Raw genomic sequence first — 72,089 nt, forward strand, 5'->3', positions numbered from 1 at the left:
TTTCTGGCTCAAGTAAGTTTTATTATATGGAATTGAATTTCAATATGTTATTTTTTAATTAATATGTCATTGTACTAATTTAGTTCATTATTTCTTTTTTGCTTGATAATTAGGTACAACGCTACCATGTTGCCTTCAAAAAGGAAGAAATTGCATTGCAATTGAAAATGATCCAGTACAGTGCAATTTCATTCAGCAAAGAATTAATGTTCTTCAATTTCTTCCAGATGTAATGCAAGAAATTGGGTTGAATAAAGGGGACTTTAGTGAATCACGTGTGGCAAAAAAGACAAAGGAACCCCAACCACCATTACATGGAATGTTTGGAAAGACATACATTGGGAGATTCGCAGACATCAAAGACCCATTATAAGAGGAAAGTGAGCAAAAGGAAACATAAAATATTGTGGAAGAAGACAATGATGAAAATCTAGAGGACGAAGAGTTTGGATTCCGTGACATTGTTGATTAAATTTAAGTTATGCTTGTAAATCAAGCTTTGCAATGTTTTGAATTTGACACTTTATGAGAAGAATAAACCCTCAATTAGGGTTGTTATACGTTCAATATTTGTAATATGTGATTTTCGCATTGATTTTTAAGTTAATCATTTTTTTTTGAAAAAAAAAGTGATTATTATTATTTTTTTGACATGAAATTCATAAAAAAGCTATTATTTAACCATTTTTAGTTAAAATTATCGTATAAAAATTGTGATTTTGACATGACAATTCTAGCAAAAAAATTATCAAAACGTGTAGTTTTTTAGTTATATTTATGTTAAAAATGGTTATTTTTATGTCCATTGTTAAAAAATATTGTTTTTTAGAAACAATTATTTCATGTGGATTGAAAAATTAATTAAGGATGTATAAATATGTAGAATATCGAAAATTCTAAATACCGACCTCCTAATTTAAAAATGCAAAACAATAAAAACCTCACTAAAAAAAAGGTTAAAATTAAAATAAAAAACAAGAAAATGTGAAGAAAACGACCACTTCAAAAATGATCAAATTTACAAAATAATTATTTACATTTTATACATTAGAAAATTTAAAGCCAAAACACAGGCCTTTTAAAAAAAGGGGGTGATGCAGAATACTCACTTTTTTAAATCAGCATGAAAATCACTACCATTCTAAAACAATTCTAAAACGTAATGTACATAAAAAAATTAAAGTGCCAAAAACTATGCTCTAAAAAAAACATGTTCGTTCTGCATCACCCCTTTTCAAAATCAGGCACTTTTTTTCTATCTCTACGAAACGGGTAACAGTATCAGTTCCCGTTTCAAAGTTTACATTGTTAGATATCATGATGGAAAAAATTACCATGCAGAAATATGTAGATCCAAGAAGTCCAATTGTCATGACACATATAAATGGGATAAAAATTCCAAATACTTTGATTGACTTAGGGGCTGCTATCAACATTATGAGTAGACAGACAATGGAACAACTTAAACTTCCTAATCTTATTTTTACACCTACCTTACTGCAACTTGCAGATAGATTAATAATCAAACCAGATGGTGTATTAGAAGATATTTCAGTCTCCTTAGATTCTTGGGAATATCCAGTAGATTTCATGATTTTGACTCCCAAGAGTAATTTAGGAGGGCATCCACTCATCTTAGGAAGACCTTGGCTAGCCACAGCTGATGCTTTCATTAGTTGTAGATTTCGGGATATGTACATTTCTGATGGTAGTTCGACAAAGAAATTCAATCTGTACCCTCCAGCAAAAGAAATTACAGAAGTAGGAGACAATGAATGGATCGATGATGAGGACACTATACAACCTGTCTTTACCATTTCTGAAATTAATGAAGATAGTGAAATTCTGAACACATTAGAAAATTTTGGAACATCTTCAGAATATGACCACACACAATTTCAGTTAGATTCTAACATTGAGTATTTATCATCAAGACAAATGTCTCTTTACTCTATGGAAGAGTTTGGTAGTTCTACCATTGAGATTTTTCCAGGTAAAACACTGAATATCAACAAAAATTTGGAAAAATCACAACAGGGAGAGCTAACCAAAATCTTTCAAAAACATTCTACTGCATTTGCGTGAGAGTATACTGATATGAAAGGTATTGACCCTAAGACTTGCATCCATCATATCTATATTGAGGAAAACAGTAGACCACTCAGACAACCTCAGAGAAGGATGAATCCAAATCTTAGGGAGATAGTGAAAGAAGAGCTCCAAAAGCTACTCAATGTAAACTTCATTTATCCCATTTCAGATAGCCGATGGGTTTCTCCTTTGGTTATAGTACCCAAAAATAATGGTAAATGGAGGGTATGCATTGATTACAGGGAATTGAACAAAGCAACTTTGAAGGATCACTTTCCTTTGCCCTTTATCGATCAAGTATTAGATCATTAGCAGGAAAAAAGTACTTTTTATTTCTGGATGGTTTTAGTGGTTATAATCAAACTCAGGTAGCACCTGAGGATGGTAGCACCTGAGGATCGTGACAAGACCATATTTACCTGTCCATGGGGAACTTTTGCTTATCAAGTGCTTCCTTTTGGATTATGTAATTGTTGGAAATAATACTGAGAGGGGGGGTGAATCAGTATTATCAAGCAATTTAATAAATCTTCCTTATTTGATCTTTGAATTATTTTTGCATATCAGTACCATAAAATAATGAGCATGAAAAATCAGATAGTCACACCAAAGAACACAAGATGTAAGGTGGAAACCCAATGTGGGTGAAAACCACCTGCTGCAATATGTCTCTATCTTCTTTCAAATTAGAAACTTCTTTTACAATGATTTTGTACTGGTGCAGTCCTTTACCAGTACGCAGGCTGCAACCTGCAGAGAGCTACAATCCTCTCTCTCTCTCGTTTTCCAGTCTACTCCTGGAAGGGAGCTACAACCCCCTACTTCTTTTCATGAAGCATCAGATGATCAACAAATACATAACAGTTACAGACCACTACAGATATCAGATCAGCAATAACAGAACTAACCCAGAACACCTTATCAACTGAGAAATTCAATCAACAGAACATCTTAAGACATAGACGCAGTTTTTCTTTTTGAGACCTGCGACCAGACGCTGCTTTTCTTTCTGTGGCCTGCGACCAGACGCAGTTCACCTTCTTCTACTCTGCGTCCACACGCAGATGTCCTTCTGCTTCGCTGCGTGCCCACGCACTGTTCCTTTGTCTGCTCTGCGTTCTGTTGCTTCAGGGACGCACCCAAGGATACAATCGCGCCGCGTCTTTCGATACAGAGACGCACCTGAAAACACTATCGCGCCGCGTCTTTCTGCTTCAGAGACGCACCTGAACCTCGTCTACCCTGCGTCTCGGCGCAGAACTCCGGACTCTGTACTGCGTCCCGGCGCACCTGAACTTCGTCTCCCCTGCGTCTCGGCGCAGATCTCTGGACTCTGTACTGCGTCCCGGCGCACTTCCCTTTCACTGTACCTGCGTCCCTTTGGGTATGAATGATTTCAAGACCTTTAAGTGTAACCCAAACAGTCAGATCTACAGATCTGCTCTTGCGCCAAAGAGATCTCAGTCCTTCAGTAGATTCGCCTTTTAGATCTAGACCAGATCTCACCCAATAAGATATTCCACAAGATAAGACATCCTTAGCCAAATGATCTCCTTGCTTTATATAGGCAAGCTCCTCCTCAAAACATGGAACAATACCGCGGGCCGACACCATAGAAACACAAAACCGTCGGCTAGAAACCACACAAGAAACCCCCACGTGCTTGTTCTCTGCCTTGAAATGTGTGCACTGGGTGGACGCACCCCCTGAATGGCTGCCCTGCGTCTTCGGACGCGGACTCGGCATGGTGTACCTGCGGGTACGCACCTTCTGAACTAGATTCCTGCGTCTTTTCTTAATTTTCAACAAACTGAGAGCCTTGCCACTGGAGTTGCCATCAAGTACAACATCTGTAACATACAGTCATACCAGAAAACATAATGCCAACAATCTCCCCCTTTGGACTTGATGGCAACTTTTCAAACTTCAGCTTCATTCTCCCCCTTTGACATCAAGGGCAAAGGGTATGCTCCCCCTAAGATCATGCTCCCCCTGAACCAGATCTGTAATAAAGAACCATAATCCTCCATGAAAGAGATAGAGACATATTGCAGCTAGTTCCAAGATCTCCTTCTGACCATCCTCAATAATGCCAACAATGCATTATATGCTCCCCCTGAACCTGTACCATCAATCAGAAAAGGTTCAACAATAAGATGATGCATCAACAACCCCCAGCTTTTGCCTGAGGTACTCAAAAGTGTCCCTGGGCAATGGTTTGGTGAGAATATCAGCCACTTGTTCCTTAGAAGGAACATACTCCAACTTGACCTTCTGTTCAAGCACTTGTTCCCGGAGAAAATGATACTTGATTGGTATGTGCTTGGTTTTTGAATGCATAACCGGATTCTTTGAGATGCTGATTGCACTTGTGTTATCACATAAGATGGGGATAGGTGGAGTACAAGTGATTTGAAAATCCTACAAAGTCTGCATCATCCAAAGAAGTTGGGTGCAACAAGATGCAGCAGCAACATATTCTGCTTCAGCTGTAGACAAGGCAATCGAACTCTGTTTCTTGCTGAACCAAGATACCAATCTGGAACCCATAAAGAACGCACCACCACTTGTGCTTTTCCTGTCATCCACGCTTCCGGCCCAATCTGCATCTGTATAAGCATGAAGAGTAAGATCTGTATCTCTAGGATACCATAAGCCATAATTTTGAGTCCCTTGAAGATATTTGAAAATTCTCTTTACTGCCTGAAGATGAGTCTCCTTCGGATTTGCCTGAAATCTTCCAACTATTCCAACTGCATGCATGATGTCCGGTCGAGTACCTGTCAAATATAGTAAACTTCCAATCATAGATCTGTAGGTTGGTTGATGTACTGCAGCAGATTCATCATTTGCAGTGAGACTACATCCTGTGACCATGGGTGTACATACAGGTTTTGCATCTTCCATGCCATATTTTTTCAAAATCTGTTTGAGATACTTGGTTTGAGATAAAAAGATTCCTCCTTCCTTTTGTTGGATTTGCAAACCAAGGAAATATGTCAGTTCTCCTAGCAAGGACATTTCAAATTCTTTCTGCATGACCGAGGCAAAGCTTTGACTCATAGCTTCTTCATTGCTGCCAAAAATGATGTCATCTACATACACAACCAGTATTAGCAATTTATCATTTTCAACTTTTATATATAGATTGCTATCTGCTGAACCTTTTGAAAAACCTTGTTGATGAAGATATTTGTCCAACCGGTAGTACCAAGCCCTTGGAGCTTGTTTGAGACCATAGAGAGCCTTTTTCAATCTACAGACAAGATTTGGATCATTTCCAAGAATGAACCCATCTGGCTGTTCAATGTACACTTCTTCTTCCAAGTCTCCATTCAGAAAGGCTGATTTCACGTCCATTTGAAATACTTTGAAGTTTTGAAAACTTGAGAGAGCAAGGAACATTCGGATGGCCTCAAGTCTTGCAACAGGAGCAAAAGTTTCTTCAAAGTCTATTCCTTCTTGCTGCGCATAGCCTTTACAAACAAGTCTGGCTTTGTTTCTAATTACTTCTCCATTTTCATTCAATTTATTTTTGAAGACCCATTTTGTTCCGATAACATTCTTATCCTTTGGTCTAGGAACCAGCTTCCAAGTGTTGTTCTTTTCGATTTGCTCAAGTTCTTCATCCATTGCTTTCACCCAACATTCATCTTTGCATGCTTCTTTCACATTTTGTGGTTCAGTAGAGGAGAGTAATGCCAAATAGCTTGAGGCTTCTGCAACAGTTCTTCTTGTTTGTACACCTGCTTCTTTCTGCCCCACAATCTGAGATTCTGGATGATTCTTCTGAACATATCTGGATGGAGTTTTCTCTTCTATTCTTGTCTGCTCCTCTAGTTCTTCTTGAGGTTCTCCTTGGGGTTCTTCTTCTTCATTATTCTGTCTTTGAGGGTAGCCTTCATCTTCTTCTATATCTTCATGATGTACTTGCCTAGGAATATATCCGTTCTCATCAACCACTACATCAATGCTGTCAACAATTCTGCCAAGTCTTTTATTGTAGCATTTGTATGCTTTGCTATGTGGAGAATAGCCAAGAAGAATGCCTTCATCTGCTCTAGGTTCAAGTTTGCCAAGCTGCTCATCTGTATTCTTGATATAGCATTTGCTCCCAAAGATTTTGAAGTGCTTTACCGAAGGAGTTTTGCCACTCCAGAGCTCATGAGGAGTTTGAGTGCTGTTCACCCGGACATTTGTCTTGTTGAGAATAATAACCGCAGCATGTGCAGCTTCACCCCAGAAAGTTGCGGGAGTTCCTGATTCATCAAGCATAGCACGAGCCATTTGTTGGATTGTTCTGTTCATTCTTTCAACAACTCCATTTTGCTGAGGAGTTCTAGCTGTAGAGAATTCTCTCCTTATCCCATGTTCATCACAGAAATCGAAAAATTCATTTGAAGTAAATTCCCCACCTCTGTCGGATCTGAGGCACTTAATTTTGTGACCTGATTCATTTTCAACCAAGGCTTTGAAGGTCTTGAATTTTTCGAATGCTTCATCTTTGTGCTTCATAAGTCCTAACCAGACAAACCTGGAGAAATCGTCAATAAATAATATCAAGTATTCCTCTCCTCTAGGTGTTCTTTTCCTGAATGGGCCACATGTATCTGTATGTACTAGCTCAAGAGGCATGCTAGCTGATCCCTCTTTCTCTGGAAAGTTAGTCCTGGTTTGTTTTCCAAACTGACATGATCTGCATATGGTGTTGTCAGGAATTTTGATATCTGGAAGATCGCGAACTGCCTGATATTTGCATGCTTTCCTTATTTGTGAGAAGCTTAGATGTCCCAACCTTCGATGCCATAACCAGTGCTCTTCATCCTTGCTTAGATAGCATTGTTGTTGTCCTTCTTCAAATATGTACAGATTATTTGGAGTTCTTTTGCCTTTGAGAACTGTTTTACCTGTATCAAGATCACGAACAAGACATCCATTCGATCTGAAAATAACCTCGGTTTTTTGATCACACATCTGGCTGACACTTAGTAGATTATGCTTCAATCCATCAACATACAAAACATTTCCAGCCTTGACCTTTTCTTTCAAAGGAGCAATACCTTTTCCTTTTATAGTTGCAGGAGTATCATTTCCAAAAGAAACTTTCTTTCCCTTTTCTAAAGTAGAATAAGATTCAAGTTTTTCTTTATCACCTGTCATATGTTTCGAACATCCGCTGTCAATGTACCATAGATTTTCCTGTCCTTCTGCATAAAATGCTATTCCACATCTTTCTGTTTGAGGTTCCTTTATTCTCCATGTTTTGGTGCTTGTGGCTTGTTCCTTTTTCTCCTGAAACCTGCTCCTGCATTCAAAGTCTTCATGACCAAAATTATTGCAAATAGAACATTCAACTTCATTTTCAAGAACCGAAAAGTTGTTATAGGTCCCTTTTGTAATCCCTGTCATACTTCTTTGTTTTTGAGCTTCCCTAGTCATGATTGTTTTATATGCAACACATTGAGCTGCTTTGTGACCAAAGTTATGGCAAGAAAAGCATTGTCCATTGAAGAAGCTTCTGCGGTTATTGAATCTACCAACCAACTGATTGTAATTTCTATTTTCATTTATTCTTGAACCAAACTGAGAAGATTTTACCTGTGGCTGGTTGTAGCTTTTGTTCACCCTTAAGATGGATTGTCCCTGATAGTTTCTGTTTGTAATTTGTCCCTGCTTTACCTGATTATCTTCATTGTTCTTCTGCTCATTTCTTCTTGCTGCATCAAGATAACTTTTTGAGGTGGATGCTTGAGAGGTCTCTCCATTATAGCCCAAACCTGTCTTGTTTAGAGGAGACCGCTGCACATTGATAATCTCATCCAAAGTTTCAGATCCTTTGACAAATTTAAGATTAATAGCTTTTGTTTTCTCAATTTCTTTTCTGAGACCAACAATTTCACCTTCAAGTTTTTCAAGATGTTTTTCCTTTTCATCAATTTGAAATTGCAAAGTATCAATGATCACATTCTTTTCTTCTATGCATCTCTTGAGTCTAGTAATTTCATCATAGAGATTATCCACATCTACAGCATCCTCATAATCATCATCTTCAAATGCCATTAACAGCTTATATTTATTACCTTGTTCATCTTCATCACTGTTTGATAAGCCATCACTATCTTCATGGGTGTAGTAGCTTTTCTTATTTGCACTTTGTTTCTTGTTCCATCTAGCAGGTTCTTTTCCTTTATCCTTATAAGGACATTTTGCAGCATAATGACCTACTCTTCCACAAGCAAAGCATTTGAAAGGTAGCTTACCTCTGAACCTTCCAGCACCCCTTTGAAGATTTCTGACAAAATTTGATTCTTCTTCCTCTTCTTCTGGAACATGGCTTGCTTCATAGTAATCTTCTTTTCCTGATGCCTTAAAAGCAGCTTCCCTTCTGTCTGATGGACCTCCCTTTCTCATTTCATAAGCAGTTAGAATTCCATGTAGCTGAGACATAGTGAGAACTTTGAGATTTTCCTTTTCTTCTATTGCAGATACTTTAGATTCAAACTTGGGGGATAATGATCTTAGAATCTTTTGAACTACTATAGTCTCTTTTATTTCTTCACCCAAATTTTTCATACAATTAACAATCTCATCTACCCGAAGAAAATAATTAGCCACACTTTCATCATTATACATCTTGAGAGTCTCATATTGAATCCTGAGAGTTTGAAGTTTAGCTTGCTTTACCTGTTCATCTCCTTCATAGCTAGTGATCATTTTGTCCCATATCTCTTTTGCTGATTTGAAGTGCATGACCTTCATGAATTCTGTTTGGGATATACTTCCTAATAGCGTACTGACTGCTTTTGCATTTGTTTCATATTGTTTTTTCTCAGCCGGATCTGTAGGAGTAGCTGAAGGAAAAGCATAGCCTGTTTCTACAATGTTCCAAACTTCTGTACCAAGAGATTGAAGATATGCAGTAACTCTTACCTTCCAATAATTGAAATTTGTCCCATCAAAAATAGGTGGCCTGATTGATGCTTCTTTCTCGTAGCTGCTCATGATGAACGATCTACCTTCAAGCGATCAAGCTTCTCTGAAGGACCTGCTCTGATACCAATTGTTGGAAATAATACTGAGAGGGGGGGTGAATCAGTATTATCAAGCAATTTAATAAATCTTCCTTATTTGATCTTTGAATTATTTTTGCATATCAGTACCATAAAATAATGAGCATGAAAAATCAGATAGTCACACCAAAGAACACAAGATGTAAGGTGGAAACCCAATGTGGGTGAAAACCACCTGCTGCAATATGTCTCTATCTTCTTTCAAATTAGAAACTTCTTTTACAATGATTTTGTACTGGTGCAGTCCTTTACCAGTACGCAGGCTGCAACCTGCAGAGAGCTACAATCCTCTCTCTCTCTCGTTTTCCAGTCTACTCCTGGAAGGGAGTTACAACCCCCTACTTCTTTTCATGAAGCATCAGATGATCAACAAATACATAACAGTTACAGACCACTATAGATATCAGATCAGCAATAACAGAACTAACCCAGAACAACTTATCAACTGAGAAATCCAATCAACAGAACATCTTAAGACATAGATGCAGTTTTTCTTTTTGAGACCTGCGACCAGACGCTGCTTTTCTTTCTGTGGCCTGCGACCAGACGCAGTTCACCTTATTCTATTCTGCGTCCACACGCAGATGTCCTTCTGCTTCGCTGCGTGCCCACGCACTGTTCCTTTGTCTGCTCTGCGTTTTGTTGCTTCAGGGACGCACCCAAAGATACAATCGCGCCGCGTCTTTCGATACAGAGACACACCTGAAAACACTATCGCGCCGCGTCTTTCTGCTTTAGAGACGCACCTTAACCTCGTCTACCCTGCGTCTCGGCGCAGAACTCTGGACTCTGTACTGCGTCCCGGCGCACCTGAACTTCGTCTCCCCTGCGTCTCGGCGCAGATCTCTGGATTCTGTACTGCGTCCCGACGCACTTCCCTTTCACTGTACCTGCGTCCCTTTGGGTATGAATGATTTCAAGACCTTTAAGTGTAACCCAAATAGTCAGATCTACAGATCTGCTCTTGCGCCAAAGAGATCTCAGTCCTTCAGTAGATTCGCCTTTTAGATCTAGACCAGATCTCACCCAATAAGATATTCCACAAGATAAGACATCCTTAGCCAAATGATCTCCTTGCTTTATATAGGCAAGCTCCTCCTCAAAACATGGAACAATACCGCGGGCTGACACCATAGAAACACAAAACCGTCAGCTAGAAACCACACAAGAAACCCCCACGTGCTTGTTCTCTGCCTTGAAATGTGTGCACTGGGTGGACGCACCCCCTGAATGGCTGCCCTGCGTCTTCGGACGCGGACTCGGCATGGTGTACCTGCGGGTACGCACCTTCTGAACTAGATTCCTGCGTCTTTTCTTAATTTTCAACAAACTGAGAGCCTTGCCACTGGAGTTGCCATCAAGTACAACATCTGTAACATACAGTCATACCAGAAAACATAATGCCAACAGTAATGCACCTGCAACATTCCAAAGAGCAGTACTAGGAATTTTTTCTGATCTAATCCATGATTGTGTAGAGGTTTATATGGATGATTTTACAGCTTATGGTGATTCGTTTGAATAAGCATTAGAAAGTTTGGAAAAAGTACTTATAAGATGTAAAGAGACAAACCTTTCATTAAGCCATGAAAATGATTTATGATGTTTACTGAAGGTGTTGTTTTGGGACATCATGTTTTAGGGGATGGGATTAAATTTGATAGATCAAAAGTTGAAGTCATCTCCAAGTTGCCTATTCCAATTTTTCAAAAAGATTTTAGAAGTTTTCTAGGATTTACTGGATATTATAGAAGATTTATAGAAAACTTCACTAAAATAGAATCTCCACTCTTCAAACTGCTTACAAAATACTGTGAATTCAAATGGGATCCTGATTGTCAATCAACATTTGAAACTTTGAAAACAAGAATATCTGAAGCACCTATCTTGAGAGGACCAAATTGGAAACTTCATTTCCATATTTCTATAGATGCTTCAGACACAGCTTTAGGAGTTGTGTTGGGTCAAAAGGATTTAGTTCCTTGTGCCATTTACTATATCAGTAAAAATTTGACTCCCACTGAGTTGAACTATACTTTAACTGAAAAAGAGTTCTTAGCTGTTGTTCATGCAATCAATAAGTTTAGACACTATATAATAGGCTATGAAAATTTTATTCATACTTATCATTCTGCAATTAGATATCTAATGAACAAACCTGTTACTAATGGTAGAGTTACAAGGTGGCTCCTACTTTTACAAGAATTTAATATTACTGTGTTGGATAGACTAGGGAAATAAAATACAGTAGCTGATTTCTTGTCTAGGATTCAGAATACTAAAGAAGATTCTCTTGTAGAGGATAAGTTTCCTGATGAATATTTATTTGCAGTAACTACTAAGACCCCTTGGTATGTAGATATAGCTAACTATTTGGTTATAGGGAAACTACTTCCACATTTATTTCCCGGTGAAAGAAGAAAGATTATTCAGGAGAGTTCAAAATATTCATGGATTTCTAACGAATTGTTTAAAACAGAGCCAGATGTCTTGTGATCAGAAGATGTGTTAGGGAAGAAATGCCTGATATTCTCAAAGCATGTCATGATGAACCATGCGACGGACACTTTGCTCACAAAAGGACAGCCTATAAAATCCTCTCTTTAGGATATCATTGGCCATCCCTCTTCAAAGATGCAAAACAATATGTCAAAAGGTGTGACAGCTGCCAAAGAGTAGGGAAACCTACCCTTTCAAATGAAATGCCATTGCAGCCATAGGTACTCATTGGCCATCCCTCTTCAAAGATGCAAAACAATATGTCAAAAGGGGTGACAGCTGCCAAAGAGTAGGGAAACCTACCCTTTCAAATGAAATGCCATTGCAGCCATTGGACCTATTAACCCACCATCTAAACAAAGAAAGTATATATTGGTATGTATTGATTATGTCACTAAATGGGTAGAAGCCAAAGCATTATTTTCTGCTACTGAAAATTCAGTTGTTAGTTTTCTTTATGAGGATATTTTTACTCGCTTTGGTGTTCCAAGAGAAATTGTGACAGATCAGGGAAGTCAATTCACATCCAACCTAGTGGAGAAGCTGATGAAAGAATACAAAATCAAGCACAGAAAATCTACTCCTTACCATCCGCAAGCAAATGGTCAAGTGGAGTCTACAAACAAAGTTATTGAAGCCATCATCACCAAAAATGTTCATCTACGCAGAAGAGATTGGGCAGAAAGGCTTCTTGAAGCCTTGTGGGCCTACAAAACTACATGGAGAAATACAACAAGACATTCTCCTTATGAACTTGTTTATGGGAAATAAGTCCTGCTCCCCATTGAGTTCCAAGTCAAAACTTTCAAGATGGCAGTTCAGTTGGGAATGGATCTATCAGAAGCCCAAAAGCATAGAATGGAGCAGTTGAATGAGCTAGATGAGATCAGACAAGAGGCGATTGTAAGAACTGATCTAGTTCAATATCAAATAGCTAAGTGGCATGTCAAATACATCAAGGAGAAAAAGTTTCAAGAAGGAGATTGGGCATTGCTATTTGATTCCAAGTTTAAAGATTTTAAAGGAAAATTTCAGACTCATTGGCTTGGGCCATATGAGATTGACAAAATCTTTAACAATGGAGCAGTAAGAATCAAAACCATTGATGAACATCAGAATCCTCTTATTGTGAATGGCCACAGATTAAAGATCTATCATAAGCCACTCTCAAAAGAGGAATTTGTCAAAATCTTTCAAGATAGTTCTGTAATAAGGCTGGTGAAGAAGAATCCTTCTTCGCCACCAGCCTAGCCTTTGTTCTTTTCTGTTTCTACCAAAAAAAAATAATGTGTATAAGCTTGAAAACCAATCACTAATTGGTAGTCTTATACAGAAAATACATGGCGAAAATCAGGAACTCCTGACACCCTATATTTTCCAAAAAAAAAAAAATCTTCTCCCATTGTATCCATAGTTTCATGACATCTCACTTCACTTCATTCCACCTCATGTCAATTCACTTCATTTCATTTTCATTTCATCATTTCATTCCGCCAATAAAATTCCTTTTATGACCATTTTCATTCATTCAATCATCATTTATCCATCTCCATTCAGTCATATGATTATTGTGTCAGTTTCCACAGCTGAACCCAGTTTCCGCAGCCACCACTCTGTTTTTCAACATTGACAGAAATATGTTAGTTAAATGATCATGAAAATCAAATGCAGGTATGACCAAGCACATATTTTGAAGACATGAGGCACTTAAAAGCATCAACAAGGAGCAACTGATCAAAGGTTAATGGACGAAAAGTGGCAAAAATTCCAAGGTATGAGTAAGATTTATTTCAAATAGCATTTAGAGCACATTTTACATAGTTATGAAACCACAACTCCATTATATGCAATGATTGGCATTGATAGCGCATAACCGTTCCACGACCTATGGTTCCTCCACGAACCTTGTATTTATTTTTTTAAACGAACTCATATCAAGCCTCCAGATTTAAATCGTGTTTGGCTATACTTTGACACTCCACCTATAATTATGGGGACGTTGTTGATTTGATCATGGTTCTTCTCCACCGCACAAATTCCGCAGCCATTTCTTGAGCATGTTTGCGTCCACTTCGTAGACATCCAGTTTAAAACTCTGTCGGGCTCATTTTACTCCCCTATTATTCTATTGAAGTCACGTTTACATTCCTACCCTGTTCACATAAGCCTCTGCTCCGTTGCATAAACTCACTCCCGCTACCTGTTCTCTGTTTTCCATCTACAGTCACTCGTTTTTCTTCATAAATCCTGTCCATTTCCCTCTAACCCAGTCGTCTCACCTCCGTTCATCCAATACCCATGCAGACGTGTTTAAGACAAGAGGAAAGAATGGGTCCTTTGTTGAGAGCAGAACCGGAAGGGCCCAAATTTATGGAAGGGTATCCGCAAGTGAAAAGCATGCTAAGGAAGGCCCGGTGGTTACAATTTATTCAGAAATTCAGAGGCTACAACAAGGAAGTTACGAAGACTTTTGCGAGGTCCTTTGACAACATAGAAGCAGAGGTTGGAGACCTTAAATTCTCAATCACAGAGGCATCCATAGCAGCTGCAACCGAACTCCCACATGAGGGAGAACGGTGGTTCAAAAATAAGAGCTTTGACAAGAGAGCATGGAGGGTTATCCTAAGAAATTCAGGTATGGATGTAACCATCTTTAGTCGTGGAATCCCTGTCTCTACTTTACAAGAAAAATGGGCTAGTTCATTATTAATAATCAAGAAATTCATTTCCTGTGAAGGACAATTCGGGTAATTGTACATGTACCACACCCGGTTGCTGATGAATTTTCTAGAAAACCAAACTATTAATTTTCCCTACTTCTTGTTAAATAGCCTGAAGAAAATGTCCACCACAGTCCAAAAGAATCTGGGGGACGTAGAACCCCATTTGTATCATCACGACCTTGTGAAGATTTTGATAGAAAAACAATTAAAAGAAAAGAAAGACACCTGGGAGCAGTTTTTAGTTAGAAATTTCTTTAAAGATCCATAAGAAACCCCTGAAAGCAGCACATCAAGGAGAAACAGAAGAAAGAAAACAAGTGATAAAATTCAGGATACTCCTACTAACATAGTTGAAGAAACTAGTAGGGAAGAAAAATTGTTTGAAAGTAGGAAGGAAAGAACTGAGGGTAAGAAGCCAACAAAATCAAAAGGGAAAATAAATATAGAGGCTGTCTATCAAACCCCAAAACCTTCCTCAGAAGAGGACCACCAAGTACTGTCTGAAAGACTAGTTTACCTTCAGGAACAATCAGCTACAACAAAGAAGAAAGGGAAAGAAAAATAGAGTGGGGAGAAAGAGGACACTAGCCCACAAAATTTGAGGAGAAGTTCTAGACTAAAAGGGAAATTGAGGAAAATAAAAATTAAGGGGCCCCACTTTATTGATTTAGGAGGGGAAACACCGGAACAACCTTCAGCAATCCCTCCTATCCGTGGTCCCCACCATACTCCTATTTCTCAGCCAGATTTTGACATGAATCCTTCTCGGCCAGATTTTGAAATCAGTGCTTCTCAATAGGATTTTGGGGTCGTCCCAAGAAATACCACACCTGAGATAGACCCGAACCAGCAAGAAATGTATGATTATATAGAGTCCTTGGAGAAAACGGCCGCAGATCCAGGCACTTCATCTGCCCAGCCTAATACAGCTCAAGAAGCTCAAATCCAATCACTAAAACAGGAAGTTTTTTAGTTGGAGGTCTTAAATAGACACATCAAAAGAGAAAATGAAACATTAAAGGAACAGGGCAGATTAGATAAGATTATTCACGACAACACCATGTTGCATCTTGGGCTATGGCAAAAGAAAAATAGAAAATTAAATAAAAAGAACAGAAGGTTGAACAAGGCTCTCATCAACCTCAAGTTTAGGTGTCTAATGAGGAAGCCGAGGATAGTAGTGGTCCCAAGAAAGAAGAAAAGAACGCTGGATGTATCGGCAGAGGTCTTAGAACACATGAACTGAAAGAAGGATGATCAAAGTTTTGGTTGCATGGGGACATGCAACACCTTCACATTGGGAGTATGTAGAGCTTTGAAATTACACCTCTCCTATACATTTTCCCAGACTTTTTCCCCTCACCAACACTCCATAAGCTATCAAAGATCATTGCATATTGATTTTAAAAGAGAATTTAAGTCGTTTTCTGACTATCTTTTTGTGTTTGCTGTTTGAACTAGATTTTTCTCATTAGCTGCAGAATCCAGTCACTTTCTGCAGCTGATTCAACTTTCCGCAGCTGTTTTCGTTAAACTCTAGGTTGTAGGTGTCATCAGGCAAAACAAGCCACATGGGCAAGTTAAAAATGACCTGGACATGGATCAGATCCTATTGGTTCAGCCGAATTCATCAAGGGAATCTGTGGTCAATGGTGGTCAAACGGTGGCCCAACGTAAGAGTCCTACGGCAGCCGAACTCTGTTTTCAAACACGTGAAGGATTTTGAAGGATGCGTGGCCATTCCTAAATCTCTGGGGTCATGTTGCCACCTGTAGACTACCCCACGACTTGAATCCAACAGCCAAAGTTGATAGATTTAATAGTCTCGACAACCATTATGCTAAATCCATGGACGTTGTTTTTTACGTGTCTCCTGTTGACGTATCTTCACAGGAAAACAATTATGAAATTTTTGTTATAAATAACGCGTTGCTATACGCATAGAGTTAGTCTTTTTGAATGTAATTTTGTTGTTCAAAGTTCACTGTGCCATGACACTAGTCTTATTGCTGTAACTGTGTTTTGAAATATATGAGAAGACTCTGTTTCTACATGATTGCGTGAACGTAATTTTGGATTGATAGCTTGTTGACCGAGGCTGTATAGAGGGCCCCTGTATGCTGAGTTTTCGTTTTCCTTGTTGCTGTAAAGTTTTATGCATTGTTTATTTATTTCCATTACATATATTCCATAGTTATCCACCTGTGTATATTTCAATTGTTATGGTATTAACATTTCACTTCTGCTCATGATTTTACAATCTTTGTATAAAGCTGATCAGTGTATGTATGTTTCAGGATAGAGTAGGCAGCCCGAGCATCTGCATATAATTTTCGCAATGACTAATGATATGGGATTAATTCTCTGCTGACTTTTCTTCTCTTAGTTTTTTTTAATTCCAGTTCTGTTTTGTTGATTTCAGTCTTGTTCATTTGCTTTGTTAGTTAGTTTAAAATTTAACTTACTCATATCATTGAATATTACCTTCGAAAGCCATAGCTAAAGTAACTGGCGAGGAATCGAATTATGAATGTTGTGATTTGATTTTAGTTTTACTTTTCTGCAATTAGATATCAAATTGCTCATGTCATTGACGATTATCTCCGGAAGCAATAGCTAGACTAACTGACGAGGAATCGGATTATGAATGTTGTGATTTGATTTTAGTTTTACTTTTCTGCAACAAGATATCAGATTGCTCATGTCATTAACAATTATCTCCGAAAGCCATAGCTAGACTAACTGGCGAGGAATCGGATTATGAATGTTGTGATTTGATTTTAGTTTTACTTTTCTACAATTAGATATCAGATTGCTCATGTCATTGACGATTATCTCCGAAATCCATAGCTAGACTAATTAGCGAAAAATCGGACTATGAATGATGTAATTTGATTTTAGTTTTACTTTCTTTGCAATCTTTTATTTCTTTGAGTGCAGTAGCTTAAATCATTTTTCTGTATTTAGACAGCAGCAGAGATAATAGTTTCATGATCAGTAGTTCATTATTTACTTGTTTTAAATAGCAGCACATTTTTCATTCTTGTTCAAGTATTACTATCATCACTAGTATATTCTAAGATCTTCTGAAGTGTTAAGTGCTGGAAACTATTATAGAGGACATAATTGCCTAAAATCTATATCCATACTAGCCTTCTAGAGACTTAGGAACAGGATTTCTATTCACATTAGGAGATAAACGAAGATAAAAACCCCCAAAACAAAATAAAAATTGAAAAACGACAAAAATATAAGAAAGAGGTTGTCTTGCACATATAGTGCGCCACACTTCATCAGTTTACGACTCCCAGATTGATAATTAATGTAGCAATTTAGGACACACTAAATTGACCAAACGAGAAGTTGGGACAGCCAATGAAAATAATGTTGTCTATGAAAAATCAATTCCATAGCCAGTCTGCGGGGATGATATGGCCCATGTCAAAGGGAACACACTAGGAAATACATCAGTCATGGGAAAAAAGGAAGTGCAGTACTATATAGCTCCAAATTATGAATTATAAGTAGATGATAGTCACAAATATCAAAGGAAATCCGCATAGAGCAGAGTGGAAAATCGTTCTCGTTCAAATCAATATTCAGAGGATCTGCATGAGGGAAAAAAATCGTCCCTATGACAAGACAGAAGTGGTCATCAGTCTTTTCAAGAGCAGGGGAATCAACTATGACTCAGATCGTAAGGTCTCAGCTATCAGAAGGAATCATGAGAATTTTCCCATCAACTTCTATAAGAAGCAGCCCAGGATAAGGCTTCCTCATATGAAGAAGTCTCTCAGCAGCGCGCAGAACTGGCGGTTGTGTTTGTTGTTGGAGGTGTCTGAGGAGCATTGCTTCTCCTCTTCCCACTTGCGTGTCGGCAGAGGTAATGCTGTCTCAAATATTTGTCTCTGTAATTTTTACGCTAACTCCTGGCTTGTCTCTATGGTTTAGTTTACGCTCAGGACTTTCAAAGCTCTTTTTGTGGAGACTATCTGTTCCACGTTGTTTCTTACCTCTCCTCACCTCCAGATCTTCCCTCATCCCCTCTATTTCTTTCCTCCCTCATTGTATAAAGTTTATGTCCTTTCTAACACGCTAATCCATCCTCTATGTTTCATTTCTTCTCCCAATAGGCCTCTCCCCTTCGGGCATCTGCACCAGCCAGCCTTCTGTGTAGATCTGCTTCCCAAGAATTACTTGTTCCGTAGCAGTCCTCTGTCCAAAAGGAAAATTCAGGACAATACCTTCAGAATATTTTCCTTCTACCCTCTCTCATTTAGAAGATCCCAGGCTCAGTACAGTAAAGAGGACAAGAAGAGTTTCCTGCCTGCATCCATTATGCTAGCAACCCTTTAGATCGGATCAAGACCAACAACAATTGTGCCCTCTGCAAAGCACATTGCTTCATGATCGGACGCTTCATCAAATACTTCAATGAGCTCAAGGCTGAAGTGGACTCTGAGAATAAATCCAAGGAGAAGAAATTCGAGAAACAAAAAGCAGAAATCGAAGGACTAAAAGAAAAATGTCAACATCTGGAAGAAGTCATAAAATACATAAAGACACTGAACCAAAGCGAGCAAGGTGAAGCCTCGACCAAGCTCAGCGACAAGAAATACAATCCCCCAGATGATTCTGTTAACCAGTTTTGGCGATCCCTTTGATAACGAGTCTCTATGCAATGTAATTTTTGTTTCTTATTAGGGCAGTTCCTTCGACAATATAGTCAGTATCTATTTCAAATTTTAAGAAGCTCGAACAATGACTTGGAAATCGGGACTCCGTGCCCATTTTGCTCCAAATCCTCTGAGCTCCCCTCTTCACATGTATCGGGGCCTAGTTCCCCTTTTGTTGTTTTATAATATATCAGTAACTGATCTTGTCAAAAAAAATAATAACTAGGTAAATTTCAAGTTCCGTTTAGGTTTTCAGTTGTAGTAAGGTAAACTCAATATAATGGAAGGTGCTCAATAAAATTAGTAAGAGTGAGGGGAAATATGTAGTAGAATGTAATGTTTAGGGTGGGGTGTGACCTGAAATATTAGGTAAAATTTAATAATATTACATTTTAATTATTATTTCTCCCCACCCCTAGTCACCATTTATTAGGTGGGGGTGGTTATAAATATTGGGTAACATATAATATTGTAATATTATATTTTATGTAATCAATATATTTGTAACAATTAATATAGATATGTTCCATCTATAAATTTAATTAATAAGCGGATAAAAACTTAATATTTACAATATGACAAGATTTTTAATCATAAATATTTACCATGGATATTATTAACTTCTAAGTAGGTTGTTTTACAATACCATGGGCCAATACCCACAAGAGAAAGATAGAGAGGGAGAGGAGGGAAGAAAATTATAATACCATGGGCTATTACCATGGTGCCGTAAAATTTAATAATATTACATTTTAATTATTATTTCTCCCCACCCCTAGTCACTATTTATTAGGTGGGGGTGGTTATAAATATTGGGTAACATATAATATTGTAATATTATATTTTATGTAATCAATATATTTGTAACAATTAATATAGATGTATTCCATCTATAAATTTAATTAATAAGCGGATAAGAACTTAATATTTACAATATGACAAGATTTTTAATCATAAATATTTACCATGGATATTATTAAATTCTAAGTAGATTGTTTTACAATACCATGGGCCAATACCCACAAGAGAAAGATAGAGAGGGAGAGGAGGGAAGAAAATTATAATACCATGGGCTACTACCATGGTTTATCAATACCATGGGCCATCTAGACTTTGGATTATTATGTTATGGATCTAGGCTTTTAATTGCTACAATATCATGGGCCAATACCATGGCCTATCAATACCACATGCCCAAAAACAATAGCCTATTTCAAAATAAAAATATTTTACAAATATTTTAATTTAATTTAATTTTATAACATTTTTTAATTAAATCTAAGAGAAAAAAGGTTATACTTACTTTTGAGGTGTATCTAAACCCTCCATCCTCACGAATACTAACAATGTTTTCATAGAAATTAAATGGAGTTTTTAATAAATTAAAAAATGAGAATAATTTTATATATACATATGTGAAATTTATATAATATAAATAATATCCTAAAGAAATAGGATAGATGCATCTTAACCAAGGATCCAAGCGATGAGAAAGAAAAGTAATTAACAATATTAAATGGAGTTTTTAATAAATTAAAAAATGAGAATAATTTTACATATACATATGTGAAATTTATATAATATAAATAATATCCTAAAGAAATAGGATAGATGCATCTTAACCAAGGATCCAAGCGATGAGAAAGAAAAGTAATTAACAATGATAGAGGAAAGATAGTGTGTGATTCTTTTAATTTTTTTATTATTGTATTTTCTTTAACATGATTGATCCAAAATATAGGTTTAATATTTTACAACCAATTATGTTTTTTATGTTAAAAAGCGATGTTTGTATTAATAAAAAATCAACCATTGGTCAGCTCTACGACTGAAAGATTGAACCAAGAGCAGAATGCTCTACATTGTCCATGTACATCACACATTATATAGAAATCATGGATTTAGAGAAGTTAGAGCTATACCCTAGGTAATAGAAACTAATTCTTATCCTGAGGTACTGTGAACCAATTCACTATTCTAAGATATTCTCCATTATCTCTAACACTCCCCCTTAATGGAGTAGGGGTTCACAAATATGCCTAACATCTTGCTAAAATTTTCAAACTTAATTTTTCCAAGAGGTTTAGTGAAAATGTTTGCAACATTATCACATGTATTACAATATACAAGAGGGATTTCTTTTGATTGCACTTTCTCCCTAAAAAAGTGGAATTGTGTATCAATGTGTTTAGTGTTCTTGTGAAACACTAGATTATTAGTAAGTTTGATTGAACTCTGATTGTCACATCTGATTGTTGTTGCATCTTTTTGTTCTTCCCCAACATCCTGGAGAAGTCTATGCAACCAAACTGCCTCACATGTCGCTGCACACATGGCTTGATACTCTGCTTCCGCTGAAGACAAGGAAACTATGTTCTGTTTCTTGTTGTTCCGTGTAATTACCCCGGATCCAATGTTGAATCCATAGCCTATTATGGATTTGCGGTCCTCTACATTTCCAGCCCATTCTGAATATGTAAATCCTGTCAATCTAACATCAGAGGAATCAATATAAATAATACCATAGTCTACAGTACCTTGTAGATACCCCAAAACACATTCTAATGCATTCCAATGACTCTCAAGTGGCTTAGACATGTATTGACCTAGCACACTGACTGCATAAGCCAAATCTGGTCTAATAGTGGTCAGGTCGATTAGGCTCCCAACCAATTGTTTATAAAGTGTTGCATCTGCCTCTTTAGAGCCATCCTCATTCTGAAATTTAATGTTCTGCTGTAATGGTACTGCTGCAGCCTTACACTGATCCATCCTGAATCTTTCCAGTAGACCTTTGACATACTTACCTTGGGACAGAAAAGTTTGTCCTGAATCTCTCCAGATCTCAAGACCCAAACAGTATCTTAATTCACCAAGGTCTTTCATTTCGAACACCTGTGACATTTGTTGCTTGATTTCTTTGATTAGAGCAATAACATCACCTGTAATAACTAAATCATGTACATACAAAGAAATCAACATTATGCACCCCTGTTCATCTTTCATGGTATATAGATTAGGGTCGTTTTTACTTCTATTGTAGCCTAGTTACAGAAAAAATGAATCAATCTTTTCATACCAGGACCTCGGTACTTGCTTTAGTCCATAAAAAGCTTTCTTTAATCTACAAACTAAATGTTCTTTCCCATTCTGGACAAACCCCTTGAGTTTCTCTAAAGAAACCTTCTCTTTCAATTCTCCATTTAAAAATGCAGATTTTACATCTAGTTGGTGAATCATCCAATGTTTCTTAGTAGCTAAAGCAATTAACATTATAATGGTATTTAGTTTAGCTACAAGGGCAAAGGTTTCTTCATAAACAATGTAAACTTTGAAACGAGAACTGATACCGTTACCCGTTTTGTAAAGATAGCAAAAAAGTGACCCGATTTTGAAAAGGGGTGATGCAGAACACACATGTTTTTTTTAGAGCATAGTTTTTTGCACTTTCATTTTTTTTATGTACATTGCGTTTTAGAATGTTAGTGATTTTCATGCTAATTTAAAAAAATAGTTATTCTGCATCAGACCCTTTTTCTAAAAGACCTATTTTTTGACTTTAAATTTTCTAATGTATGAAATGTAAATAAGTATTTCGTAAATTTAATAATTTTGGAAGTGATCTTCTTCTTCATATTTTCTAGTTTTTATTTTTTTTTGTAGTGGGGTTTTTATTGATTTGCATATTTAAAGAAGAAGGTCGATATTTTGCATTTTCGATATTCTACATATTTATACATCATTAATTAAATTTTCAATCCACATGAAATAATTGTCTATAAAAAACAAATATAAAAATATATATAAAAAGACAAAAATAAAAAATAAAAAATGTTAAAAAAAAATTATATCATAAACCATAAAATAATTAGGATAAAATATATATATATATATATATATATATATATATATTAGCAAAAACTAGGAAAAAAAAATTAGAAACAAACTAGTTTAAAAAAAAATAGAAAAATAACGAATTTTTTTTTAAAAATTAGTAAAATTAATATTAAAAAAAAACAAAAAATGTAAAAAAAAAATTATCTCACAAACCATAAAAGAATTTAGAAAAAATAAACAAAATTAATATATATATATATATATATATATATATATATATATATAAGTAGAAATAGAGAAATTTAAAAAAAAAACATTAGCAAAAACTAGGAAAACAATAAAAATAAAAACAAGCTAGTTTAAAAAAAAAGAAGAAAATTAACGAAAAAAATCAAAAAACTAGTAAAATTAATATTAAAAAAAAAAAAAAAAAAAAAAAATTCAAAAAAAAAAAAAAAAAAAAACCCAAAAAAATGGTTTTTTTATTTAAAAAAAAAATGCAATTATCTTTTATTAAATATACCTATTTTATTTAAAAATAAATAAATAATTTTTTTTAAACAATCTTGTCTTTTATTAAAAAAAATAATTTTTTTTAACAATTATTATTATTATTATTATTTAATTTAAAAATTCAAATTATTAAAAATACATTTTATATTTTCAAAAAAAAAAATTAAACCTACATTTTATGTTTAAGAAAAAAAATAAAATTAAATTTACATTTTTTTTTTAAACCATCTTTTTTTAATTAAAAAATAAAATTATAATGTTGTTTTTAAACAATTATTTATTTATTTCAAAATACAAATCATATAAAAAAAAAAAAAAAAAAAAAAAAATTAATTAATTTTCTTAAAACAAATTTAATTTTTTAATTCAAAATTTAAAAAATTATTAATTATTTTTTTTAAATTAATATACCAAACAAAATTAATTATAAATATGTTTATTAAAAAAAATTTAAAAATATTATTAAACAATTTTTAATTTTTTTATTTATTAAAAGAATTTTTTAAAAAATTTAATGAAAATTATGTTTTTATTAAAAAATTAGAAAAAAATAATGGGCCCATGGCCGCGCCACCACCGGGCGGCGGGAGGGTCGTGGGTCGATTCCGGGAATCGACCCACGCCCTCCCGCCGCCCGGTGGTGGCGCGGTCGGGGGCCCTGGGGCTCGGAATCGACCCACGGCCCTCCCGCCGCCCAGTGGTGGCGCGGCTGGGGGCTGCAGGCCCTGGGCCCCCGGCTGCGCCACCACCGGGCGGCGGGAGTGCCGTGGGTTGATTCCCGGAATCAACCCACGCCCTCCCGCCGCCCGGTGGTGGCGAGGCCGGGGACCCATTAATTTTTTTTAATTTATTTAATAAAAACATAATTTTCATTAAAAAAATTTAATAATTTAAAAAAAAATTATTTTAATAAATAAAATAAAAAATAAAAAATTGTTTAACCGTCCAGCATAAATCGTGTTGTATCAAGCACCTCGGCGTTACCTGCGCAGCAGCAAACGATTGGTGAGAACGTGCTGGCTCGTGTAGATAGGGTGCGTTTCGATGAGCCTCCAGCAATAAGCATGGATGGGGATGTATCGACCTGCTCGGCAGGAAATGAATGAGGAGAACGTGCTGGCTCATGGAGACAGGGCGGTTTTCGGTGAGCCTCCAGGTACGAATCCCTTGTGCGCACCTTTTGTAAACGATGTCTCATACTCTTCTTCTAAAATTGAAGCTCACAATAATTCAAATGTGTTAAATAGGCGTGACTTATGCTTAAACATGAATATGGATGGTATTAAATTTGATAACTTTAATAATAACGATAACCATTATAATGATTATAATATCATGGTAGATTATAATAACATTAATGAAAATTATATTAATAATAATAATATTAGGTACGTTAATAATAATGATAATATTTATAATAATAATAATATTATGTATCACTTTAATAATAATAATAAAGATAATATTTATAATAATAATAAAGGGTATGATATGATGGTGGAGTGGTTATAACAAAACTGTATGTAGGTCGGAGCGAAGCGAGGGATGCGAGACGAGGGTTTCGCAGACAAGGGTTCAGCCAAAGGAAGGAAGAATGGTTGTTGAGGGTGGAACCAGCGCACCAGGACAAACCTTGGGTGCAGACCTCAGAAACATAGGAATCTGGAGAAGAAAAAGACGAAAAACCTAAGGATTGAGGGATAATCAAAGGGCAAGTTCTGACTGAAAGAAATGGGAACGGAGCAGGGGAGGGAAGAGATCCCCTCCTACAAAGCAGTAATAACGGGGGAAGCGAGAAAGGAGCGGCAAAAGGAAGGAGATAGAACAAATGAAGGTGAAACTTCAGTAGCGGGAGCGCAAAGGAGAACGGGAGTAACAAGTAAATGTCTACCGAGGGCGACGAACAAACCCAGGTTTGTAATTCTGCCCAACAGATTAGAGAAATATAGAAGCTACATGAGGGATTATGCTTTGATCTATAAGTTCGTAGGATATTGGCCAACAGAGAAAGATCTGCTCAGATGGATCCAGCAAAGGTGGAAACCAAAAGGACATGTGGAAGTAAAGTTGGGAGAAAAATGATTTTTTACAGTAATATTCTCCAATCTAGAAGATAGGGAAAGGATCTTTGAGGAAGGACCCTACTTCATGAACAATGCTGGACTATTTATGAGGGAGTGGGTAGACTGCTACAACCTAGAGAAGGAAAGAATGTTAGCTGCCCCGATATGGATCAGACTCTTCGGCCTTCCAACAAAATTTTGGGACCCTGAGATCCTTAAGGGCATAGGAAATGCAATAGGATCGTTTGCGAAAGTGGCAGAGTCGAAAAAGAGGGGAAGATATACAGCATATGCTAGAATATGCGCGTACATGAATATCACAGAGCCACTTCCAGATACAATAGAATTGGAATATCATGACGAGATCTGGCACCAACCAATTGACTACGAACATATCCCATTTCGTTGCAGAAGATGCCATGAGTATGGCCATTTATACCGAGAATGTCCCATTACGCTAGCAGAAAAGGAAAGGGAAGCTGAAAATGAGAGGAGAAATGCAACAAGGAAAATAGGAGAAGAGGAAGAGGATTTCAGAGAAGTGCAAAGGAAGAAAAAGAGAGGAAACAGCAAGACACAGACGGGCAAACAAAAAGGAACCCATAGTACAGAATCCCAAAACAAGTTTCAAATACTGCAGGATGAAGAAGCAGAAACAGAGGCAAACGAGGAGGAGGAATCAGAAGGAATGGAAGTAATAAAGGAAAATGCAGACAAAGAGATAGATCAAATGAATAAGGATCAAGAGAGGGCAGAAAGCCCAACAGAAAACCAAGAGGATCAAAGAGAAATGGAAATAGACCCACAGAAAACAAAAGGAGAAGAAGAAGAACAAGTAATGGCGAAGCTTCTGCAGGAATGGAAGAGGCTCGATGAAAGATTTATCCCAGAGGATCAGAAACAGATGTACAAAGAAGCTTTCCAAAGATATAAAGAGAAAAAAGGAATAATGGAAGATAGAGAAGACGGGAAAATGGCGAAGCAGGAAACACAAAATCTAGGAATGAGCAGCATTGGCAAGGGAGGTAAAAAAAGAGGTAGAAGAACAATGAGTGAAACAATTCAAGAAGTTGGAGAGATGCTAGTTAATTCAGGAAGAGTGATACCTCTTTCAGAGGTATTCCAATCCCCTCCGAAACTGTTACGATGATCATCACAAGCTGGAACATAAGAGGCCTCAACAACAGAGGCAAACAGAGGTATTTGAATGACAGACTGAAAAAAGAAAAACCTAGCATAATGATAGTACAAGAAACAAAAATAAGTACTGAGAAAATGAGAGAAATTCTGAATAGAAACAAGAACAGATATGAAATGATGGGATAGGATGCGATCGGGAGCGCAGGAGGTCTGGTAATAATTTGGAACCCTGAAGAAATTCAATTAAGTAATTGGATAAGCTTCCCAAGAATACTAACAGGGACAACAAAGATAATAGGAACAATGGAGAAAGTTATTATAACAGGGGTGTATGGGCCACATATCCAAGGAGAAAAGGAAAACTTTCTGCAAAATTTAAAAGCATTGAGAAGTCTAATCCCTGGAAAACAATGGATCGTAGGAGGGGATTTCAATCTGATTAAAACCTCAGAGGAAAAAAGAGGAGGGCTAAGGAGAATGGATAAAGCAATGGAACAGTTAGGAGACTTGATAAGGGAGCAGGGACTGATCGATATTCAAACCATAAATGGAAACCACACTTGGAACAACCGCAGAGGGGGAGCTAATCAAATTGCATCTCGACTTGACAGATTCTTAATCTCCGAACAAATAATGATGAAGGATGTATTCATAGAAGCCACAATTCTCTCGGTAACAGGATCGGATCATTGGCCAATTAAAATGGAAATAGATCTAAAGCAAAGACCATCCAACAAACCCTTTAGATTCGAAGCTTTCTGGCTAAGAAATGAAGGACTGGTAGAGAAACTTGAAGATTGGTGGAGGAAGAGTGACCAAAGAGGAAGAAATAAGATGCACACCTTTCAACTCAAACTGAAGGAGATGAAGGATAAATTAAAAAATTGGAATAAAGAAGAATTTGGAAATATTCTAGAAGAAAAAAAGTGCCTGGAGCAGAGAATGGAAGAGCTACAGCAGATGGATATCCTAGAAGGCATACAGGAAGAAAGAACAAAGAAAGAAGGAATTATATTGAACCAGCTAGAAGAAAGAAGGAAACAAGAAGAGATTTTATGGAGACAGAAGTCAAGGGTTCAATGGCTTAGAGAAGGAGAAAAGAATACTAAGTTCTTCCATAAAGCAATGGTACAGCATAGACAAAGAAACCAAATCTTCTCAATAAAAAATCAAGAAGGTCAGAGAGTCCTCAAGCATGAAGAAATCGAAAAAGTATTGGTCAACCATTTCAAAAACTTATTAAAGGAAACTCAGGATAATAGATCAGAAGCCATAACAAAGATAAGCAGGGAGATCCCAAAACTGGTAACCAGATATCAGAATTTGGCTTTAATGAGGAAAGTTACGATGGAAGAAGTGGAGGATATAGTCAGGAACATGAAAAGGAACAAAGCTCCCGGGCCGGACGGGTATACGGTAGAATTCTTTCAAGCAGGGTGGCATTTTCTTGCTGAAGAAGTTTTAGAAGTGGTGGAGGAAGCTAGAATCAATCAAAGAATATGGCTAGGAATAAACTCAACCCTGCTGACCCTTATTCCTAAAACTAATCAAGCGGATCAAGCTGAAGGCTTCCGCCCTATATCTTTATGTAACGTTATCTACAAGATAGTGGCATCAGTGGTGGCACAAAGGCTGAAATCAATTCTACCAAGCATAATTTCCCCAGAGCAAACTAGGTTTGTAGAAGGAAGACAGATCTTGGATGGGTTAGTGGTGGCCCAGGAAGTAATCCACACTCTGAAAACGAAGAAAGAAAAAGGAATGCTGATAAAATTAGACCTGTCAAAAGCCTATGATAGGTTAAGCTGGAATTATCTAGAAACCATCCTTAAAGCCTTTGGATTCTGTGACAGATGGGTGAAATGGGTCTTAAGCATGATTTCCACCCCGAATTTCTCTATCTTGCTAAATGGGGCGCCATCTGCGATGTTCAATGCTACAAGAGGACTTCGACAAGGGGACCCCCTATCCCCCTTTCTCTTCATAATAGCAGCAGAAGGATTAGGTAGATACTTCAAAAAAGAATTAAGAGAAAGGAAAATCCAGGGCCTGAGACTATGGGGCAATCAAACTACAGTCACCCACCAACAGTTCGTGGATGACATCATGATATATTGCAAAGCCTCCATGAAGGAGGTGAGAAGGATAAAGAAAATTTTAGAGGTATTCATGGAAGGCTCAGGCATGGAGGTAAACAATGAGAAATCAAGAACATTTTTCTTTAATACAGTGGAACCCATTAAAAATCATTTAACCAGGATCTTGGGTTATAGGAAAGGGGATCTCCCAACTAAGTACTTAGGAACTATGCTAGATTCCTCATCCCTCAAAATAGGAAACTGGAAGAGCATCCTGGAAAAGATCATGAAAAGACTGGAAAATTGGACTTTTCGCACTCTGAACTTGGCAGCAAGGGTTGTTCTGCTTAAATCCACCATTCAGGCGATCCCGATATATCCCTTATCAGTGATGGCAGCACCAAAAGGAATATGCAATAAGCTGGTAGAGATTTACAAAAAATTTCTTTGGGGAGGACCCAAGCAACAAAAGAAATGGGCCCTCTGTTCATGGGACAACCTAACCAAACCAAAAGAAAAAGGAGGTCTTGGCCTAAGGGACCCATGGACCCTAAATCAAGTTCTAGCAGCCAAGTTAAGATGGAGATGGATGCAAGGGGGGAAGGACCTGTGGAAAGAAATCTAGACAACAAAATATAATATGCCATCCACCCCGGAAGAAATACTAAGGAAACAAGAAGCACCCCGGGGATCAGATATATGGAACCTAACCATTCAAAGCAGGGAATTAATTGATGGTCACATTTTTTGGGAAATCAGAGGAGGTCAGAATGCGAGATTTTGGGAGGAAGCATGGCAACAAAGGGAGAAAATGTTGGACCTACAAGGAATGCAAGAAATCTAAAGAACAGGTATGGACAGAGACCTCATTAGGGTTAAAGATTATTGGATAGAAGAGAGAGGAAACGAAGAATGGAGGGAATGGAAATCTATGGAAGAATGGAATAGGAATGCAACAGAGGATCAAAAAACTATATTTGGCAAAGAATTAGATTCCAGGAAAATAAAAAAGAGAGGAGGCAGGGACATTCTACGATGGGGAAAAGAAACTAAAGGAGCGTTCACCATAAAGGAAGCTTATAAAGTAAAGATACAGCAAGAGCAGGGGGAGGAAGAGCAGAAGTGGAGGAAGATATGGAGAAATAAATGGTGGCCGAAGATCAAAATGTTTGTATGGCTGGTAGGAAGGAAACACATTTTAACTTGGGATCGAATACAAAAAAGAGGTTTCTCAGGTCCATCAAGATGCTGCCTTTGTTATCTAGATGAAGAAGACCAGGAACACCTTCTCAATGGATGCAGCGCGGCCCAATTCCAATGGGAAAATACTAGAAACTTATTCTCGACCACAGAACGAAATCCACAGGATATAATTCAAACCCTATGTGATTGGGGAGAAGGAAAGTTTAAAAGCAAGGTAGTAAGAAGAGCTTGGAGCATGACAGTAGGTTTCAACGTGTGGAATCTTTGGAAAGAGAGAAATGGTCGAATCTTCAAGGGGAAATCATCAAATCCAGAAGAAGTTTGGAAAAGAACCCTAAGACAAATCAGAGAATCAATCCTCGTGGAAAATTGGGCAGAAGAAGATTGGAAGACCTCTGAGGAAGAAACAGAAATCCTAAAAAGGCTGAACTTGGAACAAGGGATGATCTACCAACAAAAAGCAAAGCAGCACCAACCTATAGCGGGCCAAAGTCATGCAGTTTATCGGAAGCCACCGGAAGGGTTTATCAAGCTCAACTTCGATGGGGCAGCAAAGGGGAACCTAGGTCCAGCAGGATTTGGAGGAGTCTTTAGAAACAAACAAGGAGAGGTAGAATGTATCTATGCTGAACACGGAGGAACAATGAGTAATAACGAGGCAGAATTTATGGCAGTGTATTAGGGTCTCAAAATTGCCATAAGAAATGGATATAGGAAGATAGAGATCGAAGGTGATTCAGCCCTGGTCATTAGCACCATAAGGAAATTAATCCAAGGGAAACAGTGGGAGAAGGTAGTTAAAAGCTGGAGAACAGCAAGTATAGTCCAAGAAATCGAGGAAATACTGAAAGGGATCGAATACAAGATCACCTCTCATGTCAGAAGAGAAGGAAATAAGCCCGCGGATTGCTTGGCTAATTGGGGAAGTAAAGAATCATTGGCGAAAGTGGATGACAGCTGGACCAATCAAGCAGCGATGACAAGATGGGACGGCTTAAAACAGCTTATAGACAATGATAACCATGAAACAACATAATGGTAATCAAAAAATCACGTGGAGCGGGAGAAGGAGAATAAGGCAGGTTTATGCGGCAGCGAAGATAGGACAGAAGGACGGCAGCCTCAACTCCCTGACATCAGCATGTAATGATAATTCAGAACAGCAGGTACGCAGCCCAAAACAAAAACTGAGAAACACCGAAGAAACCATCATTCAAGGCGCAAGGGAGATAAGAAGTGGAGAGCAAACCCATCATAAGCGAAAAGGTGGCGAGAATTCTATAAGGCGGAACAGGAGAAGAATGACAGGCAACAAGAAGTCGATGAAGGTGGCGAGAGAAGGGGAGACTTGGCAGAGGAACCAAAATCAACGCCTCAATCGCACCAAAATGGTTGAGAAAAGGGATAAGACAGTCCAGGCAGAGAGGGAGGCAGTAGGCGACAGGCATTTCTAACGGGGCCGCGTAAAAATCGAAATCGAAAGCTCAGACGAAATGGAGTATAGCCAGGGGGAAGGTTTCAGGAGCAAACATTTCGAAACAGGGCAGAGCAGCAAAGGAACTAAGCGAGGCAGAAAGGGCGGAAGATGGAAGACGCATGAACAGAGAGGCAGAGGTAGACCCCGACAACCAATCATCAACGAGGAGGGTAATCAGGTGCAGAGAAGACGGAAAAGGGGGAAGAAATCGATCAGCATGGCGGTGCACGAAGCTGAACAGGCATACAATCTGGAGACAAATGTAGACATAAGGAAAATTATTGATGTCATGGAGGACAGAGTATTAGAGGAACCGTCCGACCCGGAGATGGAAGAATGGACCTCTCAGCTTCCGGACCCAGGCAACACGCGAGGCAGATTAACCATTTACCGCCGCGCTCTTCACACTTACTGGGTGCTGAAGCATCTCTTGGCAAAGGCCATGGAGCAAGTCGCAGCTGAGATGGTGGAAATGGCACAGGAAACGGCAGCAGCGAAAAAGGAGGTGGCGAATGTTGAAGGGCTGCTTTGTCAACAGAACGAACAACTCAAGGAAATCCAAGAGATGCTGAAGGAGCTTGGGAAGACCAACGAAAACAATAAATCCGGAAGAGGAAATGCGGAGAATTGAGAGGCCTGTTAACTGTCTTCTTTTTGAATTTAGAAGGATATTGCTCTAGTTTTTGAATATTAGTTTGTATGCCATAGCAATAGTAGTAAAATTGGGTCTGTTAGTAGAACTTGGAAAGAATAGTTTTTTGGAAAAACCTGGCGAGATAGGGCTTAATGTCCTGCAAAGTTTTTTGACATTTTTCAGCATGAAAACTTTATTGACTGTCTGATGAATAGGAGCCAACAGATCCGGTTTCCCAGTTGGGCGGATTGAGGTTCCTAAGTTTGTACTTTTAAATTTGATGTAGATAATAGAAATACTGTAGCTTACAAAAAAATAAATAAAGGGTATGATATAGATAATATTTATAATAATAATAAAGGGTATGATATAGGACAGAGTCGGAATAACAATATCATTAATAATAAGGGAGGAAATAATGACATTAACGATAATAATAAAAATAATATTTACAATAATAATAAAAATAATATTTACGATAATGATAATAATAAGGTGTATGATAATAATAGGGGAGGTAATAATGATATTAATGATAATATTAACATCGATGAAAATAATAATATTAAGGTGTACGATATAAAACAGAATTTTAATAATGATAATAATAATATAAGAGGAAATAATAACATTAATATCGTTAATAATTATAACAATAATAATAACCTTGATCCGGGGAGTAATTCTCACCCTCTACCCCCTAGCAATAAGGTGATCAATCTCTCTAGCTTTTCCTTTCCCCCATCTGTTTTTAGTCTCTTAAGTAAGGGTCTTAATTTTGCCTTAGCTTCGAAGAAAATTCCTGTTGAAGACATCATTTGCAGTGTAGAACTTGGTATTAAGAGCCTTCCGGATAAAACTAAGGACACGATTAGGCAAGATTGTGCCGTGGCCCTTAGGAACGCAAAACCGCCCCGTAGTAATATCAACAAAACTGAGTTTGAGGCTCTAAAAACCTTAAACCAAAATCGCAATATTGTTGTCCTAAAAGCCGATAAAGGTGGGGCAGCAGTCATCCTTAACAAGGATGATTACCGATCCAAGATTCTGGATCATCTTAACAATAGTGGAAGTTATAAAAAGCTGTCAAGGAATCCTTTAAAGAAGGTTTCAAAGGCAGTTGCTCTTGCTGTCAAGTCCTGTAATTTTACTGATTCTTTCTCCCAGAGGCTCATAGAAAGCAACCCCATCACCCCTAGGATCTATGGCCTTCCAAAGATCCATAAAAAAGGGGTTCCCTTAAGACCTATTGTCAATACCATCGGTGGTCCTACTTACCTTCTTGCAAAATTCCTTGCCTTAAAGCTTAGACCATTGGTTGGTTGCACAGAGTCCTTCGTAAAAGACTCTGCGTCGTTTGTTGATGATCTTAAGAAGGTGAAGCTTGACCCCGATGATATTCTAGTTAGTTTCGACGTAGTCTCCCTTTATACTTGTATTCCCATCAATGAGGCCATGGAAGTTATTAATAGGCTCACTGACCCTAATACCGCTCGGTTAGTTGAGTTATGTCTTACTTCCACCTTTTTTAGCTTCGAAGGAGAGTTCTATGAGCAAACTTCTGGGGTGGCCATGGGCTCCCCCCTATCCCCAGTCGTCGCAAATCTTTTTATGGAAGATTTCGAGTCCAAAGCTTTGTCCTCAGCCCGTCTCTTGCCAAAGCTTTGGAAGAGGTTTATAGATGACACTGGTGTCGTTTGGTCTCATGGTCATGATGAGTTGGATCTCTTCTTCCGTCATCTCAATGAACAATCCTCCGCCATCAAGTTCACTATGGAAAAGGAAGTCAACGGTTGCCTTCCCTTCCTGGATGTTCTCATCTCAAAGAATATTGATGGTTCCTTCTCCCACCAAGTCTTTCGAAAAAAGACTCACACCGACCAATATCTCCACGCCAGCTCTCATCATTTCCCTGCTAAAAAATTAGGCGTTCTCAACACGCTGGCTACTCGTGCATTAAGAATATCTAATGAGAAAAACTTAGCAAAGGAGAAGGCTCATCTCCTGGATGTCTTCGTTAAAAATGGTTACAGTAGACACCTAGGTCAAAAAGCCTTCCTCAAGGCCCGGAAGGAGCCCTCTGTCCAAAAAGATCCTAAGGACAGGATCCTTGGTGTACACCTCCCCTACATCCAAGGAACCACTGATAGGATCGCCAGGATTCTTAAGAGGCATAATATCCCCTCGACCTTTAGACCTCTTAACACCAGCCGTAGCTCGGTGCGATCTGTTAAAGATACTGTCGACCCTAAAGACATGAAAGGGGTCTATGTCATTCCCTGTTCCTGCGGTGCCCCATACATTGGTGAAACTGGTCGCTCAATTAATCAAAGGATCAGTGAGCATGCAGAAGACTTGAGGCATGGTAGGGCCAAGTCCTTAGCCCTGGCTGAGCATGCCGAGAAAACTAAACATCAAATCTGTATCGAAGAGGCTCAAGTTATCGCAAGAGTGGCACAATTTCACCATCGTAAATTGAGGGAAGCCCTTGAGATCGAGAAAAGACCTTTGAATCTCAATAGGGATGACGGCTGGAAGATTAGTAGGTGTTGGATCCCAGCCCTTTTACCTTAGCCTCTTCTTTGCCTGACCCCTCTCTGTTTGTTTAGTTGGTCGGTGTTTTCTCTTGATATCATTGGTTTAGTAATAATAATATCCCCTTTTAATTATTCACCCTAGACCTGGATTATTAACTATTGCAATTTTATTCATTTCACTCATAAAAATAAATAAATAAATAAATAATAAATAAACAAATAAATAAATATAAATAAAAATATAAAATAAAAATTAAAAAAAACAAAAAATAATAATAATAATATTAAAAAAATAAAAATAAAATAAAATAATAATAATAATAATTTTACCTGGGACTAATATTATTAATATTAACTGGAAATTAACATTATAATATTAGCTTGGAGTTAATCTTATAATATTACTAAAGGTTATTACAATAATATTATTATTAATGACATCAATTTAATAATTTGATATAAAAATAATAATAATAATTAATAATAATAATAATAAATAAATAAATCAAAATTAATAATAATAATAATAATAGAATATAAAAATAAAATATAAATTACCATAATCTATTATTGATAATAATATTCAAAAAAATGTTAATTTAAAATTAATATAGTAATAGTAGCTTGAGGTTAATATAATACAATAATATTAAATAAATAAATAATTAATTAATTAATTAATTAAATAATAATAACTCAAATAATAAAAATAATAAATATATATTTATATTTATATATTATAACCGTTAGAGGACTTTTTAACCGTTGCCTGTTCATATAGCCGTTTACATAGCCGTTGAAGGACCTGCATACTCTATTTAACGGATCGCTCAGACTTGTTTCTCAACTTGTCCTGACGATGAACCACACTAGTTGGTTCGAAACACGTCGACAAATGATTCTCTATGTGATTTTGCTGAAATCTCTAACAATAAAATATTAAAAAAAAAAAAATTATCAAACATATTTATAATTTTTTTTTTGGTATATTAATTTAAAAAAAAAATTAATAATTTTTTAAATTTTAAATTAAAAAATTAATTTTGTTTTCAGAAAATTAAAATGTTTTTAATGATTTGTATTTTAAAATAAATAAATAATTGTTTAAAAAAAAAAAATAAAAAAATTAAAATTTAATTTTTATTAAAATATTTTAATAAATTTTTTTATTAATTTAGTTTTTATTAAAATTTTTTAATAAATTAAAATTTAATAATTTTTATTACCACTGTTTAATGAATTTTTCTTTTCAAAAAAAAAAAAAAATACGTTTAAAAAAAATTATCTTTAATTTTTTTTGTTTGTTTTTAAATAAATAATGAAAATTTAATTAAAAATTTTATTTATTTTTAAATCAAAAAGACATTTTTTGTAAGTTGAAAATGTTCTTTAATTTTTTTATTTTTTTTATTGGAAAATACCTATAATTTTAAAATTTTGATATTTTTTTAGTTTTTTTTTTTAATAATTTGAGCTTATTTTTGTCTTTTTAGTTTTTTCTAAATGTTTTTAATATTAATTTTACTAGTTTTTAATTTTATTTTTTTGTTAATTTTCTATTTTTGTTTAATCTGGTTTATTTTTTTTATTTTTATTTTTTATTTTTGGCTAGTTTTTGTTAATGATTTTTTTTAAACATTTTTTTATTTATATTTTGTCTCATATATATGTATTTTTACATTTATTTTTTAAGTAATCATCATTTTAATCTTAATTTCACTAGTTTTTAATTTTTTTGGGGTTAATTTTCCATTTTTTTTTTTAAATCTAGTTTGTTTTTAATTTTAATTTTTTTAGTTTTTTGTTAATGTTTTTTTAATTTTTCTATTGTTACCTACTTAATTTTATAGTTTTTTTAAATGTGTTTTTTCTTTCTTTTCCCAAATTTTTTTATGGTTTACATATTTGTTTTTTTTCCCCATTTTTTTTAGATATGTTTTTTTTACTATTTATTTGTTTATAATTTGTAATTTTTTTCTAGTTTTTTAATTCTTATTTTTTATAGGTTAATTTTGTTTTTCTTTTTTTTTTCACATTTTACATTTTTATGATTGATTTTATTTTTGATGTTTGATTTTTTTTTTTTTTTTTTTTTTTTTTATTTTAAGTTTTGTTTTTAGTATATATGTTTATTTATGTTTTGTTATTTTTATTTTTTATTTTTTTGTTTTGTGTTTTTTCATTGTTTTAATTTTAATTTTAATTTTTATTACTTTTTTTTTGAAATTTTAATGTTTTTTAGGGTCATGATAAAACATTTTATGCTATTATTTTGAAATGTTGAAATTTCACCCTTGAAAAAAAATTTGTTATCCCAGCATCAACAGTTTTCGTTTTGAGGGTGTTTTTTGCACAAAATTTACCATTAAGAAAAAAAAAAATGTTATTCGAACATCAACACTTCGTTTTGAGGGTGTTTTTTGGACAATTTTTGCACCAAAAATTGGTTTTCACCATCATTTTTAGAACATGTTGAAAATTTAGCTTGGAAAAAAAAGGTGTTATTGCAGCATCAACACTTTTCGTTTTTAGCACTGGTTTTGATGTTTTTTCGGGGTTTTTTGGCCAAAGTTCCCGTTTTGAGTTTATAGTTCCCGTTTCAAAGTTTACATTGTTCATAGTCAATGCCTTCTTTTTGTGAATACCCCTTTGCTACCAATCTAGCTTTTAATTTATCTATGGTTCCATCTGCATTAATCTTGGGTTTATACAACCATTTACAATCTATGGTTTGTTTCCCTTTAGGAAGTTCAACTAGCTCCCAAGTGTAGTTCCTGATTATAGATTCATATTCTTGTTCCTTAGATGTTTTCCATTTAATACATTCGTTTGCTTCCTTATAACTAGAAGGTTCAACAACATTCATCATACTAGTTATGAATGAATTTTCCCTATATCTTGTTGGCAACTGAGCTTTCCTACCTGATCTCCTGAGTGGTGGGGTAGCTTCAAACCTTGTTTGATCATCATTTATTGGACTTGGCTTGATAGCTACATCATCTTATTTTCCTTCCTATTGTTGTTGCTACTGCATCTACTGCTGCTCATTTCTGTCACCTGATTCATCACTTCCTTCTTCCACCAAGAATGGAATATCCCATTCCTCATTGCACTTATCAGATTCTTCATAATCCTGCTCATGGAATATGACATCTCTACTAACGAAAATCTTGTGAGTAGAAGGATTAAATAATATATAAGCTTTATATTGCGAACAATACCCTATAAAGGTACATCTGATGGCTTTTGAATCTAGTTTTCTTCTGTCTTCTTTTGGAATATGGGCAAATGCTTTAGACCCAAACACTCTTAAATGTTTTCCTGTAGGCTTAAATCCATATAATGCTTCATAAAGAGTTTTAAACTCAAGACTCTTTGTAGGACTCCTATTTTTCAAATAAACTGCAGTATTCAATGCTTCATCCCAAAAACCATTCGAAAGATCCTTACCTTTCAAAATGCTCCTAACACATTCCACTAATGTTTTATTCTTTCTTTCTGTTACTCCATTCTACTGAGGAGTATGAGGTACTGTGAATTGTTGTAATACCCCATGTTCTTTACAATACTTGATAAGCTCATCCTTCCTGTATTCTCTGTTGGGTGTGGAGCCTGATTATCTTCTATAGTCAAAGGTATCGCCACATAGGACCCCAGTTCGAACCGTAAAATATTCGCTGCAGGGGGGTCCAGGGGGGGGCAACTGCAGCCTTTGGGAGCCCCCCCCTGGCGGGGGGTTTCGGGGGCAGCGCCCCCGAAGCTAAAAACAACTGTAAAATTGCCTTGTAAAATTATAGTAATTTCTAGTCAATCTGGGCCGTTCATTAGGCAGATGATCTGACGGTAGAACTTATGTTTAGTTTAGGGTTTTTTTGCCCTAGAAGGCAACCCCTCTCTTTGTATGAGGGTATTGTATTTGAGGCTGTGTGATAGATGTGTATTCTGTGAGTAAGAAACAGAGAGGTGAGACTGTGAGAGAAAACAGAGGATATTACAGTGGATTTGCTGTAGGTTGTGTCTCTTCATTTTGCTGGATAATAGAAAGGAAGGACTAGCTGTTCGGGGTGGACGTAGCCCAAACTGGGTGAACCACGTATATCTGTGTCTCTCTTGTTTTATGCATTTTCTGTGTTTATATTTCTGCAATATTTTATGTGTTCCATTGCTCCGTAATATATAATTTTCTAACAACTGGTATCAGAGCTGAAGGTCTATTTGGCTGATAAACTCGCAGGAAAGAAGGATTCCTGGTTCGAGTAGGAGAAATGGTGGAAGATGGTAAGTTTAGGGTCGAGAAATTTAACAGCCAAAACTTCTCGCTGTGGAAGATGCAGATGGAAGATTATCTGTATCAGAAAGATCTATACCTACCATTGGGCGGAAAAACAAAGATGCCGATGGGTATGAAAGACGAAGAATGGAACCTTCTCGATAGAAAGGCACTCAGAACAATACGGTTGTGCCTTGTTGCGTTAGTCGCCTTCAACATTTCGAAGGAAACCACGACAGAGGGTTTGATGCAGACGTTGTCGAAACTATATGAAAAACCCTCGGCCTCAAACAAGGTATTTCTTATGAAACGGTTATTTAATATGAATATGTCGGAAGGTGGATCTGTTTCAAATCATTTAAATGATTTTAATACAGTTACAAGTCAGTTAAGTTCTGTAGGGGTAAACTTTGATGATGAAGTTAGAGCTCTGTTATTCTTGTGCTCATTACCAGAAAGTTGGAATGGTTTGGTAATGGCCATTAGTAACTCCGTTTCTAGATATAGTACTTTAAAGTTTGATGATGTTGTCGGTTCTATCCTTAGCGAGGAAATGCGACGGAAAAGCTCCGGTGAGACATCGGGAAATGCTTTGAGTGCAGAGTCTAGAGGAAGAAAAATGGAAAGAGGAAAGAGCTCAGGATATCGCAGTAAATCAAGGAAAGGCAGATCCAAGTCCAGATCGGGGATAGTGTGCTGGAAATGTGGAAAGAAAGGACACCTAAAGAAAGACTGTAGATCTCTAAAGGGAAAAGAAGGAGATGCACAGCAAGAAAACAATCATGAAGCAAATGTGACAGGTGAGGTGTTACAAGATGCTTTGATTCTTTCTTTCAAAAATATTACTGAGTCCTGGGTGGTAGATTCAGGGGCTTCATTCCATGCCACACCTGATAAGAAATACTTTCATGACTATGTTCAAGGAGATTTTGGAAAAGTTCGTCTGGGTGATGATAAACCCTGTAAAATCGTTGGAATGGGTAAGGTTCTTGTAAAACAGCAGAATGGAAACCAATGGCTATTAAAGGAGGTAAGGCATGTTCCAGATCTAAAGAAAAATCTGATTTCAACAGGGCAGTTAGGCGGTGAAGGTTGTGTGACAAGTTTCACAGATAAAGCTTGGAAGGTCACTAAAGGAGCCCTGGTAATAGAAAAAGGCAAAAAGGTTGATACATTGTATTTATGCAATGGTATTTCTGACTCTATTAATGCTTTAACTTCCAAACGAGCAGATGCAGCATTATGGCATCATAGGCTCGGACACATGAGTGAAAAGGGGATGAAGATTCTTCACTCAAGGAATTTGTTGTCGGGTTTGAAGAATGTTGATTTGGACTTCTGTGAGAACTGCATTTATGGAAAACAGAAGAGAGTCAGATTTCTCAGAGTTGGGAAAGAAAAGAAGAACGAAAAATTAGAGCTTGTGCATACAGACGTATGGGGACCTGCTCAGGTATCATCTCTCGGTGGCTCTCGTTATTATGTTACTTTTATTGATGATGCAACTAGAAAAACTTGGATTTATTGTATTAAGAATAAATCTGATGTATTTGATACTTTCAAGAAATGAAAATCTTTGGTTGAGATTGAGACAGGAAAGAAATTGAAGTGTCTTAGATCAGACAATGGAGGTGAATATTGCAGCAAAGAGTTTGATAGGTACTGTTCAGAACATGGAATTCGCAGAGAGAAGACAGTTCCAAGAACACCACAAGAAAATGGTGTGTCAGAAATGATGAATAGAATAATCATGGAGCGTGCAAGGTACATGAGATTGCATGCAGGATTGCCTTTACAGTTTTGGGCAGATGCTGTAGATACTGTTGTTTATCTAATAAACAGAGGGCCTTCAAGTTCCTTGGATGGTGGTGTTCCAGAGGAAGCATGGACAGGTAAAAAGGTAAACTACTCTATTTTAAAGCCTTTTGGTTGTGAGGCCTTTGTCTATATTGATAAAGAAAATAGAACAAAGCTTGAGGCAAAGTCAAAGAAATGTACCTTTATTGGATATGGTGTTAATGATTTTGGTTATCGCTTATATGATTACGAAAATCACAAAATCATTAGGAGCAGAGATGTAATATTCAATGAAAAGGTCTTGTATAAGAATCAGTTGCAGGAAAAGAAACAGGAAAAGGAAAACAAGGAATACGCAGTTCTTGATGAAATCACTGAAAAAGTAAAGGTGTCTGAAAATAATAATAATCAACAACCACAACAACAGCAACCACCACAACAACAACAGGCACCCCAAACACCTAAAAGTGGTGTTAGAAGATCTACCAGGATAAGTAGACCCCCTGAACGATACTCTCCTTCATTATTTATTGTTGACTGATTCCGGTGAACCCGAATGTTATGAAGAAGCAATGCAGGTTGAAAGCAGGAAGAAGTGGGAGGTAGCCATGGAAGAAGAGATGGACTCCTTAATGCACAACCAGACTTGGGATTTAGTCAGGTTGCCTGTAGGAAAAACTACATTGAAGAATAAATGGGTTTACAGGCTGAAGGAAGAAGATGGAGGAAAACAGAGGTATAAAGCTAGACTTGTGGTGAAGGGGTTTGCACAGAAGAAAGGTATTGATTTTGATGAAATATTTTCTCCTGTTGTTAAATTGACTTCAATCAGAACTATTTTAAGTCTTGTAGCAGCTGAAGATTTGCATCTTGAGTAGTTAGATGTAAAGACAACCTTTCTCCATGGGGATTTGGAGGAAGAGATATATATGCAGCAGCCACAAGGATATGAGGTGAAAGGGAAGGAGAAACTAGTGTGCAGGTTGAAGAAGAGTTTGTATGGCTTAAAACAAGCTCCAAGGTAGTGGTATCTAAAATTTGACAAGTTTATGTCTGAACAAGGTTATACTAGATGTCACTCTGATCATTGTGTTTATTTGAAAAAGCAAAATGATGGCAGCTATATTATATTGTTATTGTATGTAGATGACATGCTTGTTGCAGGATCTAACATGCAGGAAATAAATGTGCTCAAAAGAAAATTGGCAAATTCATTTGCAATGAAGGATTTGGGAGCTGCAAAACAAATCCTTGGTATGAGAATAACTAGAGACAGAAAAAATCGTAAATTAACATTGTCTCAGAATGAGTACATACAAAAGGTGTTGAAAAGATTTAACATGCACAATGCAAAACCAGTTAGTACACCTTTTGCTAGCCATTTCAAACTTAGCAAGGAAATGTGCCCAAAGACCTAAGAAGACATGGATTATATGTCTAAAGTTCCATATGCTTTAGCAGTTGGAAGCTTAATGTATGCAATGGTCTGCACAAGGCCTGATATTGCACATGCAGTGGGAGTTGTAAGCAGGTACATGAACAATCTAGGAAAGGAACATTGGATGGCAGTGAAATGGATTCTCAGATATTTGAAAGGTACCACAAATCAAGCATTATGCTTTGGTGGTTCAAACATCTACCTACAAGGATATGTTGATGCAGATATGGCAGGTGACAGAGATAACAGGAGGAGCACCACAGGATATGTATTTACTGTTGGAGGAACAGCTGTCAGTTGGGTTTCAAAAATCCAAAGTGTTGTTGCACTTTAAACAACAGAAGCAGAGTATGTTGCTGCTACAGAGGCTAGTAAAGAAATGATTTGGTTACAAAGGTTTATGGGTGAATTGGGTAAGGAGCATGATATGGGCACGTTATACAGTGATAGCCAAAGTGCCATTCATCTTGCAAAGAACTCAGCATTTCATTCCAGGACTAAACAGATACAGCTTAAGTACCATTTCATACGATCAGTGTTGGAAGATGGAGAGTTGAAGCTGGAAAAGATACACACTAGCCAAAATCCTGCAGATATGCTAACAAAAGTTGTAACCAGGGAGAAACTGAGAATATGCTCAGTTTCAGTTGGTCTTCAAGGATGACGATGAAGATGAGAAACAGCCAGGTCCAAAGAGGAGTCATTGTTCAGCAAATGGAGCAGCGGTGGAGTTAATACAATCAGTCTCCAAGTGGGAGATTGTTGGGTGTGGAGCCTGATTATCTTCTATATTCAAAGGTATCGCCACATAGGACCCCAGTTCGAACCGTAAAATATTCGCTGCAGGGGGGCTCCAGGGGGGGGGCGGCTGCGACCTTTGGGAGCCCCCCCCCGACGGGGGGTTTCGGGGGCAGCGCCCTCGAAGCTAAAAACAAATGTAAAATTGCCTTGTAAAAGTATAGTAATTTCTAGTCAATCTAGGCCGTTCATTAGGTGGATGATCTGACGGTAGAACTTATGTTTAGTTTAGGGTTTTTTTGCCCTAGAAGGCAACCCTTTTCTTTATATGAGGGTATTGTATTTGAGGCTGTGTGATAGATGTGTATTCTGTGAGCGAGAAACAGAGAGGTGAGACTGTGAGACAAAACAGAGGATATTACAGTGGATTTGCTGTAGGTTGTGTCTCTTCATTTTGTTGGATAATAGGAAGGAAGGACTGGCTGTTCGGGGTGGACGTAGCCCAAACTGGGTGAACCACGTATATCTGTGTCTCTCTTTTTTTGTGCATTTTCTATGTTTATATTTCTGCAATATTTTATGTGTTACATTGCTCCGTAATATATAATTTTCTAACGTTCTCCCCCTTGATCGGAGTGAAGAATTTTTATATGCTTCCCTGTTTGTTTTTCAATCATGTTTGTGAACTACTTAAAGTATTCAAATGTGTGACTTTCCTTACTCAAAAAATATACCCAAGAAAACTTTGTGCAGTCATCAATAGATAGTAAAAAAATACAGTGCACCTCCTAATGACTTTGTTTGCATGGGTCCACAAAGATCTGTGTGCACTAATTCAAGAATGTCTCTCTATTTCTTCTCTACTCAAACAGGGAATTCCTGTCTATGCATATTTCCTGATGTACAGGCATCACAATCATTATGCACTTGTTTTAACAAAGGAAGATCTCTTACCATTTCCTTTTTCTGAAGTAACATCAAATCATTGTAGTTGATATGACCAAATCTCTAATGCCACAACTCTTCTATAGTCAAACGTGATGCTGTCAAGGCTCAAACTAGTGCTGATCTTACATATAATTTGTATAGACCTCCTATTCAAATTCCTGTGGCAATAGTCTTCATGGCATCTAACAAATATTTAATATAACAGTTAGATTTAAAAAATTCAAATTTGAGATCTTGATATGTAATCATGGATACATAAATCAAGTTCTTTGTTACACCGGGCACATACATGACATTATGAATTTGTCTTACAGTACCATTAGGTAAAATGACAGAATTTTTTCCACACCCTTTGATCTGATGACTTCTATCATCACCTAGGTAGATTTGTGTTTCGTCGTTGATTTCTTTAAAATATTCGAACCATTTCTTGTTCCCCATCATATGTTTTGACACTCCCGAATATACATACTAGATGTCTGTATCAACATTCTCATCAAAGTTTGTCATGAACAATCTGAAGTTTTGCTCATGATTATCATTTGCGAGATGACGTTCATGTCGTTTCTGCTTCTGTTGTTGTTCACGATATTTCTTCTTCCTGCACTCCTTAGCAATATGACCAAGTTTTCCACAATAAAAAAATTTAATTTCAGAGTTGTTTCCATTTGGATGCATACCTTGAGTCTGATTTGGTCTTTTTTGTGAGTTTCCTTCGTTTTGATGTTGCAGATTTCCTTTTCCTTTGAAGAAGGTCTTTTTCACCATCAATGTAATATCTGCACTCTGGGGTTTCAGAGTCAATCTTCTTTCCTCTTCTTGCATTAATATTCCTGTTCATTCTTCAGACTTTGGGATTTTCTCTCTCGCATTTATCCCAGTGATAAACATTTGGTAGTCATCAGTCACACCATTCATGGTAATGGTTACTAGATCTTTATCTGCAACTATATCACCAATGTCTGCCAATTTGTTCTTCAGATCTTTGATCCTCCCTATGAAGGCAGAAATTGTTTCATTCTCCTCCATCTTCAGGGATAAGATATTTCTCTTTAGGAACAAAAGACGATTTGTATTTCTAATCTCATACAAATCCTTCAAAATTCCCAAGATTTCGCTTGTTGATTTACATTCTCTGATATGTGGTATGATGCAGTCTTTCACTAACATCTTTAGCAACGTCCTTGCTTTACCTTCTCTCTTCTCCCAATTTGGGATCGATGATGATCCAACTGTTGGCTTCTGCTAATCCCCATTTTCAATTGTCCAAGCACTCTGCACTTCTAGCATAGTCTGCATCTTGAGTTTCCAATTCGCATAATTGGAATCATCGAGCTTGTTATGCTCATTCAAGTATGCTTCAATCATTTGATTATTCATCTTGGTGATTAAGAAAAAATATGTTAGATCTACCCCGGATCTATGTCAAAGATAGAAATTGCTGATCTCCGCAAGTTCGATTTCTGCCCGTGGATTCCTTCTCAGGAAGATATCTTGTTGTGATCCATGCCAATCCACAGCCTCGATGAAAATAAAAAATGGCAGATCAGCCACTAGCCTCTGCGTAGCCTTCTCTCGGCATCCACCTCTTTTTTTTGTTTGCACAGTTGGCATGATTAGCCAACACAGATTCGCGATGGTCGGCGCAATTATCCAGCACGGAATCGCGACGGTCATCCAAAATAATATGTGGGAAGTCTCACAGTGGGATCAGCGCGATTTTTCCCCCAAACCACACGACGATTTCACCTCAGGCGCGTCTGCAAAATCCTTCACTTAGCAAACAAGTTTCTCAACCCTGTCGCTCTGATACCATGTTAAAAAGAAATGTTGGTATTAATAAAAAAACAACCACTGGTCAGCTCTACGACTAAGAGACTGAACTAGGAGAGTCTGGCTCTGCAGAATGCTCTACATTGTCCACGTACATCACACATTATATAGCAATCATGGATTTAGGGAAGATAGAACCATACCCTAGGAAATAGAAGCTAATTCCTATCCTGAGGTACCGTGAATCAATTCACTATTCTAAGATATTCTCCATTATCTCTAACATTTTATTAATTTAGATACTTTCTTAAATACAATACAATGGGATCATATTGAAGAAAGAGAGTGATATGGAAGGGGGAATAGAGACACAGTGAGAGAGAAAGGAAGAGAGAGAGGGGGGAGAGAGGGAGAGAGAGAGATCTATTTGGAGGGGGAAAGAGAGATGAAGATGGAATGAGTGAGAGAGGAGACAAGAAAAGAGAGAGAAAAGGAGAGGATAAGACAGGGAAAGAAGGGGAGGAGAGGGATAGAGAGACATAGATGTGGAGGGGGGAGAGAGGAGAATAGAGAGAAGGATAGAGGGAGGGAGATAGTGAGAGAGTTGGAGGATGGAGAGAGAGTGTGTGAATGATGGGGGGAGAGACGGAGGGAGGTGGGAGAGAAGGGGAGAGAGAGGAAGGAAAAAGAGAGAGAGGGGGAGAGAGAGAGAGATGGAGTTGGAAGGGGAAGAAATACATATAGAGAGAAAGGTGGAGAGGGAATGACAAGGGAGAGATAGAGAGTTAGTTGTTAGGTAAACTTGACTCGGGATAGAGTCAAAGTTGACCAGGTTAAACAGTGATGGTTTTGGGGCACATGGTATTGTGCACCCATAATATTCTGCCTATGGTATTATATGTAATGGAGCTTATAAAAGGCTGGAAGAACTTCATTGTAATGCAAGGCCTGGAGGTGAGCGGTGAAGGCTCACTTGGTTGGAGTGGCCAGGGTTTTTGCCAATGCTAATGAAATATCATTAGGTTGGGTTTTTCACTGGATTTGGGATTTCCCAGATAAACATGTGTGTTTATGTGTTTATGGTTGTTGCTGGTTATTTTTTATATTTATTCCTTTCGGCAATTATTTATGTTATACAGTCAATTTCTTAACGTCAGTGAGGGGGAGAGAGAGAGAAAAGGAGAGGAAGAGGGAGAGAGAGAGAGAGAGAGAGAGAGAGAGAGAGAGAGAGAGATAGATATGGAGAGAGAGAGTGTGTATGTTTTGGGGGTGAGAAGGAGAAACAAGGGGAGATAGAGATATATATGGGACGGGGGAGAGGGTAGAAGAGAGAGGCAAAGAGAGGGAAGGAGGAAGAGGGATAGATGGAGGGGGTAGAGAGAGAGAGAGAGAATCCTATTTGATCACATGCACTATATGCATTGATTTCAGTGTAGATGTCGATTTATAATTCTATTTAATACCTTACACTTGATGCATTGATTTCAGTGTCGATGTTGATTTCTTCTCCTATTTGATTGCTTGCACAAGATGCATTGGTTTTAGTGTAGATATTGATTTCTAATCCTATTTGATCGCTTGCACTAGATGCATTGATTTCAGTTTAGATGTTGATTTCTAATCATATTTAATACCATGCACTAGATGCATAGATTTCAGCATAGATGTTGATTTCTACTCATATTTGATTGCTTGCATTAGATGTATTGGTTTCAGTGTAGATATTGATTTCTAATCCTATTTGATTGCTTGAAATAAATGAAATTATTTCAGTATAGCTGTTGATTTCTAATCCTATTTGATTGCTTGCACTAGATGCAATTATTTCAGTATAGATGTTGATTTATAATCCTATTTGATTGTTTGCACTCAATTCATTGATTTTAGTGTAGACGTTGATATCTAATTTGATGCAACGAGATGTATGATGTACATTAATTTCAAAGTAATTATATTAATAGTGTGCATTGATTTCAGTGTAAGCACATCTCTACCTCCTCCATCTATATCTCTATCTCCCATTGTCTCTCCTTCTTTATCTCTCTATATTAGCCCCTAAACACACACACACACTCTCTCTCCATATTTATCCATCTCTCTCTCCTTGCCTCCCTTTCCCCTCCCTCTCGCTCTCTTCCCCTTCTCTCTCTCTCTAACATTTCTCTTTCCATATCGATATCTCTTCCTCCCTCCATGTCTTTGCCTCTCTCTTATTCCCTCTCCCCCCCATCTATATCTCTATCTCCCCTTGTCTCTCCTTCTCACCCCCAAAACATACACACATTCTCTAAGTCTAAGCACATAAAAATTATTCAACCATAAATGCAATACTTGAATTTTCATCCTAAATAAAATGTTTTCTTACCCTAAATGTTTGCTTCTTGAAACTATAAACTATTTATAATTAGGTACATTCTTATTATTCCCATTTTCCATCATTCAACATTGTTAATTACTTTGCATTCAAACGCAGTAATAGAAAATAACTACCATTGAAAACTATTTGGGGTTTAACACTCCATAAGTCACAATGATTGAATTTTGAGAAAACTACTATTAATATTGGAGAGAAACAGAGACAAGGTATGTTGTTTACTACAATAGCTCGAGTTAAATATTTGAATGGTATATGATTCCAACTACTCTTTTCATATGATCGATATGAGAAAATGGAAAAACTAATAGGTGTGACAATAGGAACAGTGGAAGAAAATAAATAGTTTCATATTGATTGCAATGAAGATTGTTTGTAATTAACTATATTCTTAGTATTCCCATTTTCTATCTATCAAAATTGTTACATTGACACTTTGCACTCAAAATTTGTATTTCATCATTTTTCATCATTCAAGTTACTAACAGTCTCTCTCATCTCAAAAAATTGAGGTAACTAAGAAAATTTTAAATTAAATTGACCAAATTAATCTTAGACATATTTAGCATATTTAAAATGATGAAAATAATTAGATGTTCAACAAATATTGTATGACCGCACACGACTGTAATCAGCCTAGATCCATCTTAACACCGGATCTATCAAGCGCCGAGAGGGATCAAATCTCTCGAGGTGCAAACCTTTCCTCAAATTTTGCACTCAAAAAATAAGTTCACACGTTGAGAGATTTGATCCTTCTCGGTGCTTAATAGATCCATTGTTAAGATAAATCTAAACTGGTAATTAAAAAACTTAAAATATAAAATGATTAATTTCCATCTTAATTTCAATAAAAAAATAAATTTAATTAAAATTAAAAAATAAATAATATACATAACATGGAAAATGAATAAATTAATATATATATTTTTAAAATAATATGCTATTTTAATATATATATATATATATATATATATATATATATATATATATATATATATATATATATATATATATTCAATTTCTATTAATATATAATAGAAACTTTAACATGAAATAATATCGCTATGTTTGGTGACACAAATAACATATTAGTATCCATTCCAAAAAAAACCGTATTCAATTAAAAAAATATATGCTCCTTAGGTTCTCTCAATACATTCGGTAAACAATACCGAATCACGTTCAAAATTGAACCCTTCCTAGCCCTTCTTTAGGCTCCTGGCCCTTCTTAGAAGGGCTAAAAAAAAATTACACTTCCAAAAAAATTTAAAATATCAAAATCACTCGTCAATTACAAAGGTTAGATTAAATTTTTATATTTCAAAAGAAGGGTAATATTTTTAATAGCCTGTTAATACTTTTTTAAGTTTACGATAATTTCGAGTCTGTACTAGTGCATAAATCACTCTGACTAGTGATAGTTTTGTAGATTAATTGCGGGTTAACCACTTACAAATATTAATATGGGCTTTATTGACTCTTGACTATGACGTGATCTCATGACATAAATAAGGGGGTTAGGGTGGGACCCTAACAAAACATGAGGACGTATGGATGAAATTATTCATGATGTCATTGGAAGGTAGAGCTCGACAGTGTTATAAAAAACTTCCTCCCGCAGGAATTTTATCTTTAAAGGATTTCCATACAGTTTTCTATGAACATTGTGAAACTATGTATCCCTCTAGTTCACTTGTTGGAAATTTTTGTTTTTTACTAGATGAACATTGTGAAGATTCTCATTCAGCATTTCAGGAAAATTAATCTTGTATTAATTATGAAATAATGAGATGGAAGGTCAAAATGGTTTTGTTTTGTCAGTTCCACTTCCTTAACTGTACATGGGGATTTGAATCACATCATAGTAGTCTTGTGTCACATGTTTACCGCAAAATACTCGTTAGCATGGGTAAATGTGGGAGGAGGGTGTTACAGAGTGGTAACAGAGCATGGTTCACCCCTTGGACCGGATGGGCGGTGTGTGTTGGTCGTGCATACATTTCGATTACATATGTTTTCCTTATGCTTGTGGTCTATGTGCTTGTTGCATATGCATGGTGTTGGTCATAGTTGTAGTGGTGTTTCCATGTGAAAAGTTGATGGTGTTGTTGTTGGATGTGGTCATCATGAGTGCATGTCGGTTGTGCATTGGTCATGCATGTCAGTGTTTATATGTTGTTATGAATACATTGACATGGTGATAGTTGTCGTGCATGAGGTCATGGTATGTGGTTGGTATGGTCATGCATTGATGACTAGACAATGGTTGAAATGATGATTAAATGTTGATATGATTATGTTTACATATGTATTGTGCTAACCTGGCTGGTCTTGTAAACATGATATCCTCCCTTGAACTAAAATGAGGTACATTGGTTTGCTATTGATTTGGTTTAGTTGACATGATATACCTCGCAGGAAGATAAGAACAAATATGACTAGCAAGATGGTAGACTACAGTTCATGAGATTCTCCCTATAGATCAGATGAGCAACATGGTGAGGGATATTCTCTTGACATAACATACACTATGAGAAGTTTGAAGGTAGAAATAAGGAGTTGCAAAGAATATAATGGCAAAATCATTTAATCATAAGAGAGTGTTGGAATCATGATTTATGTTACACCAAAACCCACAGGTGTTAGTAAACAGACACATCACTAGAGTTAATGGATCCATGAGAGGCAGTTAAGCCATGTTGCGAAACACACGTGGAGCACTGGATTATCCAATACCCAACAATGTCCCCCCTAATATGAGTTGGGTGTGATTTGAACTCGAGACTTTTGGCTTTGATAACACTTATTGGAATCACAATTTCTGTTACACCAAAACTATAGGTGTTAGTAAACGAATGCATCTCCACAGTTAACGGATCCATGAGATGTAGTTAAGCCATGTCACGAAACACATGGGGAGCATTGGATTATCCAATGCCCAAAAGAGAGACTTGTTAGGGCACAAGAGAAACAAGAAGAAGTCAATGTAGTAATTCTTCACAACTCTTTATACTTGCAGAGACAGGGAATGATTAGAATCAGTGATGGACAAGAGGGTAGGACTAATGGGGCATACGGTAGCAAGTCGCATGGTGGGCACAAGTTGGGTAGAGATGGCATAGTTAGCGATGGAAGATTATTGGATACACCTGATAGACGAGGCAGTGGACATGGGATTTACTCTAGTTCTGGTTTAGATAGGTATCATGGTCATCATTGTTATCATCCTTACAAGAGGAGTGATATGGGATATTTGTTAGATGATTTCAAGAAAGAAAAGACACCTAAATTCAATGGAGAAATAAAGAAGTCACGGGATGTAGAAGCATGGTTTCTTGGGATGAAATATTTCTTCAGATCACATGATTACTTAGAGAACATGAAAGACAGAATAACTACATTCAGTCTTAAAGGAAAAGTAGATATCTGGTGGGAAGATGTGAAAAATGAGATATTCATGAAGAGGAGTTGAAATGGAGTGAATTCAAGAAACTATTCAAGAAGAAGTATCTATTGAAGAGATACTAATATGACAGGGCAAATGAATTCTATGAGGTGAAGATGGTATCTATGACTGATGAGTAGTACACTAGTAGATTCTTGGAGTTATTAAGGTATGTGCCTTACCTCAAGGAGGAGAAGGCCAAGTTCCAATGATTCATCGGTGAGTTTCTAGTAGCATTCAAGGACATGATTGAGTTTGATGTGCCTAGATCACTGGAGGAGGCCATCTCGATCTAAGGCATTGTTATGAAAAATCAAATCATAAATTTGAGATGAAGTCAGACTAGAAAGGTAATGCAAATAATAAAGGAATATGGGACAAGAAGTGAACAGGACCTCAAGATACAAGTAACAAACAGAATGTGGCACCACATAAGAAGTTTAATGCATCTGATAGAGGATAAGGATTTTGGTCTGAGAAGAAAAACTAGGGTGTAGGTTGGAAGAATTTACAATGTTGGACTTGTGGTGGAGAGAATCGTAGGAGATATTTTCCACAACATCAGGGAGGCACAGACAGTGGGGGATGTTGGACAGAGTATTCCATGGATCTATCCAGCATTGGAGAACAGGAAAGCGGATCACCAAGCATCTATTATTGAGATGGATGGTAATATTTTTGATCAAGTTGCTTCTATTTTGAATGAGCTTGGATATAATTATAGTTATGTTAATTATGACCTGGTGGATAAGTGTGGTTTCAATAACAAAGTGCATGCAAAAATCTTGGTTAGTGAAGTTGGATATAGATACAAAGAAGAGAGTTCATCATTAGATAAGATCTGTTCATTTGAGTTAAATGGTAGGCCTACATCACCACATATGAATGTACTACCATTGGGATCATATAATATGCTTTTGGGTATAGATTGGGTATATCTTCATAGGACCAAGGTCAATTATTATGACAAGGCTATTGAGTGTCCGAATGAAAATGTGGAAGAAAGAGTCTTGTAGGGTAAGAATAAGGTAACATAAGTTAGAATGGTGAAAGCTATGCAGGAAAAGCGCAGTCATAGAAAATGGTTTGTGTTATTTGCAATGCATATATCCAATTACAAAGGTAAGTAAGTTGAGGATGTGGAAATCTAGAGAAGGTACCCAGTTCTACAACAGTTTCAGGATGTGTTTTCGGCAGATATTTTAGAGTTTTCACTTCACAGGGAAGTGGAATTTTCTATTGAGTTGGTACGAGGGGTAGCACCAACATCAAAGTCACCTTACAAGATGAGCACACTAGAGTTGGTGTAGTTGAAGTTGCAGTTGAAGGATATGCTTAACAAGGGATAAATTAGGCCAAGTGTGTCGTCTTGGGATGCACCGGTGTTGTTTTTGAAGAAGAAGGATGGTACGCTCGGGTTATGCATTTATTACAAGCATTTTAACAAGGTAACTATCAAGAACATGTATCTGTTGCCGAGGATCAATGACTTGTTTCCTTAGCTGAAGGGAGAAACAATGTTCTCGAAGACTAATATGGGATCAAGATACCATCAGGTACGTATTAAAGGATAGGACATATACAAGACTCCTTTACAAACCAGGTATGGGTATTATGAGTTTTTTGTAGTTCCATTTGGTTTGACTAATGCTCCAACTACTTTTATATTCTTGATGAATAGTGTGTTGCATCCTTCTCTAGACAAGTTTGTCATTGTATTCATTGATGATATATTGGTATATTCTAAAAACAAAGAAGATCATGTCGAACAGTTAACAATAATATTGAGATTGCAAAGAGAGCATTAGTTGGATGCCAAGCTTAAAAAATGCAGTTCCTTTCAAACAGAGGTACACTACTTGGGGCATGTGGTTTCCAAGGCATAGCAGTGGATCCGAAAAAGATAAGGGCTATCATGGAGTGGGAAACTCCTAGAAATGTGGATGAGGTAAGATCATTCATGGGGTTAGTAGGTTATTACACGAGGTTCATTAGGAACTTCTCACAAATTGCTTATCATATTACGTCATTGCAAAGGAAGGGTAAGAAGTTTGAATGGATAGAGGAATGCGTAACCAGTTTTGGACAATTGAAGTAGTTGTTGACAAATACTCCAATTTTAAATATTGTAGGGCTGGATAACGAGTTTGTGATATGTAAAGATGCTTGCAAGAGAGGGCTTGGTGGAGTCCTTATGCAGGAAGGACATGTAGTAATCTATGAATCAAGGAAACTTAATGAGAACAAGTAGAATTATCTAACACATGATCTTGAGTTGGTAGCGATCATCCATTCTTTGAAGATGTGGAGGCACCATCTTGGCAGGCGATTCATCTTAATGAGTGATCACAATGGGTTAAGGTATCTATTTGACCAACTGAATCTGAATGCTAGACAAGCTAGATGGTTGGACACGATCAATAAGTTTGACTTTGAGATCAAGTACATTAAAGGTAAAGAGAACATGGTTGTAGATGCTCTTAGCAGGCGGATATAGGTAAATCACATAGAAGCTATGATTTCTTATGGGACATATTTACATGATCGGATCTTGTAGGCAGGATAGAAGGATGACAAGTATATGGAGCTTATGCATAGGTTACAATAGGGTATAGGTGATTAGGATGTGGACTATTACCTCACAACAAATGGCTTGGTAATATTTAGGGGCAGGATATATGTTTAAGATGACAGTGAGCTCAAAAATCTTATCTTGAAAAAATTTCATGCTAACTCATATTCACATCACCTAGGATATTAGAAGACATTGACAACGGTGATTAAGTTTTACCATTGGCTGAACATGAAGAAATAAGTGGAAAAGTTTGTGGCTAGGTACTTGGATTGTGAATATGAAAAAGAAGAGTGTAAGCATCTAGGTGGTCTACTATAGCTAATTCCGATTCCAGAGTAGAAATGGGAGGTCATTTCCATGGAATTCATTACAAGTTTTTAGAGGATATCTAGTCAAAATGATTCCATCATGGTTGTGGTGGACAGGTTGACAAAGGTAGCACACTTCATTTCAATGAAGTCTATGTATTCAAGTAATGATGTAGCATAGGTATTCATCATAGATTTAGTGAGGTTGCATGGTGTACCAAAGAAAATTATGTCAGACATGGATGTCAAGTTCACTTCTATATTATGGAAAGAGTTATTTGGCAATTTGGGTATAGAGTTGGCCTTCAGTACAGCTTATCATCCATAGATAGATGGACAGATAGAGAGGGTCAACAAGATATTGGAGGACATGTTGGGGATGTATGTGACGCACTAGAAATGGAATTCGGAAGAGTATCTTCCACTGGTTGAGTTCGCTTACAAAAATGGGTACCAGGAATCTTTGAGGATGAGTCTTTTTTAGGCACTTTATGGGCAGAGTTGTAATACTCCCATTAGTTGGAGTGATTCAGTGAATAGGGTGTTTATTGGACCAAACATGTTGGCAGAGATGGAATAGGAAATGTATGTAATCAAGAAGAATCTGATGGAAGCATAGGACAAAAATAAAAGCTATGTAGATAAGAACATGATGTTTAAGGAGTTTCATGTTGGGGAACAAGTGTACTTGCGCATCAAGCCAAAGAAGAGCTCCTTGAGTATTAGATCATGTGCTAGGTTGGCACCTCGATATTGTATACCTTTCAGGATACTTGAGAGGATTGGAATAGTGGCCTATCGAGTTGCACTGACTCCGACAATGAAAGTCCATGATGTTTTCCATGTGTCATTGCTTAAGAAGTATGTTAAACATGTCGATCATGTGATTGAATGGTATGTATTGTAGGTGGAACCAAAAGGATAATTCTAGCTAGAACCTTAGTGCATTTTGCAGAGAAAGATGCTCATGATTTGGAACTGAGCAATCAAGTAGGTTATAGTGCAATGGAAGCAATTTGGGCCTGATGAAGCTACATGGGAGATGGCAGATCAGATGCGGGCTATGTATCCTTCTCTATTCGCTAGTTAAGCGAATGCTTTTGGCATATGTTTTCGTGTGATGTTTGGTATATGTATATATGTATATGGATGTAAATACCACCACGAGTTGTGTTATAAAGATCCAATAAGTGGTGTGGGTGTCATGTCATTATGGTTGTAATGTTGTTATGTTTCTCATGTTGGTTTTCTTCATAGTAGGATGATCATTGTAAATACTACAACGAGCTAAGTTATAATACTCCATGGGAAGTTTTTTTTAATTTTTAGTAGTCTTTTTGGTTGTAGGTGTCATTGAACACCGAGGACGGTTCTCTACCAAGGGGGAGGGTTATGTAACAAACTTGGTCAAAAATCCATGTAATAAATTTAATAAAGGCAAAATAATAACCATGCTCATGGGACACATATTCCAAGATGAATGTTGGGAAAAACATAGTGACGGGGATAACTTGTGATTAATTAATGGCTATGGAAATTGGCAAAGGCTTTGGAAAGGAATAGTGGTAATTTTGGAAATTTATTTACGAAAACAATGGAAATTGGGAGAAAAGGGAGGTGAAAGGTCACAAGTTGCATGTGAGGAGGAAAATGAAGGAAAAATAATTGAAAATGAAGAAAATAGAGGCCTCATTAATGTTGACACCTAATCCGAAAGGATTATTGTAAATATTGTTAGTTATGCATTTGAGCAAACAAATATATCTTGGAATTGGAATCCTAAGAGTCTCTTTGATCATGTATAAATTCATGATATGGGTAAAGCAATAAACAAGTTCATTTAGAGTTACCCTCCTAGTCTGAGATGGTATTAGAGCCAACTCCCAAAATTAGTTTTCAGCATTGTAACTCCTATTCCATTTTCTGCCATATTTTGTCCCAAATTTATATTTTTGTTTCTTAGTAACTCCTCTGCAATCGGTTCTTTACTTGTGCTAATTCCTTGATTTGGTCAAAATTATACGTTTTTTTGTATGCACAATTTCCTATATGTATACTTCAATTTCATATTGTTGCATTGTTGGGTACTCATCCTTGACTATGGACTCTGGTTTCCATTTGGGTTGTAAACAGTGACAAGGTGTGTCTACCCTAATATCTCTGCTCATTGGTTTCCTCATTCCTGTAGCTCTTTCTCTTCCCACCATTGTCACGCTTGCTCACATCCTCTTCACCAAAAACTCTTCTCTTGCTGACTCGATTAATGAATGTGGCCACACAACTATATCTTCAAGCCATATTTTTTCGTCAACCACACAATTAAGATCCACACTGCGTGAGAAACTATCCACCTTTGTGAGAGAACCATGGAATTCGTTAAATGAATCCTGCAAATGACCAGGAATTATATGGTCGAAACCCCTGCCACGGTGAACACTGCTGCCTAATGTTGAGGTATGTAATGAACAATTTTTCTGAAGATTTTGCATGGTGAATAGAAGGTCGATATATGTTGAAGACTGTGAGATGAAATCCTATCTAGTATGCATTGAATATAGTTCAGTGGCCCTTATATATTGAATGCCATTTATATATTGAATTTGAAGACTCTTGAAAGTGTTGATTTAAAATGAAAGGTCGTGAAGAGTTAATTTGGTATGATGCGAATTGAATTTTTTTATGCTCATGAAAGGTGTATGTTACATGGTGGTTCATGATATGTGATATATGTATGTGTGGAGACTTACACATATATAATCATTTTGTTTAAAAAAAAAAAGGGTGGCATTCATATAGTTCAATAACTTATAATTCATATGAAGTATGTGAGAGGATTTGAATGCCATAGTATGTGAATGGTATAAAATTTATCACATATTATTTGGAGCATCCATTATATATTGAGTCCTTTATAGAATTGCATGGTGTATGGAGGTATGTGATTTTCATGGAGAGTCTACATCTTTAATTGAAGTTTTTTTGAAGACATAGCCAATCATTTTACAAAGACATCAATCTTTTGTTGCAAGTATTATAATTATTTTTGACATCAATTCAGATTTTATGATGCATTCACTCATCTCCATTGTGGGAGTAGTTCTCTCTAGCAAAGAGAACTGTCATGAGTGGTCATGGAAAAGAAAACACACCCTCATCTTCAATGAGTTGTGGAAAGGAATTTGTGAAGGAGAAGGAGATAATGCACCTGAAAATCCCACTTCAGATAAGGAGCTTTCCTTTTTGGAAAACAAGAACAACAAGGCCTATGCCTTGATTTCAACGTCAGTAAATGAAGAGGTGAGTCGTCGTATTTCATTATTTTCAAATTCCTTTGCAGGTTTAAATAATTTGAAGAAATTGTATGACTTGCACTTTGAACTTGAAGTTGTTCAATTGTTGATTATTTTTTTCAGTCTTGAGTTGAAAAATGATGACCCTATTGCCTTAACATCAGAAGTAAGATCCATTATACATGATATAAAACCCACTGGTGTTGAGATAGATATTCCTCTCATAGATTATGTCAAGGCACTATATCCCACGTATTCACATTATATTGAGTCATTGCAAGCAAGTGGAAACCTTAAGGAGATTACCTTTGATTACCTTGAGAAGAAGTTTGCTGAGAGAGAGAAGGAATCTGGGAAGAAGAAATCTCCTCAGTCATTTTGAATAAGTCATTTTCTTGCATGTAAAGAGAAGAATCATGCACAAGATTCTTCTAGAGGAAGAGGTGACTGAAGAGGTAGAGGAAGGAAGAATTTTGGAGGCAGGAGGGACAGACAGTTCCAAGGATAAAAGTCTAATATTCATTGCATATGACACAATATAGATGGACATGATGATTCCACTTGTAAGTTTTATTGGGACTGAATTGAGCAGGAAAAAAAATGAAGGAAAAGGTAGAAAAACTGATAAAGGGAAAGGTAAATCACCTGAGTCCACTCATTATGTTGTGGAACATTGAAACATTGGAGTAACTGAAGACTTATTCAATGCTTCACTTGCTTCATGGAAATATGATTGGTTGATTGATTTAGGAGTAACTTTCCACATGACTTTCAGGAGATATTTCTTTGAAGGATTCACTGACAATGCTGATGGAGCAGTATACTTTGCAAATAAGTCAAAACTTAATGTTCTCTACCTCCCAGATCTGAGGATAAAATTGTTGTCTTTGGTCCACATCCACCAGCAAGGACACTCATGCATATATTTGATGACAATTTCGAGGTTAGAAAAGAATCATATCACTCACTTATCATGACGGGGATAGAAGAAGAAAGACTTCTGAAGCTGCATGGAACCTCTGCTCGTGTATAGAAATTCTCCTATAGTTCTCACAATGATGAAGGTACATTTCCATCAATTCTTTTATGTCATGCTATATTTGGACACTTGAACTATGACAACCTTCATTTGTTGAAGAAAAATGGTGTTATTGGTTTTCTTACAATTCCTAGGAAACTTAATCAATGTGATGCTTGTATCTTAGGAAATAGAAAAAAATAATATTTTGATGATTCTCATTCCAAATCACTTAGAAAACTTGAAATCATTCATTCTAATTTATGTGGATTGATGCTTGTTACTTTTGCAAATGGTAATAAATATATGATGACATTTATTGATGACTACACTAGAATTTGTTGGGTTTATTTATTGAAGAACAATTCTGAAGCTTTTGAAACATTCAAGAACTTTCATGAATGGATTGAAAATGATGCACAACCTCATATTGGCTCTATTCACACTGATAATGGAAAAGAATAGACTTCAGATGAATTTGAAAAATATATTCGTCGGCATGGGATTAAACATCAAACAACTGTGCCCTATAATATCCAACGAAATAGAGTAGTTGAAAGAATGAACAAGACAATCTTAAACATGTCACATTCCATGATGTTTTTCAAGAATGTTAAACTGATGTTTTGGGTTGATGAAGTTCTATGTGTTGTGTGTATAAAGAATAGGTTTCCATCTAATGCTATAAAAAACAAGACTCCCTATGAATTGTGGTATGGCCACATTCCTTTAGTGAGGCATCTCAAGGTTTTCGGTTCCACTTGTTATGCCTTGATAACTAAAGAACAGAGAAATAAACTCAGTGCAAGGAGTTGCAAATGTATCTTCTTTGGGTATTCAAATACCTCCAAAGAATACCATCTCTATGATGAAGTGAATAAGAAGTTTATAATATCTAGAGATGTGATATTTCTTAAATATTACAAGATTGACATTGTTGTTGAGCAGAAACTTGATCGCTTGGATAAATTTGGACATGAAAAATATTTTCATGAATTTGATAATGAGATTCCAAATCTTGAAGGGGGGATTCCTATACTAGATCAATCTATGGAATCTTCTTTTGAGGCACTCTTTCCCTTGCATGAAGCTCTAGCCACTGATAACAATTTGAGTGATGTGATTGACAGAATTGGGAGACTAAATCTTGATTCAGACCCATCTCAGTCAAATAAGTAGCCTGGACCATCTCAGAAAGGTCCTCCAAAATAGTTGACAAAGCCAATTGAAGGTGTTCATCCTTATGAGGTTGGAAAGACAGGAATAAGAAGCTCAACTAGACAGAATGGAGGTGACGTAAAAGATTCTGATTCACCAGTTGATATGGATGTTTCTTATGATTGTGAACTAAATTTGAATACAGATTTTGAACCAACTTCCTTCAAAGAAGTTGATTATAATGATGAATCAAAAGAAATGATGTAGAAAGAATATGATGCCTTGATAAAGAATGACACCTGGAAGCTGGTTGATCCTCCATTGGGAACCAAACCAATTGGCTGCAAGTGGGTCTTTAAGAACAAGTATAAAGAAGATGTCTCACTTGATAAGCATAAAGCCAGGCTTGTGGCCAAAGGTTTTGCACATAATGAAGGAGTCAAATATGAGGATGATTCCCCCCCCCCCACATCAAAATGGGTAACCATCCAGACACTCATTGCCCTAGCAGCTCAGAAAGGTTGGAAATTCCATGAAATTGATGTAAAAACTGCTTTCTTGAATGGAGATGTGAAAGATAATGTATTTATGTACTAACCAGAAGGATTTGTTGTGAACGGTCAAGAACAAAAAATATGAAATCTTGTAAAGTCCTTGTATGGCCCCAAGCAATCACTGTGAGCCTAGTACGAGAAGTTAACTAAGCATCTTCTAAAACTCAACTTCAAACATTATGATCTTGATGATGCAACCTGGTTTGTCAAGAAAGTTGGAAAAATAGTTTTATATATTGTGGTGTATGTAGATTATATTATGATGATATGGAACAATAAGAGCTACATTTAATCCATAAAGAAGGAATTTAGGAAAGGTTTTGAAATGATAGATTTGGGCTATGTTCACTACAATTTTGGTATTGAAGTAACTCAACATTCGAAGTTTATATTCCTCTCTCAGAAGAAGTACATTGGAGATGTATTAAATAGGTTTGGTAAGGCTGAGTATAATCCCTTGACTACTCCAATGGAACAAAACTTAAAGCTCACATCCACTTAAGGAAAATAATTTGAGGATGAAACAAAGTATAGACAACTGGTAGGAAGTATCAACTACCTAACTACTACCATACTAGACATTTCATTTAATGTTGGAATCCTCTCCAGGTTTATGAAAAATCCTTGTGAGGGTCATTGGTCTACTGCAAAAAGAGTTCTAAAGCACTTGAAGGGAACTCAAGACTTTGGACTTAAGTATACATAGGTGGGGAAATTCAAATTTATTGGATACTCTGATTCAAACTTCGATGGAGATAAAGACACTGGGGTATCTACTTCAGGTTATGTTATGAGTCTTGGATCAGGAGTTGTCTCCTAGAGATCATGCAAACAATTAGTTCCAACAAATTCAACAATTGAGGAAAAATATGTGGCAACAATTGAAGCAACAAAGGAAATTGCGTGGCTCCGGAAAATTTAGGAGGATTTGTAGGAGAAAAAATAACATTCAACTCCTCTTTTGATTGATAACACTTCTGTAATAAATTTTTCCAAGAACCCAAAGTTGCATGATAGAACCAAGCACATAAATAAAAAATATCATCTTATTCGACATCATGTTGAGACCAAGACAATCCACTTATGTTATTGTTCCACAAATGAGTATATTGCAGACATATTCACCAAATCGTTTGGAAGAGAAAATTTTGAAAGGTTCAAAATGATGCTTGGACTCACCAACATCCCTTTAGATTAAGGGGGAATGTTGACACCTAATCTGAAAGAATTATTGTAAATATTGTAAATATTGTCAGTTATGCATTTGAGAAAACTAAGAGACCTTGGAATTGGAATCCCAAGAGTCTCTCCACTCATGTATAAACTAATGATACGGGTACTGTAATAACCAATTTCCTTCAGAGTTACCCTCCTAGCCTGAAAATTAATAAAAAGGCTTATGAGGATCACTCTGTAGCTTTTTGTCAGTTCATTTGTGGAGCTCTCATTTTCTACTCTCTCACTGATACTCTTGGACACTTAGATTTTTCTTGGAGCACTCTTGAAGGAGTGTGGCATACTTGGTATTTGGAACAAGAAGGAAAAGGAAGAGTAGGAAAGCATAACAGGACATTAGGATCAACAACTACAACGGGTTTTGATTCTAGGTACCGAGTTGCATGTATGATTTCCTTGCTAGTTTTGGCATACATCGCACATTCATGTGGTTTCTTGGTTATGATTTGTCATTGGCATGGAGAGTTTCCTATATTAACAGTGGATTGGTCTAGCCTTTCCATTTCCCAAATAACCATGACGTTGTGGGTGTCTTTCCTTTTGTTTTTTGGTTGGTTCTCATGTTCCTTATAGTTGTGGGTTGAGTTACTAGTTCCTAGAAGCCTTGGTTGGACAAATGCTCTGGAAGACCTGTAACAACCTGGGTTAAGTTACTAGTACTAGAAGCCTTGGTTGGAAAAATGCTCTAAAATCCATTGGTGGTTTGAGTTACTAGTCCTCGAAGCCCTGGTTGGAAAAATTCTCTGGAAGCCTGACAACAGCTGTGGGTTGTGTTACTAGTCCTAGAAGCCCTGGTTGGAACAATGCTTTGGAGCCCTGGACTACTTGGGTAGAGACCACTATCGTGATGGTTAGCGATATACAACTGTGAGGTGGAGTCACATGTTGAGTGTTGATATGGTTTGGCCTCTAGAATCCCTGGATTGGTTTTGTTTGATTTGTTCCATGAGATCCCACTTTCATGCTTGGAACATGGCATGAGGTGATTGGATGAAAGAAAGATTTGGTTCAGCCAATCTATGTTCAGGTGGTAAGTGGAAGTCCCAAACCTGCTTGCATTTTGCATATGTTAATAAGAACTCGTTTCCTATTGTACTTAATGGGTAAGTATACTTGTTCACATGTGGTTTTTATGGCTGTCATATCTTTGTTAATTCTGTTGAATATATGCTAGTTATGAGGATGTTTTATGATAGACTTGATGTATGGATCTCATCATGTTTTGATTAGAAAATTAATGAACAATAAATATATGACCCAATATATGATATTGAAGATATTGTGATAAGGCATCAATTCTTCATAACGATTTTCAGATAAGTATGATTCCCCTTATGCTAAGATATGTTGTTATGACCTACAGATTGCATATTTGTGACATGTTTGACGAAATGTTTATCATGGATAGTAGGGGTCAGATCAAGTATTTGTACCAAATATTTCATTGGTATCCTTATTCCATTTTTATTTATAATTTCTAAAAGTTTCATGAAGTTCTAGGCAGTGGTCTATGCCTTGGTCCTAAAAAAGTGACACAAAATATGGGGTTGCTGGCTCAAAACTAGCCGAAAATTTCCACAATCATTGGCATGCCTTGTTGTGGGAGTGAGTGGAAGGCCTCAGTTGCATGCATGGCTTGTCATGGGAGTGGATGGGGGTCCATATCAGTGAAATGTCAAGTTTTCTCAGGGGTTGGTCACCTGGAAGGGTTGGTTGGCTCCTGAAGGTTTTTTAGCATGTGTGGAAGGTCATAATGGTTTTTTTATCGGTTCCACTTCCTTAACTGTAAATGGGGAGTTGAATCACAACATAATAGCCTCTCATCACATGTTTACCCCATCAGACCGGTTAACTTAGGTAAATGTGGGAAGAGGGTGTTACACAAAGCATATTTTATCCTCCTCAAGCTTGTAAAAAATAAATAGGTACTAGCAAGAAACGGTTGGGAAATTGGGAAAATAAGGAATTTTAGCTATTGATGGCAGCAGATCGCTCTTGAATATGGCACTCTTTCAATTCATCTCTATGATTTCTTTGGGTTGGGAAATTCGCTTGCCTCACTGTTGATCACACCTTCATCATGGGTATTTGAACCAATGTTGCCAACTCCATTCAATGTCGTCAATATGTTCTAGAGAAAGTCCACCCTTAGTTGACATTTGCTATAATACCTTAAGCCTTACTTCATATCTGCCTTTCTCAAACCAACTTCACATCACTACATTTTTTGTCTCAAAACTTGATACTTATTTTGTATCATTGATGGGGGATACATCAAGGCCCTCCTAGGACGGATCACTTCCTATTGACATCAACACATTATCTAGGAATTTTCCTTAGAAAATCCCTTCAGTGCCTTGGAACTTTCATACCTCATTGGCAAGTTTCCTTGCTTTTGGTGATATGTTTTTCATCATTGGCCTTCTACCGAGGGATTTTTTGTGGTGTTCGACTTCAACTCATTTATTCACACCACATATATTGTATTGTAGTACCTTGAGGACCATTATCATTATCAATGATTCCTCTCACATCTGTTAACGACTTACATCATTAGCCGATAATCAGATGGTGTTTACCATGTTTGACTCCAACTCATTTATTCACATGGTTAGACTCGTACTATTGAGTGATGAGGTATAAGATCCTGGATTTATTTCCATCCATATGGGTTGTGCTTTCAGGATTCATACTAGATCATCAAGTATGATGGCGATGATTGTTCAAAAAGTCATCTAAACATGGGTCCACCATTTTTTATCAGTGGATGGTACTTTAATCACTATACACGTAATATTAGTGTATAGGCTGAGTATGGGTATGCCTACCTCAACAATGATATCATGATAATTATGTAGTGTAAAAGATGATAATCTCAACCAACCTTTTCTTGGTCCGAACTTGTCACAAAGTAAAGCACTTTAGTCCTAAACCACTACTTCTAAATTTGTACTTTAGGGGGCAATCTGTTACAGATCATTTTGTCACATTTTCTCAAATGGCCTGAAAATTGGATCAATCAACATCCTTGCAATCATCCCTTTGCAAAGGCTTAAGAATTTATCTCTCCAAAAAGTCTAATAATCTTGGGTTTAATAACTTAAAAACCTAGTTTTGGTCCTAGTGCACTCTGCCTTCTAGCAACTTGCACTAATTTCATGTTGCATAACTGAATATCTAAATTGAACAACACATGTTTCCTTCTCTGTAGGTGCGATGGCTATAAAATTTTGGGAAAAATAAAAAAAATTACAAATCCTCTCTTTCAGAAGTTTCTAAGGTGGTTTTAACCATTTACTATTAATTGAGATCTTGAATTCCTACATTATAGGTCTTATCTCTTATCCCTCTTCATATGTGGATCTAAGACCAAGATTGGTAAATCCTAAACTATCCTATTTACCCTATAAATTCACTGCCTCCCATAGAGTCTAGGTTGGCTTTTGGAGACTCTTAGCTATTCCCCGATGTTGTTGCTTTTTATCTAAGGATCCATTACCATCCTTGAGTTGTGATTGAAGGCTTGCTTTTTGGCTAAGGAAGGAAAAGTTAGGTGGGAGACATATACATGGTCAAGAGCTTTAAAAGGGTTGTAATATTCTCCTACATTTCATTAATAATTGTTCTCTTTCTTATACTTGTGTCTATTTGATGCAAATGTATTTAATTGTCCTCTTGAATCATTGATTAGAGATATTAGTTTATGCTATGTGTATCTTGTAGTCTCCTACTTGTTATAATTGTTTTGCAGGTTCCATTTATAGCATTTGGTTATGGAGCTAAATTTAACAATCATGGAAAAGAGGAAAACTTATGTTGGATTCAAGGTAAGTCCTTCATCCATATTCTAATCTCTCTAAGGAAAGCACAAGTGTTTTGGTTTTGTTGTTTCTAGATCAAAGCACTAGATCTAGGGGATTCACTTATGTCTGTAGAAGATATTTTTATATTAATCACTACTACATAATACCTCATCAAGCTCCTCTCTTGAACATGACCTTTTGGTATTCATGATTCCTTATGATAGAACTTTCTAAGCTTCCTCTACTCTTTAGTTTCCATAGTTGTACGATTTTACGCCTTCTCACTTCCTCTCAAGAGATTTTCCTGTTCATTTTCTTTAGATAAATCTACCTATGTTTGCAACTGTAGAGTTGTCAACAACTTGTACCCAACTATAGGTGGAATTTGTTCCTCTTTCATCTCTACTTCTCTACTATAAGGGTTTCTTCCACATATCTCATCTTTCAATTCTTTATCATTATTCCTCTTTCTGCATCTGTCTTGTCACTTTCTTTTGCCTTGGGGTAATCTGTTTCATTTATCTTCTTTCTATTGTCATATTTTGCCTGCTTTATTCATGGAGTCTTCATTTCCATTGCGCATCTTTGTCAAAGCATGTTTTTCCTTTCTTTATTGATTATATGTTTAATTAATCCTTGCATAAAATAATTTTATTCTTGTAGGATGGATGTCTTCATCCAGCAAGATACCTCCAATATTTTTCATTCACTTTACAAAATATGTTTATTGAACAATATCCAACAAGAAAAATTAACTTATTCATTGATTTTGACTCTTACTATCTTCATAATGTCTTGTTCTTGAAAAACAACAAAATATTTCCTATTGTTAGAATGACCAGACCCAACATAGACTTAATTTTATACAACAATAACCTAACATTTCTCTCATTCCAAGTTACAACAATGAAATTTGACTATGAATTGAATTTGTCTTCTAGATTCTTGGCTTTGACACTTTAACTTCTTTCATCAACAAACTTGTATGTAGTGATTTGACCATACGTTGGGTGTTGGGAAAACTAATCATGCACGCTCAATTTTTCAAGCCAACAACTTTTGCAAGACTTTTCATGACTTTTAAATTTACAATGATAATCTCTTATGAATTTGAACATTGACTTGACTCCACTATGATAAGGATTAATTACAATTTTAACTTTATTTTGATTTTAAACATTTCACTCATCTGGTTCTTTTACCACGACTTCTTTTTTACTTTCAACTTGACTTGACTCAAGGTTTCAATGAATTGGTTATATAATTATGATATTTTGAATTATGTTTGGACTTAACTTCCAATTTGAATTTCTTCCATTTAAAAATGGAATTTAACTCTCTTTACATCAACTAGCTTCATTATGGGTCCATTTGTCACCTAATTTTGACTCCTTTACGTTTCAACAATTTGTTCCTTGACTTGACACTTGACATTGCCCGTTTAATTTTATTTTTACTTTTAATGATTTGGATTTCATTATATTACATAGAAAAACTTAGATATTTTTTTATCATATCTTATGGGAAAATTCATAAGGCAATGTAAACCACATACCTTCTTGGAATAATTACACCATCTCTTTCTCTAGCACGTGTTGCAATATTTTTTGTTTCCTATGATCCTTTCTCTTGAAATAATTACAATTTATATCCATCCTTGGTCTTATTTGATGCCTTGATATGATTTTCTTCAAAAAATTAGGATTTTCATTTCCCACAAGTTTAGAAATGATGATATCACAACATGAGTGGAAGTCATGGACCAAACCTCCAAGTGGAACCATTGCCTCACTCAAATGGCCATTTCAAATTCCTCTTGATTGTGTCCATTGTTCAAATCTTGGATCTAAAGCATCATTTTGACTAAAAATTGGTCTCCTTGTGCTATCCCTAATGCTTCTACAGGTTCTAGCTATATATGTCATCCATTCCCTCTTATTTCATGCAATCAAATCCTATCAAACAACCTCACACACAACTTTTTTCTTTATTATTTCTCTATATCATTTCTTGTATCTTTTTATCTTTACTTCATATTCATGTTGAAAAAGAGAGAATTGATTCTCTTTGAATACTTTCACACTCTAACTAGGTATCTACATGACCAATGAACATCTTATAACAACCAACAAATTCCTTTTGTGGATAGCTAATGAAGATAATGAGAAAATAAGATGTCTCGTGGAATCTAGAGAAAAATAAACTAGAGAACCAAAAGGATATCCCTTTCGATGATGATGCATTAAAGGAATCATAGTGCATAAATAAGAAAATAAATCATGTTCCATGAGGTTACACATATTATAGTCTAATGAGTTGACGATTTCACCTTCACTTTTTGGCCCCCATGATTTACTAGCTATTGGCATCTGTCTCCTGCTCCAACTTCATCTATCTCCATCTTGCCTCCATGGAAGATCTCCATCACCATCTCCATCTCTGCTCTAACTTTGTTTCCGTCCACAACTCCTCAGCATTACACCAACTAGGCATACGCTCGTGCATGTGAGATTTAATGTTGAATTTTCAAATTGGAACATGAATTTAAATGCAAGGCACCATTTCAAATTCAAATTCCAAACTTGTGGTCTACACATCCTCCAATTGGAAATCAAACAAGTAAACAAACCTCTGCAGACCTCATTAACCAATTGATGTCGTAAACTCATTTGACCATTTACCTTGTACAAGTCAACAACTTCGATTGTACAACATTTATGGGAAATTTTGAATTTTCTCCCCTTAATTTGAAAGCGACCCCACATCTAACATAATTTTTCCTTTGCATCACCTTACTCCTCCCCTGTTGAAACCAATTATAAAATGGAGAAATCATATTATTGGAGTTATTGGCAAGCAACCTATACAACACAAAGATTATTAGACACTATTTCGGGTGGGCGAGCAAAGGTAAATTATTCCCCAAATTTCTATTTCATTTCTCTTTGTTCATTACTTTTAAAAAATTATTGATTTCCCCATGGTTTTTGAAATCATGTAGTCACCACAACGGTGACTCAGTGAGTTTCCGCAACGGTGACCTAATGAGTTGTTGCAATGGGTGAACCAATTAGATTCCTAGTTTGTTCACCTATTGCAACAAATCGCTTGGTCACCATTGTAGCGATTCACTGGGAAATCTTTGTGATGACTACATCATTTCAAAAAACATGTCGTTTTTTCATGTGTTAAATTTATGAATGTTATGGCATGTGAACTCTCTCATGAGTGTTTTTCCTTTTGTCTTTGAATTTTTTTTTCTTGTCCATGGAAATTTCTAACATCAAAATTTATTTGGGGAATAAGCCATTCAATTATAACACTTATCTTTTCTAGTTTCATCTTCAAACCTTCTTGGAAATCCAAAAAATATGAATGTAGTAACTCCCCTACAAAAATATATATTTATTTAAGTTAAACAATAGATTCTTTTCTTTTAACCAATCCAATGTTTGTTGCACATACGTGAAATGCTCCTCTTTTATCCCACTAAAAATCAAAATGTCATCAAGGTAAACAACTACAAATTTATCTAAGATTGGATTGAGTAACTCATGAAGATAATTCGTGCATTTTTCAAACTATGACATACTCCAATTTACCTAAGATTCGCTTGATTTGTATTGGATTTTATCTTCATTCATCTGCTTCTCTAATTTTGATCAACTGATATTCACTCTTCTTTGAAAATTATCTTACCCCACTCAAATAATCTATAATATCATAAACTCTTGGCAATGGAAATATGTTCTTGATCATTATCACATTTAGGACTCTAAAGTCCACATGCATTCTCCATTCTCCACCCTTGTTTGGTGCTAGTAATGTATGTATAACACTATGGACTCTATCTTTCTCTTATAACAACCCTATCTTGAAACTCTTAATCTTGTTTATTAACCTCTTCACTTTCTATTGGGGTAATCCTATATGCAACCTTGTTATGCAATATCAATCGAAGTATCAATTCAATTTGACATGAAATGTTTATAATTAGAGGTATTCTTATTAGCATATCATCTATGATGATCTCCTTATATTTATTCAACAATTCTTCAACTTCTATTGCCACTTTCTTCTCTTCTTCTCAAACCATATTTGGAAAATTACAATGTAGCACTTTGAAATCTTTATTTATTGAAAAAATATGCTGACTAAATAAACCATGATCACGTTGATCTTCCTATCTCCAACACTCACTTCAATTCTTATATGTAATATGAAACTTTTTCCCTCTTTCTGACATTGATAAGTATTTCACATCCTATCAAGAAAACCTCTCCTATCATACAACCAAGGTATACCAATGAATACATGACAAGCATCCATAAAAAACATAACACAACCACAACACAACACTTTTTCCTTTTACTAGCATCCTTGAAATTGAGCAAGCATTGTTGAGAATCATAACCTGATGTCCTCTTTGTGGCCATGGAAATGTATATACACTAGACTTGAGTGTACATTTCAACTTTAACTTCTCTCACTTTTACAAATAGTCCTTTTTAGTGATTTCTTAATCAATAATTATATTATAAGACTTACCTTGTGTCTTTAATTTTGTAATGAAGATGTTCTTTCTCTACTCTAATTCTTAAAAAACATCTTCTTTAGCTTGAGTAACACTCTTTTGAAGATGATATTTTCTCCTTGATCACGGTGAATCTTTGCAATGATATTCCAAACAATAGAACACTCCTTTACTCAAGCCACATGTTTCCTCACTTCATTCCTTTTTCCATCATTTTGATTCTCATGACATTCTATCATCTCGCATCTTTTTTTACCACACTTATATCATGTATGCACACACCTACCTCCTATTCTTCTAGCAAAATTCCTCTACATATGTTAGCATCTCCTTTATTTTTATTACTATTGTTGCTCACTTCTTCTTCATTTGTTTCATTTGTTTGAAAGCTTGATATGCCTATGCTTTGATCACCTCTTCCTTAGAACTTTGCTATCTTTTGCTCAACTTTTCTTCAATTTTAAGGGAAATTTTTTATGCTTAATCTATAATAAAAAAATTATGAGTGTTCATTTGATATTGAATATGGAAACTTAAGAAGTTAACATGCCTTGCAACCTTTTGGAATTCTAGTTCACTGATATATGATCTCACTGACAATATGAAAAATCATTTTGAGTATTTTCGTATCAATGTCTTCCTTTCCCTCATGAGTTTCCACCATTGTAACAAGGAGTTTCCACCATTAAAACATGGGACTATGCCCTAAGCCTATTTCCAAAAAAATCATTGATATTTTATTAGTAATAATTTATGTTTCACATCTCATTGCCTTTTTTCTTCCCACTGGATGTTCCTCAACCCTATAACACCATTATGGCAACTCGTTGATGTGTTATTCATGGGTATGTTATTCATGAGTTGCCACCAATATAACAGGGAGTTGTCACATTGTTGTTTCAACAAGGTATAATTTTTTTCATAGAATTGGTTTCTTGTTCTACAGATGGTGCAAAAATGGAATTTGTTCATTCAAGTTTGGTGCCATCCTAACCTTGGATGGGCAAGAATTAGATGTGTGCTTCTCAATGGAGCACTAACTCAATTATTTCATAATAGTAGAGATATTTCTAGTAGAAAGAAAAATAATGAAGCCTACTATATTTCTCTAGTTGATGGGCTAACATCAACTAGAAACTATGGTGCAAATGGCATTATTATTTACATCAATTCTAAATTGACATGCAATAAAATGACCGACATTTATCAATTATAAAGCCAGAATCTTAAACCTCTTCATAGAGAAGAAAAAAAAATTTCTTCTCAATTTTAGTGCTTTACCATTACTTACCGATTAAGTATTCAAAGTATTATTGATGATCTATTGTCTAAATTAGTATCCAGTGTAGGTGGAGGTCCGATATGTGTGGAGGATTTACCATGCACTCCAGTACATGTCATTCACAGTCACTGATATAGGTGCCCTATTAGTGAAAGCATTCTTCTTATGGTCATTATTGGGTGTTTTATCATGTTCTTCTTTTATTTCAAAACCAACCTTACAGGGGCATATTCCAATTGTCAATAACATCATAAGAAATCATTATGTCCATCTTTTTTATGTACATATCTGAAAATTATTGTTTTCTCACATTGATAGGATCTCTATTTTTTATCTATGAGCTCACACAGGTGCTTTATTTTTTGGCACCTTTTTGATATCTAAATACATTTTGAATGTAAAGAATGTAATTTTCAATCAAAGCTATTAATGGAATTACGTTGTGATTATAGTTTAGTTTCTACCACATGAATTTAGCTTATATCTCATTTGACTAATAAATGACATGCCATACTAACATAATGATACTACATCACTTTCACATGACAATATGACTAAATTACGCAAGTTAAATAATAACATAGCTATGACTTCTTTTTTCTACTCCTAATGAATTTTGAATAAGTCAAATGAAAATATAAGCCAAATTATTATTCATTTCATATATAATGAATTTACTGAATATACATGATTGGACAAAGGTGCAATATTAAAACAAGAATGAATATAACTACTCTAAAACCCAAGGTTCCCTTCTACACAAAGACATGTAGTAAATTGAGACTTGTAGTGCTGAAAGTTGAAATTCTAACCAAAATAATTTTAAAATAGGCAACATAACAAGAAACATTCAAACAAACAAGTTATGATTAAATTGTGCCTCTAAATCCTTGAATGTAGCTATCAATGCTACTAAACCATCTGATCCTTTCACATATAAATCAGGTCATTCCTTATCTCAAATGCACCATATAATTGGGTGTTTTTGAACCTACAAAAATATG

At 36.2% G+C, this 72,089-nt stretch overlaps 1 protein-coding gene across 1 annotated transcript; it reads left to right on the top strand.

The window, feature by feature from the left end:
- Positions 1 to 32,485: 32,485 nt before the first annotated feature.
- On the top strand, positions 32,486 to 44,981 carry LOC149143394 (uncharacterized). Its single transcript, XM_089451802.1, has 3 exons — positions 32,486 to 32,501; positions 32,792 to 34,443; positions 44,889 to 44,981. The coding sequence occupies exons 1-3, from the start codon at positions 32,486 to 32,488 to the stop codon at positions 44,979 to 44,981; spliced, it is 1,761 nt and encodes a 586-aa protein (XP_089307928.1).
- The last annotated feature ends 27,108 nt before the right edge of the window (positions 44,982 to 72,089 follow it).

This window comes from Pinus tabuliformis, chromosome X, assembly GCF_031772625.1.
Source record: "Pinus tabuliformis cultivar Carrire ecotype Pingquan chromosome X, CPIR1, whole genome shotgun sequence".
Classification (NCBI taxonomy): domain Eukaryota; kingdom Viridiplantae; phylum Streptophyta; class Pinopsida; order Pinales; family Pinaceae; genus Pinus; species Pinus tabuliformis.

What these genes read in the sequence shown, in the direction of transcription:
- LOC149143394 (XM_089451802.1), top strand. An exon ending in TCTGTATCGAAGAGGCTCAA is followed by an intron (nt 34,444 to 44,888) that starts GTTATCGCAAGA and finishes GGTATGATGCAG; the next exon opens with TCTTTCACTAACATCTTTAG.